This window comes from Strigops habroptila, chromosome 5 (genome assembly GCF_004027225.2).
Source record: "Strigops habroptila isolate Jane chromosome 5, bStrHab1.2.pri, whole genome shotgun sequence".
NCBI classification, from domain to species: domain Eukaryota; kingdom Metazoa; phylum Chordata; class Aves; order Psittaciformes; family Psittacidae; genus Strigops; species Strigops habroptila.
In genome coordinates, this window is record NC_044281.2 from 76078450 (window position 1) to 76150538 (window position 72089).

General features: G+C 38.8%; 1 protein-coding gene and 1 long non-coding RNA gene across 6 annotated transcripts; one reads left to right on the plus strand and one right to left on the minus strand.

Annotated features, from left to right (window-relative positions):
- Positions 1-23782: 23782 nt before the first annotated feature.
- On the minus strand, positions 23783-40342 carry FAM204A (family with sequence similarity 204 member A). Of its 5 annotated transcripts, none has more exons than XR_003991521.1 (8): positions 40303-40341; positions 39535-39877; positions 38529-38619; positions 37844-37877; positions 37062-37258; positions 35311-35400; positions 24525-24631; positions 23783-24183 (listed from the first exon to the last, which is right to left on the minus strand). XR_003991521.1 is itself a non-coding variant. In XM_030487129.1 (8 exons), the coding sequence occupies exons 2-8, from the start codon at positions 39781-39783 to the stop codon at positions 24132-24134; spliced, it is 726 nt and encodes a 241-aa protein (XP_030342989.1). In that variant the 5' UTR covers positions 39784-39819; positions 40303-40342; the 3' UTR covers positions 23783-24131. The 5 variants fall into 5 exon arrangements, 4 of the variants coding, with proteins under 4 accessions (XP_030342989.1, XP_030342988.1, XP_030342987.1 ...); XM_030487129.1 differs by having other exon boundaries at positions 37156-37258; positions 39535-39819; positions 40303-40342; XM_030487128.1 differs by having other exon boundaries at positions 37156-37258.
- A 60-nt stretch (positions 40343-40402) lies between these two features.
- Positions 40403-41633, plus strand: LOC115608346. Its single transcript, XR_003991511.1, has 2 exons — positions 40403-41056; positions 41126-41633. It is a non-coding gene; the product is annotated as an uncharacterized LOC115608346 (long non-coding RNA).
- Positions 41634-72089: the final 30456 nt, after the last annotated feature.

Consider the following 72089-nt stretch of genomic DNA (forward strand, 5'->3'; position numbering starts at 1 on the left):
GAAATTAAACGTTATGCCAACATAAAGCTCAATTGCCATTCGAAATCCAAATTCCAGAGCGATGGTTTGGCTTCATAAACTGCCCAATCCACTGCAGGTACTCAGGAGTCAGACGATCTGCAGAGGAGTCGGGCGATTACATGTGGAAAGTATTGTGCTCACTCACATGCCTAAATTCCACACACAGGACTCTGATCTGCATGCACAACAGTTTGCATACATTAAGGATGTTTTTGCATAAAAATCCTGGTAGATGCCAAAGCAATGACTTGTGTACAAAACCCCGGTAATCCTACCTGCAAGTCAGACCTTTAGATAAACAAGCTTGACTTACAAAAAGCAACTTTAAACTATGAAAATCTGCTTTAGAGGAACATATGTTCTCACAAAGCGTGTAACTGATCATGACAATGATTCACATCACAAAACACAGCACTGCCCAGATTTCTCTTATAAAATTTATGGCCTGAATTAGAAGTGAGGCACGTAATCATTCTGCAGCAATCAGGAAAAAAATGACACTGATCAGTCATTTTTAATCTTCATTTAGTTACAGGCTCTGTGTTATCTACGGTATCTCTTTTATTTTAGGAATAGGTGGGCATAGCTAATCCTGGAGCACTGAGGCCTGGATCACCATAAATTCTTTGGAAAGAAGCTATCCTGATATAAACACCTATCTTACAGAATAATCCCATCTGCCTATAACACACTGACTTCTTAGATGCAAATAAACCTGTAGGTTTTTCAAATTTCTATTTTATTCCTCACTGAAAGTTAGCCAGACTTTGACAACTTAGACCAACAGTTGTCTCCATATAGTCGTTTCCAAATGTGAAAAAGACAACCTGATTTCTCTTTGGCCAACCTAGCCAAGTCCCCGATGGCTGGGAGGAAGGATGGGTGATGCTGGTGAGCGGGGACACGGATGAGCAGCAGCAGCACATGGCAGTTTCAGTTTTAGCTGAAGTCCAACTGGGAAGAAACACAATGAAACAGAGAATGTAAATACTGTTCTTGTCTGAAAATCCTACTGTATCACAAACTGGTTTGTGTCTGCAGTTTAGTCCAAGCAGTTGTAGGAATACTGTGTCCCACAGAAACCTAGTCAATTCTTTTCAACAAAAGAATGGTTTGGGAGATATATATAACTCAACTCAGGTGTCGTTTTAGGCAGTGAAGTAAATTCTGTGCTGCTCCAGACTCATCTTTATGCAGATGGAAGTCTAGAAAAAGAATCATCTGAAGTTTGGCAGGCTTTCAGTAGTCACTGATAGTCAGCAGTTCAACTCAAGCACAAAAGGGCAAACTGAAGCAATCTGTGATGAATTAGATGAATTTAGAATCTATGGAGAGCATGCTGCAGATCTCTCTGTAGGAAATACTTTCTACCTTTGAATTAGTGGAAATTCCCTCAGAAAATGGCAAAAATAGCACAGGAACAATGTCCACACAAATCCTCAGCTTCTCTTCTAAAAGCCTTGTTGTAAAGGTACCAGACCTTGTTTACTGGGAACACGTCTAGGACATTATACACATCTTGAGCTGACTAAGCATTCAGCAAATGGGACTTAGGGAATTTTGACTATCAAAGTATCAAACTAGAAACCAGTATTCTGTTTCCCCGTACAATTCTTCTCCATAATTCAATTCCCCCCCTGCCTCTTTTATTTATTTATTTTTTAATGTCAGCAGTAGCTTAGACTTTTCTGAGGTATATCTTCAAGAAAACAGGCTTCAAGCTAAACAAAAGGGAAAATTCTCCTTATTTCTCCAGAAAAACAAGCAGCTTCTCCCAGACCTCAGGTTTATTCACTCACCAAAAGCAGGGGCCCATCATTTTCCAATGGCTGTGGCTCAGTACAATAATTTCATCATAGGGCCATATGAAACATTTTGGGTTGCTGGAGAGAACTGATACAGATACCAATCTCTAACCTAAATTCCAGTCAATCAAATGGCTGCCAGATCAAGTACATAATGAATATGTTTTATCTTATTAGACAGAAATAATTTTTATAAATAAAGTCATGGGGAACAATCTGTTAGCAAACTTCCTCGTGTTCATTTAATTTTCAGCCATAGCAACATATATTAAAAGACTATGTTTAGTCCTGAAAATAGCAACAGGTTTGCCAAATAGCATCAATGCAGATATTCTGTATTTTGTAAATATGTCAGGATATTGGTGTGCTGCCATTGAGATCACGCAGCAGCTATGCATTACATATGCAGGGCTAGTGGCACCAGGCAGCTCTTCTTCTAATTAATACAAGTCAGAGAAAATTGTTAGGAGGAGGGAAATAGACCAAAAATGAGAGAAAAGGAGATTTCCACACAATTGCCCATTGCAACATGAAAACTCAGCTCATCTGCATAATATTAATGATATCAAATATGCAAACAGATGTTTCTCTCATTAAATGCTGTATGCAAATAACACTAGGAGGAGTGGTAATGTTGTTTCAGGGTTGAGAGATCACGGGGGGTAATTAAAGGTTAATCCAGTTTTCAGTTCACAGACTGTAAGACATGAGTGGTTGTAAAGAAAAATTGTCACTTAACCTTCAGTTCATTATCCACAGCACATGGATTTTTCTTCTAAAATAACAAAAAGATATATGTATTTATCTGCACACTAGTGCCAAGGTATGGTGCATATCATTAGAGAAGAACAGGAATTATTTGTTGCTATGAATGCCGGTAAGTAGGTGCCGGAATGCATTAATTAGGGAAAGCAGAATTTGATCAGAAGTTCTCAGAGCGCAGCCTAAACGCTGTAATCTCACTAAACATATTTCAATTGCCGAGATGTTGTCAGATGTTAATAGAAAACCATCTGAAGTACTTGTGGAACAAGTCCCCTAAAATAATTAGAAGCCTAATGTCTAAGATTCCGCATGAGTTTTGCTGTAAGCCCCGTGAGCTGGATGGTACCATCAGCAGCGGGCTGCCAACCATCACTTTTGCTCAGAGTATCCTGCTGGGCAGATTGAAAGCAGTAAACATTTTAGCACTTAGATCTGAGTTCAACACACCAGATGAGACATTCCCACTCCTTGCTCATAGGAGAAAATAAAGTGATAAGTGTCTGCACTGCAGTCTAGCCATGTTCTTCAGCAGCAAGATTTTGTGCTGAGGGAAAGGCAAGGCCAGTGTGAACAGCAGCAGCCACAGGTGGGACGAAGTAGAAAGAAGCAAAGAAATATCTTGATTTGTACAACCCGCTCTATATAATATGTGGGTGAAAATCGATGTGGGCCTGGAATAGTGAGAGTGAGAAATCGTAATGGAGATGGCAGTTGGCTCCATTTGGCCTTGGATCCAGGGATCATAGCATTCTGTGCCTCCAAGACTACATGGCATGTTTGGATATTTTGGTGCTCTACTTAAAAAACTGCTTCCAGAAGTCTTGCAAATTATTTCCTTTAAACATGGAACAGCCACAGCCTTTGAAGAGCAAGGGCTTATGTGTGTCTCTCCAGTGTGTCTCTCACCATCTGGCTGTCCCCAGTCTCTCTCACTCCTCCCCCAGTAACACACACCACTAGACCTTCCATCTGTGCCTCACAAGTTCTTTAGGTTTGAAAACCAGTTTCCTTCCCTTCTGGCCTCTCAAGTTCCCATTTGTGCAGCAGATCACTTTTGAGCCTCACACTCAAAGAACCGTGACCACACCAGCCTAGCCTCAAAATTTACCTTAGTTTCCTGGCCTGAATAGCTCAGATTTGTCCCAATAGCTTTCGACCAGCAGTGAGTATGATATACCCTCAACTTAAGCTATCATGACTGTTCTAGCTCTAGAATTACATTATGGAACTCAGTTTTAAAACTTCTTACTTGAGGGAACCAAAGAAGACATTTAAATTGTATTGTATGATATAAAACCCACCAAACATCTGCATTTTTGTCTGCATTCATGTAGCATCCTGTGGCATAAACTCTGCTTCATAAAAAATCCCCTTCTCAATGATCTTCACAGCTATTTACAGCCTGCTTCCGTTTGAAAAAAAGGTTTGATATTCAAGAAAACAGCCTGTGAAAATATCATTTTTCCTGAAGTAGAACACTGCAGGAGCATTTTACTGTACTGTATTTTGTCTTGAATGGCTGCAGTGAAATAGAAGTGTTATCTTGCTTGCCCTGAGTGCGCAAGAGCTGTACTTCCCCTTGCACAGTACACTTTGTAAGGTGACTATATTTAGCTAGCCGCAGATTTTAGGGCTACACAGGGGTCATCTACAGCACCATGGAAAAGACTTTTAAACATCGAAAGCTCCACTTGCTCCTTGTCCAGCAACACGAGGTTTGCATGAGACTCACAGCAGAAACAGCGCACAGTGGGAAAACCCACCTTCCAACCTCGCTCAGCTGGAGCCTGGCTGCTTATGGCTGCACATCCCTTCCCATGGCCACCACCGGCAGCTGCTGCCGCCTGAATAAACAGCCGAGGATTACCCTCTTGTGAGAGAACACCCTCTGGCGCGGCCGGTTCTGCGTCACCCCGGGGTACGGGGAGCGCAGGGCAGGATGCGGCACAAGCATAAAGGAGCGGTGGCTGGCAGGTGCAGGAGTCCCGCAGGGGCCTGTTAGAGGCTGATAGCATTGAAGCAGCATTCAGCCCCCTGCTTTGATCACTTCAGCACAAAGGTGGCTTCCACGCCTTCCCCATCGCCCTCCTCGCCCAGCATCAGGACCTGGAGGAACAATTCAAATCTCCCTGTCGCTTATCTCCAGACCCCATCAGAAAAGGGGTGGTCAGACTCTCATCTCTGTCTTATCACCCCCAAGTGCTGTCAGAGCCCTCTGAGTTAGCAAGCAGGTGAAGATTTAAAGTTGTATTCGTGAAGTCTGACCCCTACACAAGCAGATTACAAGTATCCCCTTGAAACATCATGATGCATTTACAGGGAGAACCATACAAAGAAAATCAGCCATAAAATGTTTCTTTATCGTGTTCAAAATACACTTTCAGGGCAAGTGAATGCAGGTAACTGGCCAAGCAAATCGGGCTGTTGAGGATTTGGTCTAAAGCTGACAAGAGTGTAAGAAAAAGTCTAATGAATTTATTATGTAAATAATAAATTTATACGGCAGGGGGTTGGAACTACATGATCTTAAGGTCCTTTCCAACCCAAACTATTCTATGATTCTATGTAAATGGATGCCTGGAAACCTGGATTGTGCTCTCACACACAGAGGTCCCAACGGCTGGAAACACATTCCTGCACTTCCAGGTACCTGCGAGAGCGTTTGACTGAAGGATGTAAGCCCTAGGATTTTGGCATACGCAAAGAGAATAAATAGGTATTAAAATCTATTTATCACGAGCAGAGTTTTGAACGTCTAATTGCTGCAGTTTGTTAGAGGAACAAAAAGATCTTCCCTGGCTTCAGCCATATCCAAGGGGATTAATTTGTCACTCTTCAAAAACAACTCATTGGAGGAATACCCTCTTTGATTCTTTATTCTCACGTTAATTAGGAGTAATAAGTACACTAGATACACTCGGTATTTAAAAAATTAGTCGAAATAAATCTGCCACACATCTCAAGAGGGCAACGAAGATCTGGCTGTGCGGGGTGGAAGCCTCGAATCACGTCACCGGCACAGCCCTGCCGCGGGAGCAGGGCACCGGGCCGGGACAGTCTCGCAGCCCCGGCGCTACCTGAGGGGACGGCGCGGCGAAAAGGCCGCCATTACCCGACACCGCCTCCTCAGCGGGCGGGTGCCCCCTCCGGCCTGTGGCGGGAATCGCAACGGCCCCGGGCAGCGCCCTGAGGGTACAGGCGCCTCCCGCCCTGTCCCCTCCAGCGCAGCCCCGTCTCACCTGCGGTGGCCTCAGCACGGCGTCCCCGCGGGTCCTCAAGAGACGCCAGAAGGGCTTATGGTGGCGGGGCTGCAGGACCCGGCTGGTTTCTTCACCCTTTCTTAAGGCACTTACTCTGTCCTGCAGTAAGCCTATGAGCACCATGTTGTACGTCATGCCCCGGTCCTCTGTGGTGACATTGCTATTGTCAGAAAAGTTTCTCTGGTTTACCATAGTGGAGAAGCTGGTTCTAGGAGCACAGGGGAAAAAAGAAAAAGAACAAAAAGGAGGATATTCTGTGCTGAAATATAAAGTCGAAGTCAATATGATCCTTATTCAGAAAAAAGAAAAAAACAAAGCAAAACCAAACCCAAACCAAAACACAAAACCACCAAAGATGAGGTGATTGAAAACTTCTTCAGAGGATAATTCTGATGGGATTGAACCAAACTCTGTTGGCTTTCAGATGGGACACTGCCTCGATGCTCTGTGTGTCTCCATGTTCCTCTTACAAACAGTTTCTCTCGCATGAGGACACTTCCCATCAGTGGGACTGTTCACCTGAACACAACCATCCCCATCCCAGCTCCAGGGTCTGACTCTGCTCCCTGATCCACTGATCCCAGACCTCCAAGATCCCTGCCCAAGGAGGAGGCTGAAGGAGCGCTGGAATGCCGGATTTCCACCCAGTTGTCTCGGGCTATGAGTGCTGACACCTCCACCTTTCATCGTGTCCTTAAAACTGCGTGGCTTAGAGGCAGGAGCCTCTATTGCCTGCTTGTTTAAGGTAATTACTACATGTATTTCCTCCCCGCTGGTTCTGCTGAAGTGGAAATGGCTTTGGCCTTCGCTTTCCTTTACATAATAAGGAAAAAAAAATGTGGTTTATAAACACCACATTTTCTATACTTTCAAAGGCAGGTTGTAGGGTGAGAATCAGGAGAATGGTCCCTATTTGGCAAGCAAGCTAATAAACAATGAAGTTGCTGGAGGGAAATCTCTTGCCGAGTCTCCCCGAGGTGGAAGGATGCAGAGCACTCTTTGTTCCCTTGGTAGTAAACAATAATCCTTCAAAGATACTCCACTGTCCCCACCACTCACTCTCCTATAGGATATTGAAAAACCACCCCAAATGCAGCCCAACTGAGTGTAAAGAGAGCATTTAATTTCAGAGGGGGTGGGAATTTGTTACTTTTTGAAGACACTTAGGGTTTATTAAAATCTGTGCAACCCAAAGAGATATATGGCACTGTATTCCAAAGAGGGATGAAGTCAGTCTGATTAGAAATAGTTTATTACTATGTTAAAATATGCCTTTTGATTCTTAAAATTCAGTGTTTAGTACTGATGGAAAACAACTGTTTCTGCACTATATAACAGTGAAGGTTCGAGTGACTAAAATATGAAAAAATCCCACTATATACTAAAAATTCCATTTATTTTTTATAAGGAAATCTTTAAGACTTATTGAAAAAGTACATTGTGGAGGAAAACATATAAGCAATATGGAAATTCTCCATTTAACATCTACCTCTCAGTCAGCAGTGTGTTGATTTGAAATTCCTTGCCTTTCTAACTGTTCCCCTCCTCCTAATAAGTGCTGCATCCAATTTGTATGTTATTCTGATGAAATGGTTTAAGCGAGAGAAAATGAGTAGTTTGAAAAATAAAGGAAAGTTCTACAGAAGAAATGAAGTGCTATCATTGAAATCTTTATTTATGTGAAAAGAAAGGGCTAAAACATTACCTCAGAATTCAAGATTACAACATCAGTAGGATATAAAGTAAATCCATTCTAGTAGTGAAACATCAGAAACCATAATCCTTTTTCAAAGAGCTTTTGTTATTTTAATGTCTGACAAATTATGCTTTTTTAAAAGAAGAAAAACACTTAGATTTAAGAGGTTTCTTTTACTTCAGTAAAAGTAGTTTCACTATTTAAAAGTTTTAATTTTCTGTAACCAATAGTATTTACTATGCTGGCTAAGTATTAACACAAGAGTAAGGTTATTTTAGCCTCAATAGGACCAAGTACAAAGTTGCCACCAAAGACTTTTGCATAAAGTTGTTATGGCAACTTAGTGTTGTAAAATGTATTAAGTTTTAGCAAAGGGTTTTGTTTTGTTAATTTGGATGCCTTTCATTCAGTTTTGAAGTTGTTTGGTGTTATAAAAATGTTACGTCGTTATCATTCAAATGACGGGAGGTCTCAGAATGTATTTAAAACCTGTTTATGCCTCAAGACATTCCAGGATGGTGTCCAAAGACTCCCATCATTGCCTTTAAGGGGAACCCCCTGACCTCAGTATGAACACAGGAGTCATTCCACAGTGTTCCTAGCACTAAGAAACAAGCACAAAAAGAAACAAACTACGTATTTACCTCCAGTGTAATAAAGGAGAGACAGGATGGAACAAGAGTTGGAAGAAGGGATCTTTCTGTTGTGCATCCAGCATCTCTCTTTCATGCGTTCATGTTGAAAAGCATAAACAGTAAGTTCCTTATTGGTATTCTGGGCTATTGACACCACAAGAAGTGGAAGAGTGAAATAAGCTCCTGAGAGCTCTGCAACCATAGGGCAGGTTTTGACCAGTGAGGACATGGCAGGAAATTGTTGCAAAAAGCCATTTTAGGTACTCTGCTACGGGTAGGGAAGAGACAGAATTATGGTCTTAAAAACCCATAATAGATAAGAGCTCAGGATCACAGATTGCCAAAAGCCATTCACAACAGCCCTCCTGAACCGTCCCTAATGCTGCAAGTTCCAGATCTGAAGGCCCTTAGTTCCCTAACCCTGACCCTATTCTATGGCACAGCCTCTCCCATCTCCAAGTGCACAGTGAGCTACAACTTCATCCTTACTCCAGTGCTTGTCCCACCTTGCCACGCTGGGCAGGGTTGCACTGGAGCTCAACCCAAATGAGAAGGAACAGTCAGCCATGGAAATGAACAGAGTGACCCGGGCTGACGTCCATGGGGTTACAGCCAGTATCACTGCTGGCTTCATCTCAGTTTGGGGGCCTGAATGTGTGAGGTGAAAGAGAGAAAAATAACAGAGTGAGTAAATGAATTGTGTCTCTCGTGAAAAGAGGCCCTTTTTTCCATATTGACTAATTTCAGAGTTTTCCAATGAAACTGGAAACTATGGGGAGATTATGTTGTTTTTATCATAATTCTGGCTTACTGTTTTTCCTTACATGTCTCTCAACTCCTTCCTCTCCTCGTTTTCCCACTACCCTTTTTGTAAATAGAAAGATGGATGGAAATAAAAGGGAGAAATTTATAAGAAAACCCAAATGTTCAAAACTAAGAAATTGACATCCAAGCGCCTCTAAAATATTTAGAAGGTAAAAAAATATTTTTACATCTGAAATTATTTTGACATTTAAAACAACGTTGTTTTTCTTTTGTGGGAGGGGATCAATCCACTAAATACCTACACTGTAGTCATTTTCCTAGAAGGCAAACAAAACAAGATACTTTGTCTACTAAATGATGCCAAAGACTTCTTGTATGAACTTGGGCAAATCATTTAATGTGCCAGTTTCTCAGTGCTGTTTATACAATGAGAACAATACCACTTCCTTTTTCTCATCCTTTGTCTTGTTTATTGAGATAGTCACTACTCCAGGGAGTACACAATCTCTAATTATGAACAACTAGCATAATAGCACCCTGATCTCTAGGACCTACCGCAACACAAAGAATGAATAATCATCACAAGTCTTTTCTGATGCGTGGTCTGCAAGAGCTATGAATGCTAACATATGCTGGAAAGTTCTGTTTAATTTTATGTCTTTGAAAGAAAATAAAAGCCTCTTTTTCCCATTGCTGCCGTTTATACAGGCTTATACTTTCCAGGAAGCTTCTGCCTTTACATGTCTTCCTTCTCCTTTTCAAAACAGAAATAAAAGTCTCACTAAATAAAATAGAGATTACGAATGGCCAGTCTTTTCCTTCCTACCAGTTACTGTCACCCCGGAACAAGCAGCAAAGGATGTCTACGTTATCATTTAGTTTCACAGAGTTCTGCAGAGATCTGCCAGCTGCTGGCCATATGCTTAATCCTAAAAGGAATTATCTATGTTCTGTGTTGCCTGTACATGTCTAATTCCCTGTTTATGTATTTTTACTTGATTATGGCATATTATAAATCCATCTAGCTTAACTTTTATGGTTAGAAGCCAAATCCTCCAGGTTTTGAGGGTGGTTTTTTATTCAAGTGAAATTCCACTGCCATTGTGGAAAATTCATGCAGCAACAAATGGGATGAAAACAGTAAGATTTCATACAAATGCATTCAACACAAAACAAGTTGTCTATGGAATTTAATTTACAATGACATCCCTTCTTTAGAGTTTGTTTTTTAATGATCTGATAGCTTTTCGCAGCAGACAGACCTTCCCATCAGCTTCCACAGCCCTGTCCAGAACCTCTGTCCACCAAGTGACTCTCCCCATGGAGATTCCTTGCTGCCCCAGCCATCGTGAGGATAGGAATGTATCCCTGCACTCCCCTTGTCACCCCTTATGAGAGAGGACTGTGAAGCAGGGAACGATGAAATGAATTGCTCACAGTCAGAGGAAACAGCCGACCTGGGAATTGAGTTCCAGTTGCTCAACTCTCTAGCAGGAGCCAAACCACAGGCTATTGTTTGCTATTGAAGCCTGTGGACATCTCCAGATATTTGAAGTCAGATTTTATGAGTGGTCTTGCTATGCACATACCCATGTTAAAATGATAGAGCACTGTACGACACCAAGGCAGGCTTTTATACTTCCAGATCATGGTAAATCTTTACCACAAAAGCATTCTAAAATGCCTTTAATGTAGCAGGCTTCTTTTTCAGAACACAGGAACACATCCCTTGGGGATGCAGATTGTTTCCTTAGGACTCAACTTAAACATTCCCATGTGGTAAAATGAAGTAGGAGGATCTAGTGAAAGGAGCTCTCACTTCTCATTTAATTTACTACCTAATACTCAGCAGCCCAAGATTTATAAGACACTACAAAACTGTCTACATGTTTCCCCTTGTGGCAGATAGCAGATAACTGTTAATGGACTTGTTTAGAAAGTTTATTTAAAGGAAGAACGTAACTGTATTATTTTTCATGGAGGTGTGAACACTGTTTAAGGAGCTCAAGTCTCCATGGGTAAGTATTATCAGATAGGTTTATGAGGATGCTAATGTACATTAACATGAAACTCCAAAACCAGCTTGCACTGGTGCATGTAGATAGGGCCATTCTGTAAATACTTCCTTCTTATATTGCAGAATTCTGGAGTTGCTGAATATATTATTATTTCCAAGCATAACAACATTAACCCATGATACACACCCTCTCTATCCACTTTCTGCAGCTCCTGTAAAATCAACAACACAACCACTCACGCAGAATCCAGTCTTCTCTATAGCTGCACATGGCTCCTGCTTCAGTGAGATTCCGTCCACCCTTCTAGGCAGGACCACGCAGCCACTGTGGGAAAGTGGAGGTGCTGGAGGGGCTCCACACCAGTTCACATTTTCACCTGTCAGATGTACCCACATACTTTCAAACTCTGCCATGGTCCTCACTTAAATCCTTACCCTTTAAGGATAACAGCAAGGAGCTCACTGGGCGAGACTGGGCTCTGGTTTCTGTGCACTGCAGCATAGCTCTCTGACCTCTTCCCATGCTATTGAGCAAGCTTAACACCTTTGGCCTTCAGTAAGAGGGAAAGGTGCACACATGACACTACTCAGCACTTTCCAGGATTTAACCCGCACTGCACATGCTGTGTGGCGATGAAAACATGATTAAAGGAACATATATTACATTATGTCCAGCTTTAGAGAAATATTTTAATGGAATAAAGAGCGAGCCATACACTTTCCTTTTTTTTTTTTTTTCTTGGTTTAGATGTAAGCTTCACCTCTTGGTATTTACAACCTAAAGCCCTCCAATATTGGGTCAGTTAATAGGATCCAGACAATGAAGCTGACTACAGGGAAAAAGCAAGAGACTGTTTTAATTTCACCAACCAAGGAAAAGACCCAACTTGATAAATGGTGAGAATTAGATGCTAAAAAAATATTTCATTTTTAATAATCCTAGGTGTTACTGACAACCCAGGTAAAAAGCAAAGTTCATTTCTTCAAAATATATTTAATCTGACAGTATCCCTTTAATTAAGTAGCAATTTAGATTTCTCCTCTCCTCCACATACAAAGCTTTAATGAAACATGAAAGCCACAAATGGAATTTGTGTGTGTTTCATGGGAAGGCATGAGAAATGATTTTCTGTTTAAATTCACCGACAGTCACTATACAAATAACATTTAATATTTGTCAGAAGTATTATCTGCTTTTTTCCCCTCACAGCATTACATTACTAAGGTAATAAGTACATGAGAATACATGATTTCCTGGCTACTGTATTGAATATGCACCTTTAAACAAAGTTAGACTTGGGAATTTACCCATATCTTAAAATGCTAATCTAACACTAATTAAAAGGCCAGTGAATATGCTTTGATGGATTCTAGTTCATAGAATATGACAAATGAATTCAGATGGCATGCACGACTGCAGCAGAATTACAATACCGGGGGAAGCCAGGCAAGCGGTTCTGTGCACTGGTACAGGGGCAGGGAGGAGGGAGAGCTGGAGCTTGCCACTGCTTCTGAGGGTGCTGCCATGCTTTCAAGGTGTGGCCAGCCACAGCCTTTGTTTCTCATTTCAGAGCTGCTTTCCAGGCTATGCTGAAGCAAAAATGTAGCTGCCTCTGCATCCCACCCACCCTCCCTGTAACAGATACACCTCCCTGCTATTCACTGTGCGACCCCGAGTTCTTCAGAAAGGACAAGAGCCTCCCTAGGGAAGAAAAGCCAAATTGTAGCATTTCCTTTCTCCCACAAAACCAGGTCATGACACGGGCTTCTTCAACCCTTTAAGTCATGGTACAGTGTGAGGTGTCCCTGCCCATGGCAGCGGGGTTGGAACTACATGATCTTAAGGTCCTTTCCAACCCAGACAATTCTATGATTCTATAAGCCCCATGCATATCTATTGTTAACGTATAAAGAGGTCAGCTTAATATTTCTAAATGAAATTCTGTGTCCAGTATCTCCTGCAAATGACTTTGTCTTGTTGATCTTCCTGCCTTAGAATTGGGACAAAATTAAAACCCAGCTTGTAATACAGTTTGGAAGTATCCCCTATAAGGTCCCAACTGCATGCCTCTCTTGAACTGACTGCAGCCTTCTTCAGAGGTACTTACTGAGTGACGATATGCAAGTTAACTCAATTGCTCTTGTACCTTTACCTTCATCCTTCCCACATGAGGAAAGCCCAAATTTAATTCATGCTAATTAAAAAGTTAAGGTAAAAAAAGACAGGTTTTTTTTTTTTTTAAGTAGTCTTCTTAGAGCTTATTTAAAAAGAATTTGGAAGTTGGGATTTTCATTTACCATTACTCACCTCCCTATGTAAAACAGACTCAGTCCTTGCTTCTTATATGGATTTTTATATAAACCATGGCAGAATTCACCATGTTTGCTTAATCCTTTTGGCCTTACAACCCCTTATAGCTGCTTTCAGAATGCTAAACATAAGTGAGGCTGACCCACCATTTGAGAAACCTGGAAAAAAAGATGAACAACATTTGCTGTCCTGGGAAAAGAAAGCAGTAGCAAGCATCAATAGAACAAGATCAGTTTGCCCCTGATTAGAAAACGAGAATGAGAACATCATGGATGTATCCACTAAAGAATTCAGGAATTGCAATGCAAAGAGTATGAGCCTGGAAGCATGAGGTTGCTCTGCACAGGAACACCATCTCCTGTCATAGTACTCGTGGTCCCTACCCACCATGGCTGAAGGAGGACCTGCACAACTGAACTGTGGAAACAGCATCTTAAGATTATGCAAGTAAGCCTAAAACCAGGTGCTTTCCTTAGACCAGAAGGAGGTCCTTCCTTAGTAGGGTTCTCCCTATAGGTAGCAGTTGAATTTTGCACATCCCATCTGTGAAAAATGGACAGAAAGCAACCAGCCTCTCACCAGGGACTGGCTTTTCACCAGAGTAGTTGAAGATTTTAATTTGGAATAGATCTGGAGGAAACATCCCAGCCATTGAGGCACTGGGTATCCCAGCATTGACTGATCCTCCCTTAAAGTGTCATGTTGGTTTGTATAAATAATTAATTTTCCCCTAGATCAAATAGTGAGTGCCTATACTTAGAGGCTAATGCACAAGTTCATTCAGAGCCTCCCCTTGAGGCAGTGTCAAAGTTCTAAGTGGCTTTATATATACTCTCTGGCAAAACCAGAGACTGCAACTGAGCAGTATCTTTTAACAGATCAGCAGCATTTTAACAGTGGGCTCTGGGATGGTTCTGCATGTTTAAAGATCTGGCTGGGGGCATTTTTCCAGGGTCACACAGTGAAATGGTGCCAGTGCTGGATACTGAACTACACTCTTCTGTGGAATGTCTATCCAGATTTTTGCAAACAAAGGCTTAGGGACTCTCAGAAGGTTTAATAGAGTGGACACAACACCACAGTAATAGAGCTGCACAGATTTGGGATTGGAGCTGGCTGGTTGCTAGCCAGCTTGGATTGAGGACAGGATGATCTTCATCTGGCCTGCAAAACACCAAGGAAAAATATCCAGAGTCCCAGTCCATGCCTTAAAAACAGGATCAGACTGTCCTTTCAAGGGCTTGGGGGTGGGGGAGAGAGAAAGGCTTTTTCCATATTGTTCCTTTGTGAGGGTGGATCTTATTATGAGCACAGCCGAATTGCTAGATGAAGAAAATTCTCCCTCTCACAAGTTCTGCTTGATCTTACTATCACAAACTGTGTATACACCCCTAATATGTTCCTTGACTGCCACTTCTATGTTCCTCTGCTTTCCGATCAGAGATAAATAAACCAAAGACAGCATGATGCCTGTTATCTAAAAAGATTCAGGTAGAGCAAGTATCATAGCACAATCAGGGTACTTGAAAATTGTATTTTCCTGGAAAGGACTTTTACTTGCCTTCTTGGATCATATACAGAGGAAGTCCAAGGTCTAGAGGGAGAAAATAACTCTTAGTAACAGAATGTTTGAACGTTCATACAGGATTAATTACTTGCTTTATTTTTTTCTTTAATTTTCAATGATTGTACTGCTAGCAAAAGTGAAAAGTAAAGACTCTGATCCATGCCAGGCACTTAGTACATGCAAATACTCTGCAAGTTTTTCCTATCTTGAAGAATTTCAGCATAGACTACATAGGAAAAGTGGACTGAACCTATCCCTGGAGAAAACATGTGCAACTCTACTTATACAAAAAGACTGCTTGCTTCAGTAGATCTGTACCCATTTATCCTCAGGATGAATTGACACATATTTCTCCATTATTCAATGGACATCCTATTCCTAATGGAGTCTACGTGATCTACGCACTACCACTTTCTTTTCTAGAAGTGAAATTCTACGTTTATATCATGAATTGCATTGCTGAGCAGTGCTGCAAGTATCAACTGAGGTACATTAACACCTGCAATGCCATTATGTTAAATCTGAAATACTGGGCTATATAAGAAACTTCAAACAAAGCTTCTGTTCAGTCTTAGTACAGCAAATCTTTTGTCTGTGGCATATCATAGCAGCAAATTAGTGTAACAAAGATTATACAGCTCTTGAAATGTCATCAAAATGGATGAATTTTACAACAAATAATGCAGGAAGAACTGTGAGTTTCTAACCATTATTCCCCAAAATCTATTTCAACAAAAACTGGCATCTTAGATGTGATTATGACTCAAATTTGTAGTTAACATTTACTTATGACAATTAATTAAGTCAATTGAAAATATTCAATCCGCAAAAAAGACAAAATATGTAAGACCTGAGGGTTATGAGCAGTGGAAAATAGGTGCTTGTAACAGATTACTTGTGAATCACAAGGATTGCTGCCAGGTTCTCACTGTATAAAAGTCAAATGTCAGGTTGCCTGTGCTTGGTTGTGATTAACGTGAGATCAGGTCTCTATCCTGTGAGTCATATTCTCCATGGCCTTGGCCAACTTTCCCAACCTGCCTGTGCTCTTACTGGGCAAAGAAATAAGTGTATTTAAACCCTAATCCTTGGGCCCTTGTGAGTCAGCAGTCCTAACTCCGAGCTGCGTGCACGTCCAGCACGAGAGGAAGGAACAGCATTTGACTAAGGGGCAATAGAAGTCAAGTAGTACTTTGTTCACAACTGTGCAAGCAGTATGTGTTCTGTCTACACCAGAGGGAGCTCAGACACGACAAGCAGAGGTTATGCTCTAGCTGTATTTTCCACATCGCATGAACAGGGAGGCATTTTCAGAAGGCATTCAGGATTACAGAAACATTCTCCCCAGATTATACTAACTGATGACCTGATCTGTTTGCAGAATCCATGAACTTTCTCCTCCTAAACTAAGGAACTCTGTTGATGAAGGTGTGCATGCTCCCAACTGACATGAAAAATATGGTGTTCATGGTCTATTTGGTAGTTTTTCCACTTCTTACCAGTCTGTCTACAACAGCATTAGTGATGGTGATTGGTACACCTCTGGTAGCAGTTATCTGGTTATTTTATATGATGATAATGAAAGGGACACGCCATCTGGGATAAGCTCTCATCAAACAATACAAAAACACTTCTGGGAAGAAGTCTTTTGTTGTGACAGCAGTAGTTGTATTAAGTTTTACAGAGCTCACATGCTGAAATATAAATAACAGCCCAGCAGCCTTGCGTGAGTTATTTAGCACCTCCCTGTGCCTCAATAACAGCAAGTGATGCACTCTCAACTTGCGTAAACCAAGCAGCTGCTTTTTAATAGACAGAAACTATCCCACCATTGACATCAGTGAAGCTGGAAGAGATTCCACCAACCATCTGCCTTCCTTTTATCTCCAGTCCTCCAGACTTTGTGCTCTCAATTCATTTTCTAAGATTTCTTTTTTTCCCCCCAGCTTCAGTATACCCTTTTCCTTGCATCAAAGAAATAGGGTCTGAAGCCTTCACATCTCACAACACTCTCTTTATGGCTATCAGTTGAAAACTCCTCCACAACCCTTTCCACTTCACCTTACTCAAGACTGAGAAAGCCAGTATTCCAGAAACCTCAGAGCTAAGGCCCAGCTCTTTTGATGGCGCCATTAAATCCACTGGGAATCACATTTTGAGGAGCTGTAAATATCTGATGGAACTCTGGCAACATTCAGGTGCTGAGACTAATGAGTATTAATACAAAACAGAGCTCAGGCACCTGCGAGACAGTTAACACATAAGAGAGCTCTTTCTATACAGGCTGTGTCAGTATTTAAGTGCTAGATTATGTTTAGCAGCACCAAACACAGCAGTTCCTGCTTCATTTTCCCCACCTAACAGTTGCCTTCAGAGCTTAAAGACATGTACACCCTTGTCCACACAGCACTGAAAAAGGAGCTAACAAACATTCCCCTTCAAAAATGCAGGTCTACATTTTCAGTTGTTGGTTTTCCCACAAATGGTGTCACCCTTATTTGTTACAGTGCGACCAGTTCTGGAGTAAAGGCTCTTCTTCACTGACAGCATCAGAATATGATCTCCAGAGATTAAGCTGTGGCTAAATTGTACCACTTGCATGATGAAAGAATCTGGCAATATATTCCTACAGCATGGCCTTTTTGAATGAATTGGAAAGAAGAAAATTAATTACATTAATTCAATGCTTCAACTCCATTATTATATTTAACATCAACAACACCCAGCATTATAATCAGCTATCAAAATCAATGAGGGTTGATTCCAATGGGAGTACTGTCAGACTGAAACTGAGCACGGGGGCCTTGAGTACAGGATGACCTGAGGTAACACAAGTGTAAGAGGCTTATTCTCTCCCTCCTTCCTCTTCTTTCAGAACCTCATCCTTCCTTTTGCTCCCACCTCCCTGTCCCATTCTGCCACTCCCCCAATTAGCCCTTTACAACTATTTGTGGAATCACATTCTAAACTGGATCACTGAAAGGAACGGCTTTAAAAGTAAGACACTTACCTTTAGGAAGAAAAGATTGGAAAAGAAAGAGCAACTGCTCAAACACCCCCTAGAAGGGCAATCTGAAGTCCTGACCCTGATGGCAGGCAGTGCAGTCCACTCCAGCACCTGAGAAGTGACACAGATCTTCATAAGGCCTGCTAAAGGTATGATATGAAACAGCAGCCCCACAGAGCTTGGAAAAACCTGCTGTTGCTTGACAAAGTGCACCCAAATCCCTTCTCTGGGCCGTTCTTTAAAGTGACCTAAAGCAAAGCCTGTTTTAAACTGTTGTTTGTTAGAATAAACAACCAAAAACACCGTAGAAAGAGAAGCAAAGGAAATAATGCTTAACAAAGAGTATTCTGTGATGTCTGTGTTTCTACAGGAAAGGCCCCTGGCATTGCTGTGGTGAGAGTAGAAGACATTTTACAAACATATTTCTAAACAGAGAAAAGTATTCAAATTGGAAATGCCCGTCTGGCTGACTCTCCCCCTTTGCAGCTTGTGTACTCCTTCAGAAGATAACAGAAAAAACAGCTCTTGCTAGCAGGCTGCTCTCAACATTCTCTTCATTAACTCTGGGAAAAAGAAAAGCTCCATTCTACATTGTTTGATGGTAATTAGAAGCTGAATCATGCAATGTGTCAACCCACCGATGTTCTTTGGGTGTTTACAGTTTATACTAGCCTATTATACCTAGTTTTATTTAAGGCTTTCTTAGAAACCTATGCTATTATAGAGAGTGTAGTTTGGAGAGCTGGTGACATACTCAGAATATAATTGTGGAAAAGGTGTTTTTATGAATTATACAGAGAAGGAACCAATGTAAAAACAAGACAAAACACAAAACAACCCCTGCTTACGTTGGGAATCTTTTCAGTTCACAAAAGATTTTTCATCACGGGTGCAGAAGATTCAGATGATTTCTCACAGAATGATCACGGTCATCAGAGAAGTTGCAGATTATTTTTCCTTGTTTCATTGAGCAGTCCTGGTAAATTTAGAGGGCTAACAGTTTAGAATGGTCTGTATCAGAGGAGGCCAACTAGCATTTCAGTATTAAGGAAGATTCAGTACAATCAGCAACCAATGCTCTACATAGAAAGCCTTAAACTACTCTCTAGCTGAGAGACTCCACAGGCAGCATTACACTGTACTCAATATCTAGATTTGCTGTTTGGAGTATATGAATATATTGGTCATTTCAGAGAGGTTGCCAAAAAAAGATGAACAAAACTCCCCCTTCGGCTACCAGAAAGCAGCTGGTTCTCATTGGGGTAAGAATCCTTATTTCCTTATCCATTTTCTCTTACATGAATTGCACTGTTAGAGCAAAAGTTGTGAAAGACTAGTTCATTGAGACATGTAACACAGAAACACAAATCCCCATTTCAATCTTTATGTTGACCTGGTCACTTCATCTGTATGAGCCAAGTAGTCAGCATACCTGGGAATCTCCAAGAGAAATGAATGTATTACTTAAGTTAGGATGATGATTCAGTAACTGACACGCTTCTCTGATTTGGAACTCGACCAACATCTTGGCACGATGCTGCCTTTGCACTGCAAACAGCTCTCTGCTTCCTCAGATGGTGCCCATCATATTTAGGAACATAACCAAAGAATGAGAATGATAAGAACTATCACTTGCAGAATGTGTAGATTTGACACAAAGTTGGCTGTTTGTTTGTTAGTACCTGTTTAACTCATGCTTTTTGAGGAGAAAAAGGTTATTTGCAGATCTGATTCTAAGCAAAGAAATAGAAAAACTCTCAACTCTGTTACATGCAGTCTCAATGAAACCAGGAAGACAAGATTTGATGGTATAATAAACACAGCTGGAGGCAGATCAAAGCAACACAGGCACTTTTCAACAAGATGACAACTTTCAGTATCCCAGTTTTTTACCCTCTCAGCAGGACGGATGGTAATGAGATACCCAATTCCCAATGGCTTTCAAAGATTCAGGCACCTGCCCAAACTCATTCAAGACTTCTTTCTCCACGTTATCTCCAGCTATGACAAACTGCAGACAAACCAGCAGATTCCATTTAGCCACTTTGCTGCCAGTTTGCAGTTTACCCTCGCATAAATTGCTCAACCTTTATACCCCTCTTTTTAGCCACCCTATTTGTGAAGTAAAACCCCCACCCTATTATTAATGTATTTAATACTTCTTAAAATGCTTCAAGCTTGCACTAGAGATACATTCTAAATACATATCTAAATTACCAACATCCAAAAATAACAGGAAAAAGCCTTGTTGGTGGATTAGCTACATATGATCAATGCCAAATCAAAATCTACTCTGGTTTTGCCGAGGTCATTTAGTGCTGTACAGTTCTCCTGAAGTACATATTTCTGAAAGTGGGGAATGCTCTGAGATTAAGCAATACATTACATTTTTTGATCAAATGCCAGAAGCCATAGGTGAATAGGAAACAGACATCAGTAATTACAGTTCGTACTTCAGCTATTTCAAAACCCCTTGCTTCAATGAGCAAGTATTAACTGGACAGACACTCCTTCACAAATTAGAGGTTGCAAAGGCTTATTACACACCATATTTATCTTTGAAACTTGTCCAACAGAATTAAACTAAAAAAAAAAAAAAAATAATGATACAGATTATGGTTGCAGGCAAAACACTATTAAAATTCTAACAACTATATATATGTTTTTATCTGTCAAACTGTCCCTGCAGCCACTCTTTGGTTTAGGAACTCAGGAATGCGGTATTAAGAAATACCAGTAATTGTATTACTATGCTCTTGTCAAACTTCAAACTGGCTGTATTTTACCTAGAAGTTGATAAACTATTTCTTGACTGTGTAGGCCTTAGAACACAATAGAATTGCAAGAACACGAGTCTGGACTATCCCCAAATGGAAGTAGAAATGGAAAAGTACAACACCCACATGAATGAAAAGCGTACAATGAGGAGAGCCCACACTGCTCAGTGCAACAGTGCACAAAGCCAGCAACTTGACATCAACCAAGCCCACTGTAAAACCAAAAGCAATGTAACCACCTCACTGCGTTACAGAACCCAAGCAACAAACTCAGTTAAGAGGACTCCCTGGCAAAGTTCAGCACATAACCAAGCTAGATTTGGTCAGTCCAGGCAGCTCAAGGTACAACTCTTGTTCAAGGAATGATGGGTAATTGTGAAACAACATTCTCCTTTTAAAGTCGGTTCTTCTGTTTACTCCAAGAACCCCACTTGGGAAGCTATGTGATTTTTCCTCAAATGATCCAAGACTACTCAGGATATCTAAGAGAGTACCATGACTATAGTTGGAAAAGGTATGAAATTGTGAAGGAAAAACTGGCGCAAAACCAGTGCAGGCATTTATGTTTTTCAAGGCTTCTGAGGGTAGGAAGTTGCCTAGGCAAGGCTCCTTTCAACTGTTGCCCAACTCAAGATATCATCGAGTGAATTCCTAATAAATATTTGGCTTCACAACAGATTTGTACTGAAGTTAATAAGTACATTCCTCTAGATACATAATTTCAGTCAGACGAGGAGACAGCGCAAACTTTCCATTTGCTGAAAGAATTATTATTAGATCTCAAATTTAGTTCAGTGTAAGAGATTATATATTTAAGCTGATTAAAAAGGTTTCAGTTAACTGCAACGAGCATTTGGATTGTTCTAACACTCTTAAAAAACAGGAAAAGTTAAGCCTCAGAGCAAAGTTTTACTTGTTTGGCCAAAATTCACAACACAGAGCAAAGCTACAGAAGAAGAGTCAGGAATGCGAGACATGTTAGAATCAGATATGCAGCTTATGATGTTTGTTAAAGTGTTCATGTCTTTATTATGTAATTTAGAGGATCTCTATAAAGCTGTATTAGGCTTTTGTATTTTCGCTGTTAATCAGGGTTTTTTTTATCTAGTATAATTCTAGGAATTGACTAATATTCTAAGTGAATACTTAAGGTAGATCAGAATACTTGAAGTATGATCATTTTTTTAACTCATCAATCAAGTAACCCAATGCAATCCCGGACTGGTTTGTGTTGGAAGGGACCTTAAAGCTCATCCAGCTCCAACCCCCTGCCACGGGCAGGGACACCTTCCACTAGAGCAGGTTGCTCCAAGCCCCTGTGTCCAACCTGGCCTTGAACACTGCCAGGGATGGGGCAGCCACAGCTTCTCTGGGCACCCTGTGCCAGCGCCTCAGCACTCTCACAGGGAAGAACTTCTTCCCGATGTCTAATCTCCATCTCCCCTATTTCCATTTAAAGCCATTCTCCCCTTGTCCTATCACTACTCACTCTTACAAAATGCCCCTCTCCAGCTTTCTTGTAAGCCCTCTACATTCTGCACGATTTTTAAACAGTTGCATTATTAATGGCCTAACATAAAACTAATTGGTTATTTTAACTGAAAAATATTACAGGTGGCTGGGGAGGCACTGCTGTGACAAATACAACACGTCAAGTTCTCATGCAATAGGTGTTTTCTGAGGGTTTGGATTTCTTTTAAAGTACATTTTCATGCCAAACAGCACTGATCCTTACAATAAGATCTTTAACTTGACAAATAAATAGTTACTATTAAGAGCAACTACTACAAGAAAACATATAGCATCACTTTAATACACACTACTTTTAAATGTTTAATGGAATACTGCTGCTGTTTTCAGCACAAAATTATCAGCATCATTCTGCTTTTCAGTATACAACAAGCAAAAAGGTCAACTGTAACACTCACCTGCCAGATGCTTAACAAAGTAACAGAAATTATGGACAGAATGCCTGTAAGTTTTGGCCCGGAATATTTGGAACTGAGAAAAATCCTGATGAAGTTCATGGTGTAATCCAGTTATGCAAGCAAACATGCAATTTGCCTTTATAATCGTTTTACTATGAGATACTATTTGCTTCCTTCCACGCCAAAGTTTCTGAAGGTAATGTAGTTTGTAAACCATAGTGCAAGATTTATGATGTTATACTGCAGAAACCCGTTTAGCCCCTGATTTACAATCCTGGCAATTGTATTCAACTCTGTCATCGTAACTAATTACAGCTAACTGCAGATTACCATATTGCAAACTCTCATCTTTGTGAAAGAAATACAACATTCTGCTAAAAGAGAAAAAGAATCAAACATCCTGAGGGCTAATGAACAAAAATGCACTATTCCGTGTTGGACTGCAAACCCAACCTCTTCGAATTGGTGCCGTAAAACTTCAAATTGCTATTTGTTGGCAAGTTGTTTTAGCCTCAAGTACTTACACAGTAAATCACCATTACGCTAATACCATACCTTTGGCCTGAAACATATTAATCTTGGTTAACAATAACTGACATTTACATTACCAATTCAATTCAGGCATTGTGGTGACTAAACACACATGCAAGAGCTTCAGGGAGAAAAGTTATTATTTCTCAATGTGTCCTTACTTTTCACTCAGAACAATTTGGAAGAAACATCAATTCTTGTTATAAGATTATAACAATAAACATTCAAATTCTAATTGGTCTGTAAAACTTGGACTTGGAGTAAAACCTGCCTTTGTTTCTTGGGTGCAGTTATCTGCACAACATAACACTTCAGATATTTTTCAAGATAAGTATTTCTATGATTTATCTGCTAAAAGAAACTGGGCCTTTGAAAACTTGGTGTCTTGAGAAGGAAAATGGGAATTTGAAATATACTGAAGAATACGGCACCAGGACAAACAGTAGATCCTTCCAGGAGAGGGATGATGGGCTTCTGCAGCTACTTTTTTTCCCCAATTATACTTACTAAGCCCATAAACACATAAATAATAATGGGTTTGCACAGGTGGGGTGGTTTTGCTTTTCTATATTTAGTGGTTTCTCCCCCCCTCCCCCAATTTTCAAGCAATCAGAAAACTAGTACTTACTGCATTAAGCCTGTATAACCTCAGCAGGAAAACTTACCCACTCCCTATACCCAAGCATTACAACTGCCATACAGCACAGACCACACTTGGACCAAGTATTTTATTCCAACTTCAGAGAATTCTCTACCAGACTCCAAATGCATTCTGCAATGCCTTATCTTGAATTTTTTTATTTTGGAGAAAAATACTATATTTCACATAGCATTGGTGTTTAGATAGTATTTTTACTACATTATAAGAGAGAGACAAAACAAGATGCTGCAGTCTAACAGCATTAAGAGAAACGCTAGGAATTTCATGTGCTGGGGTTTGGTTTTGGGTTTCTTTTGTGTTTAGATTTAAGAAGTTGCCCACAAAGTGCCCACAAAGATTCTTCAAGTAAAAACAGTTATTTAAGTCCTGAGGAAAACAGGATGGATTACATGTATCCCATGTTGCTCTTTGTTTCCCACCTTTTCTTGGCTTCAAATCTGAAATAGAGCACAAAACCCACATTAGGAATCTTGAGTATGCACGTTCTGGGTACTCATCCCAACAACAACAAAACCTTATTTTTAATACTGTAACAAAGACATGAAGGCAAATGTAGCCATGTAACCAATACATTAATTCTGGTAAAGCCTCTATTCTTAAGTCTGATACACTGCTTAAAAAAAGACCCCAACATAAAAACCCCCAGCAAGGTTAAAACTAAACAAATAAGATTAGCACAAGCCTATTTCAACTAAGAAAACATTTAACTGAGATTGTATTGTATACACTTAGTGCCAATGAAACCACACATGTTTAATTCCATACTCAAATGACTTACCCCCAAGCAAGCTTCTTTTTCTTTTGAGCTTCTTGGGCAGCCTCTGCTTCTTGCTTGGCTTTTACAAAGTTGCGGCAAGCAGCAGCTTTGGCAATTTTCACACCAAGCTAAGACATAAAAAAAAGGAACAAAGGAAAACTGAATAGATGCAAATGGCTCACGTGAAATTTAAGCCTCACAAATTACTTGGTCCGACATTGTTTCTCAAAAGTCAATAGATATTTTAATATCTTTCAAATATTAGGCTGATGCTGTGCTATTAGATCAGATGAGCAAGAATGTCTCTGGAATGAAATACAAAGGAGTGGGATCCTGAAGCAAGCAATCCTTTTCACCACATCCTTCATTTTCAAGAATAAAAGCAAAGGGCAATAGCCCACTAGATCCTTTTGTTTGTTTTTTAAATAAATATACACACGAACACACACAATCTCCATTATTAGGACCAGTCTGTGACCTCAGCTCTGCCAACACAATAGTATCAGGTCATACTAATATGAAAAACACCCAAAACCACAGTTTTATACAGGAAGAACTGCTACTACCACACATTTTCCAGTAGTGCGAGTGGTCATGTTTTAATCAGTCTGCCCAGAAAGCAAATGAAGCAGTGTCCTTAGAGTCCATCTGGCACTTAGTCTTCTCGTTACCAGCTTTTAGATTTATTAGTGTGATAATATGCATGCTTTTCAATTTAGGTCCTAACAGGCTGTAGGTGAATACTACTTTGCTTTCATAAACTTACTCACACTGTGAGAATTAAGTTCACATTCAATAATGTCATGGTGGGGGGAGGAAGGGGAAGAATAAAGCATAAAAGATCGAAGAAGATACTGTGAACTATGACCTGACCATTCTCCTTAAGCAGAAGCAGCATTCATAACTTGTTCATTGTTGTTATGTTTTGTGATTGCTGTCACGACTTGACGTTATCTGCCACTAAATTATGAATTATGGAAGAATTTTGTCTCGAAAGTTACCACTTTTCTCCAAGACAAACAAGCAATTCATTTAGCCAGAGGTGCTACAAACTGATGTGGACAAACAGGTTTTTCTTCCTAACCACTCCAAAGCCTACTGGAGTTAGCTAACAGCTTCTGAGTGGGTCTTCTTAATTTCTCCAAAACATCATAGGAGCATCAAACAAGAGAGGCATGGGAGACCCTTAGGGCTCTTAAGACACACCTTAACACCTTGGTGAGAGTTCCATTATTAATAGTAATATACTTCAATAACCTGTGGGCATCTATACAAGCAATTCTTATTACTGAGAAGGCATCTTTGGTTGTAGATGCACTGACACATCTGCTACGTGTCTCTCATGAAACACCCACCATCTAGGAAGGTCAATACCCTGATCATTTCATCAAGAAAGCAAAACAAACCAGCACCACCATAAGCTATTCTACCTTACAGTCCTTATCATCCAACATAGCCTTTCTGCAGAAGGCTTTGAGAGCCTACATGTGTGTAGGCACTAAGCACAAGATCAGTTTGTGCTTTCTTTGAGGCTCCAAACACCGGCAACACAAGCGTGATATTTTAAAAAGAAAATGTGCAAGATAAATGATGCTAAAGAAGGTTCTCATCTACATAAGGTCATAAATATATACCTGTGGAATCATCTCGATGCATAAAATTATTCATGTGACCAGACATTTTAAAACTTTTATATTATTAGCTACAACATTTGTCCTCCACGCATTAACATTTTATATAGTCAGTAATTCAATGCCAACATCTGAACTGCCAAATCTCAAGTCAAAGACTAGAACATATAACATTCTCTTATTTGCACTGTCACTTAATATTTAAGGGCAGCTATTAATTTTAATGCATGAGGTATAAAAATGCTGAAGAAAACTCACCTAAAAAAGAAATTCAAGAAATGCTTGTTAATTGAAACAGGACAATTAGCAGCTTAAAACCTAGAGCAATCTAATGGCTGAAGTCAGTCAGTCAGCACAACCATGAACTGTATTTTACCTCCTAACACACTTGAAAACTAACTCTTATGTAATGAATAACAGCAGCTCCTTAAAATATATTCTAATGGCCTATTGAACACTTAAGACACATACAAATATACATGTGAGGTGTACACAAGTGCTGCAGAAAAATATTTTGATCAGTATTTCTTGGCAGTCAGAATGAATTCTTCAGTCTTTGAAAAGTACAGGAAAAAAAAGGGATAATAAGACCCTCTATAGTGTATATGGAAGTAAAAGGAGAAATATTTTGCAGCATTAACATTATAGTTTCTAGGCTACATAGAGGCAAATTGTCCAACATGAAAACAAATATGTTGCATATAAACACACATAAAGGTTTTAGGCAGATTAAACATCTCCTGCTCCCACCCACACCCAGACATACATCTTCCCTCCCCTCCCTCGCCGCAAAGAAATCCATAAAAGCTTGGTCAATGGGTTTTACATTCAAAAAAACCCCAAACATTTCAGGTCATCAGATAACTCAATAAAATACAGTCTTAAAAGAAGTAAGAAAGCATGAATAAAAATATATACAACAATTTCTTGTGTAGTCAAAGTATCAGCATTTTCCATATAGAACATCCAATATTTTGCTGCATTTTAATTAAGGTGTCTAAACATTATCACAAAGAACTGCAAATTGGTCAGAGCACGCAGTAAGGAAAATTAAGCTCTAAAGGCTTTTTATCACCATATTTCAGGAACCAAGGGTGTAAAATGTTCTAATTTGGGATATATTAAAAGCCATAAAAGGTCTTTCAAAAAGATTAATGGTACTTTGCTTGGATTTAAGATAAGGGCTTTAGCTGGTTGGAAAAGCAGGGCCCTGGCTAGACCCTTGAGGCATTCATCTTTACAGCCACTTGGAAGATTTGTAAAAGCGTCTGCATAACCTCAAGCAAACGCACTGCGACATTTTTTTTCTCTAAATTCCTTTCAATTTTACAGGTTTAAAGTGTGTAAATCATATTGGGTAGTAAAGCTGATATATAATGGTTCATCCTTGTAACACAATATATATATATTTTTAAGATGAACTTAACAAAAACAACTTAGTTGCTACAGGGCAAAGACCCTTCCAATTTGAAGTTGACCAATAATCATGTCAAATATCTTCCTCTAGATGTTTAATGTAGCATAAAGGAGAATTTTCTACTCATCTGAAATTGTTACCTTGTAACACATTTCTGAAGCCTGGCTTCTTTTTGAAGAGTTTCAAGGCATTTATTTAAAAATACCAATTATCATACTTTAACTTTTTATGGAATAACAGGTCTCGATGAAAAATATTTATGCCGTTCTCTTTTGTTCTTTAATTAAATGAAAACAGATGTTTTCTGAAGTAAAGCGGAACCATTACTGGAGTACTTAAAGTGTTAAGGTCTTTAATTTTTATATCAGTTTGGTCTACAATTCCTGATTGTCTTTACTCAAGCTCAACATTAATGTCAAGCAAGTTACCTAGGAGACGAAAGAGATCAAAGAGACAAAAAACCCTCAAATGTCTGATTAATCAAGCCTGCAAACAGCTTATTTCTTTTAGCCTGCATGCAAGTATGAAAATGAGATTCTGGGAGCCGTACATTGTGCAGATTTGTTCATTCTTATCAGAACAAAGCCAGCGGCAGCTTATTTCATGGATCATTGGCACTGTCATCAGTGCTACACAGAACGGGTGACAGCTCCTCATTTTGAGGCTTGAACAAAATTAGCAAAAAGTCGGCACAAATTAGCCTCTCATCTTTTTAGTAATATGACATTATTCATTTACTTTTTATCCAATTTTTAATTTTTTCCTTGTCAGCTATCCCTTTCTAGTGTTTCTTGCACAGCATCACAAAACACTTTTAAAACAACCAAAGAAATGGCTGAAGTTGAAATAGGATGTAAAGTTCAGGCAGAAGAGTAAACATTTTTATTAAGTTGCAACAGAATCTACTGTAACTTCCAGAAAACTTCCTTGAAAATCGAGACATTTCACATTAAATAGCATTAAGCATGGACTTCTCATTAAGATAAACTGTGCAAGTAAATGCTGAATGATACAAGTAATGAGACAACATATTCAAGAACCGCTCCAGACTTATTTAGGTATAAGACACAAAATGCTAAACCTACAGAAGCTCCAACAAAACATCTATATTCAAACAGGTCCCGAAATATCCTATGATCATACCAGAGAAGCCAATCAGCCTTTTAATACAGTGTTACAGTTTCTCATCAAATATGAATCTGGCTATTTCGGGCTTGCCTCTAGCAATGATTTTCTCCTTTTATGTTATGGAATGTTATCCATTGCTGACGTATATAAAATATATAAAGCAAACAAGAATACCGAGTGGATTTTGCAGTGAAAATTGTCCCCTTTCAATGGCGTGCTCAACTTCCACTGTAAAATACTTTGTAATACCTTTGTTGTATTTTTATGCCGTGTACTACAACACCAAATGATATTTGGATGCCACAGTAATGGAGCAAGGACAGAACACTGTTCCAATATTAAACTCTTTGCTAGATTTAAACATTTAAATGCAAGTAACTTCTTCCATTCATGAGAAAACCCGGCATTAAAAAATTAACTATAAGCTGTTAGATGCTTTACACAGCCCCCTTATAACAAAGGCAGTTTTAAAAAAAAGAACTGTAGTACTGTTTTCAGCAATTTCTTTATCTCTGTTCTTCTAAGTAAGAAAGCTTATTAACAAGCTTTGAACTTAAAATCACATTTACAATAATGTGCCATCAACAGTTTTATAAGCTAATTAGAAAAAAAGATTAATTAATGACTGGCTGCTAATAAAATGGCAATCATGAAGAAAGAAACCAAGGGTGCTAAGCTTCAACTACCACCAATTAAGAGCTAATTACAAACAAATTATATATGTGTTTTGCTGTGGGCTTTAATTTACTAAAATGGTTTTAATTAAAAGAGAAAACATGCTGATTAATTGAACTGCAGAAAAAATCTACAGTATAAACTGTGCTTTGTCTGTCTCTTTAATTAGACTTGTAACATCTGAAATCTTTTTTTAAGGTTTGTTAAGGCAAAGATATACATAATTAAGGGAGCAGAAGAATGGAATTCTAGGTGATAACCCTCCCATGTTCCAAAGGTTAAAAGAAAACCACCTCAATGAGGAGAGGGATTTGGAAGCACCTCCGCTAAATGTTAGTAGGAAAATCCCTCAGAGATAAAAAGGAGAAACTCTCCTTTTTTTTTACCCCAGGTCCTTCAACAGGCAAGACTGCCAAGTTAATTGCTGCTTGGTTACATTCCCTATAAGACTGCATCAATCTCTTCAGGTACCTCAAAGCACTACAACAAATTGTGAACACAGCACAGAATTCACAAGTTCTATTTCACCTCTAGAAGAGCATCAAACATTATAACCTGCCCATCTAAAACACTAATGTGTGTGTGTGTGTGACCTCATGATCAACCATATCCTACCCTGATTTTTTAAACGGAAAACAGCTTCCAGAATGGTTCTCAATGGTCATGACATACAACCTTGCTCGTGCACTTCCCATTCTAAATGATATGGCTGGAAGTTACTCACAGACAACAGATGCTAATTTGATCATGAGAAAACGGTCAAAACCGATGCAACAAATTTTGAAGACAGCAGCAGGACTGATCTTGCTGTAACATGAGAACAATATCCTAGTAAATAGCCAATTCATTCCATCAATTACAACACAGATCCTTCATTTAAGCTTGATCACAATACCATTGTTTCCCCATAAATTGCAGCTTTTTAAGAAATCTTTCACCAAAATGCCAGAAGCCACTAAGCTAAGCACTTAGGAACAGTGCTGTCAAGAAGTCTGTGCTATTTAGAGCCTAACAACTACTCCAGTAATTTAGCACACTAAATTACAAAATATTTTAAAAGTTGCTTTTGACAGCAAGTCTAGTATGGTCAAGATTATTTTATCACGTTCAAGTTACAGTCCTCAGGCTAATGTGCTTTTAGACAACGTGGCACCTACCTACCAGGCAGTTCACACAACCCACAAGCAAGTGCAAAGTTTGAGGTTTAGCCAGATTAGTTCTGAGAATATTAGAGACATAAGAAATCTGCATTCTGCTTCTTGAGACACCACAAAGTGATTTGAGTACAAAGCACTATGAAAAATTCTTTCTGGGGGGGGGGGGGAAAAAGGCTTGGAAAATATTTTCAAGGTTTACATACTGGGGTGGGAGATCTTTTAAAATAATGCTGATTAATTAGGAAAAGAACTTTTAGAAATACCACTCCAAATTGAAACTGAGCTATAGCAAAGTGAAATTACCAAGTATCTCTTCATACTGCCCTTATTCAAAAGGATAAACACTTCCACTATGCACACAGTGCTCTAATTTATCAACATCTATTCTTTGAGAAACAATATCTAGGTAGATTCCCACAAGCACAGTAGGAACAATTAAAGTACATTTAAGGATGTTATTCCAAAAAAGGTTTTTCAAAAGCATTAGAAAAGTTGATATAATTCCAAGTGTCTATTCTCAGCTACATATCTAAGTACTTGCTACCATTAAATCTCAACTTCCCCACACTAGAGCTTGACCAAGTGAAGCATTGTATCTCAGCCCAGCTAAGTGTCCACATAAACTTCATTCTCTCAACAGCTTTCATTGTAACGCCTACATTAATATTAATGCTTCTACTGGCATCTCCCAGGTTAAACAAGTCATCATGAAATGAAATACAGTGTTCAAACACTAGCTTGAGGTACGCCATTCTACATTTGAACAGCAGAACTTTAAACCATGAAGGACTCTCTGCCTTGCTGAAAGCCCTGGAATGTTATAACAAAGGCAGCAACTCAATTACAATAATAAACCTTAACTGTTCATATAATACCATGCACACTGCAATTAATTGCTAGTTATTTAATACTAAAAGTACTACGTTGTAGGTATTAAAGCAATAATTCAGTTTAAGTGTGCTTAAAAACCCACAGTGAATTCAGATTAAGCAGTGTGACCCACCTGCATTATGTGGATGCTCCACACAAATTCAAGAGCACTGATCTTGTACACTGTAACTGCATCATAGCACCCAGATGCTCAAGACACACTGAGTTCTAGAAGCAGTCTGGCTATTGAAGCAGAGCTATTGAGGGCCTAAGTTATTCTACACAACAAAACATAGACATGTCTGTATTCTTTCAGGACGAATTTCACTCATATATAAAATAATGCAACCAAGAATTTCAGGATCACTAGAACTCTTAGCGAAACAGAACACCTCACAAGAGAACATGTTAGGGGGATGGCCAAGGATGCTACAGTTAGAAATCTGCTACCCTGGTAACTCCCAAACAACTGCACTCACTCTCCTAGCCCAGAAACCAGGATGACAACAGGAGATGAGGAAGAGGTAATACTTTGTAGTGAGATTTACCAAGAGATCAGACTCTTCATCATCATAAGAACAATTAATCTTAAAAACTCAACAGCCAATAAAAAAGGGGTAACACATTTTTAGCTAGTTTCAGAAGCTACATATGAATCCACACATGCAGTCACTAGCAAATAAAGAGCCTCATGCATAAGGTAACCAAGATCTAACTTCTAACTCTCAGTCTAAAAACTTGAATGCTACTAGATTAAGAAGTATTGTCCTAAATTTGTGCGTATTCACCAAAGCAGAAGAAAGCAACAAATAATATATTGCCCAAAGCCTCATTTACAGCAGTACAACATTTTCCTTAAAGAACCTGCAACAAGTACCACATGGAAACCAAAATACCCCAAACCCTGAGGCGGTATCATTTAGGTTTTAAGGATGTAAATTTCAGTCATCCACTCGCAGCTGGTAGATTATGCATATTGCCTAAATCATCACTGATTTTCAAGGAATCTGATTTTTAAAAACCTTTTCTCACTGTGTCATAGTGATAGCACATTGACAGCATCATTTCGGCATTCCTTTGCTTTTTAGGACATGTTTTTACTGCCTATTCTCATCATCTGTTTATTTTTGGCTTCATTTTTTTTTTTCCTAAATACTGAAGCTGCCCTATCAGTTTCACAGGCTTATAAATGTTATACATCAAAAATTAGTTTCACTTATTAAGGCAGGAAACGGCTTTAAGAACTCTGGGATCTGTGCCTCAAAGCAAAAGCTTTATCAGCAGGTTCCAGTCGCTGCTTCTTGCAAAAGAAAATGGTGCCAATTAAAACCCCATACACCTGATTTCAAAAGGAACACCTACCCACTGAACATTCTTCACATGGCTGCAAGGGGGGCTGTACCCCAAACAGAAGGCAGCTCCTTCTCACACACTCCCTGCCCCCAAGCCCTGCAACACTGCCCAAGAAAAATGAAAACTATACATAAAAAGATAAGGAGATAAAGGAACAATAATTCATCCACTTATTTCTCTAGACTTCAGAAGTGGTGTACTTCAATAGTCATAGCGCAGCTCCATGCCTGACCTGCTCTCAGTGTTGTGTTGCATTTGGAAGTTAGAGGGATACAAATAGCCACATACTTTAAAAATTAATTAATTTCTTAGAAGTATTATGTTAAATGTCCCTTTTAAAACTCATTTAACTTGTGTAGTATTGATTCAATCCCTACTTTCCTTCTCAATATGAAAGGAGAATGTCATTAATTGTACTCATACACAATGATTTTTGAACCAACATCTCCCATAATGAAATCCTTTTCCGTAGCACTTCACTGAATCAGAATTAGCCACCACTGTCAGGAATTATTTCCTTAGAACAAGAAGTATTTTAAAAGAACAATTAAAAGAAAATACAGCTTCTTAAAATCACAAAAGAAAATGAATCTTGCAGTGGGTAATGCAGCACATTTTTACAACAGTAGAGAACCCCAGTGAATTCACATGGATTCTGCTTCGACAGAGCTCCTCATGAGATCAAGCCAGAGTCATTTGAGTTTTCCTTCTTTCAACATACTATTTATTCAGATAAACCCACTTAACCAAAACCAAGTCAAGGCTGTGAATACTAATAATGTTTCCAGCATTTTGTTTTCAGAATTACAACATGCTAATATTTGAAAGTCAACAATTTGGAGCTAATGTTCCACAAATAATAATACATTGCTGTAGCACCTGGGATATGCTAGATGGTGTACAATCCCATGGCTACCAAAATCAGATAGCAGTTTATCATAAATATTACAAAACCTTAAAACTTCTTACATTAATTTGTTTTTATAGTCAAACAATTTGCACTAGAACCTCAGTATGTTTTATTGATTATGATACTCTAACCACTTTAGATGGGATAATGACATTTGTGAAGGAGAACTGCAAGTGTTTTTCATGTTGTACACATGAAAGGTAATATAGCCGTATCACAGTGAGAAGCTGGTCCGACTTAAAGGGAACATTAGGACACATTCCTATCACTGTCAATAACTGTTATCTTTGAGGATTGAAGTTTTGTGATCATTGGTGAAAGGCAGATAAGAGTCTAGTCATCAGAAAATGCCCTGAATATATATAGGACTAAATATAGGAGTTTAATGATTGTCAAAGAACTATTGAGGAACAGTTAGTTTTACTTAACCTTACTTAGGGAACCTTAAGAACTGTATTTCCCATTTCATAATACATCTGTTTTTAAACCCATCATAATATCATATGATATCACATTAAACAGATTTAGATCTGCAATTTTACGTTAAAGCTTAGCTTAAAATCCTGTACTTAGGCAATATTTTAAGTATTTGTACGAGAATGAGAAGTATTCAGAATTTGCCTTTCTTAATCCTTTTCCAATACCTTTGAATTTTGCTAGTACATACAGTAGACAGAAAACTTCCATTACCTCTGTGTGGAAGAACATGCAAGACAGAGGAATGAAAGCAAATATTATATAATTAATTTGTAATGCAAATCTAGACCATTTATGGTTTATATTATATCAGATGACTTAAAAATGATAGCTTCTCCACACCCCTCCAACAGCACCTATTTATTTTCTCACCTGGCTTCAAAACTATTCCAATTATCTTCTTATCCTAATTTTCTTCCTTTGCATTTTTCCCCCCGTGCACAAACAGAACAGCAAAGAGCAGCAAAGCCTTCACAGAATTACTCAGACACACCAACCAACACGACATCTTGAAAAAAGAGTTTCTCTCTTATTTCTTTTTTTAGATATGCATTTACATACTAAAAATGATGACAAGGAGAAAAAAATATCCATTCTACAAGCATCATTCTAAGGCTACAGCAATATGTTTGATATCCACCTATTCCCATTCTTCAGAATTACTCTAGACATCAACTCCTGAGCACATGAACACAATAGAAAAAGCACTGATGCACAAGTTTGGGTCTATCCGTCCTTATTTGGGCACACCTTGCTCTAAGCTTGCTACATCTCTACCTTTCTTCAGCTTCCCAAGCATATTGGGGAGGGAATGCGAAGAAAAATCTACAGCACAATGAACAGACAGCAAGAGAACATCCTACTCCTGTTTTCTTGGCTTGCAACATGCAGAAAAATCTAAAGCTTGATATAAATGACTAGTGACTGACTCCTCTGACTCACGGAGTCAACATGAAGGCTTTAAAGCAAGGTTACTTGGGATTGCTCATGGTTGTATTTTCAGTTCTTATTCATAACTACAGGGTGTCCAAGCATTACTAGATCAGCAGCAAAATCCTTCAATAACTGACAGAAATCTGCTTAAGAAACAGGAAAGATGCCCCAAACCATCTTCAATGCTATTTTAGTTATGACACTTTCTGTACAAAACGAAGTGTTTCCTCAGAGCTTTTGTTAATAGCCCACTTACCTCACGAGCGGCCAATCTATCACTCAGCTCCTCAGCCTTATCAATGTCACCTTCAGCCACACACTTCTCTATGCTAAGTTCAAGGCCAGACTAGAAAAAGAACAGCAAATCTCTTTAGGACAAAAAGAAATAAACACTTTTAAAGGGAGCATCTCCTTTCTAAAAATATTTCTTTCATAAGATTCTTTAAGACACTGCATAAACCTGTAATTTCTATGTAACACAAATCACTTTGTCTATTTATTGTAATGGACAGTATAATTAAGAATTCACTGAAAGGCCGCCTGAGCACAAATCATTGCATTAGTTCCACCTTATGTGCAGGATAATACTCTAGGTTAAAAAAATTACACGGACTAGTTTATGCCTGTCACAATAAAATTTCATCTGAAGATCTGGCTTATCTCTTCCATCCCTGGAGCTTTCTAAACAAAATGTGAAATGTATGTGTCAGGTAACACGAAGAATGGCAATTACCAATGTATCGTTACAGTTCTCAGATCTTATCTTGATCTAAAAAACTGAGTTCTGGCATGGTGCCACTCTGCTGTGCTAATAAATTAAGAATTCTAGCAGTCCTATGGAAAACAATGAAAAAGCTTCAGAATTTCACTTCTGAAAGTGAGAAAGTAACCTTTGTGATTGACATAACTTGTTTAACAACAACATTTATGAATAACGTAACAAAAAAGAGTAAATATTTACTGGAAATTATAGTGGGAAACTTCTGAAGGGATACAGAAGGGTAGCATAGGAGGAGGCACCAACTTCAGAACATCACAGAAAACTCACTTTCTCATAAGAGACACTTTACAGCCTCATTGGTTTTAAATATTAGCAATGCTAAAGAACACATATGAGTTTCATAACACACTTTTTTTTAAAAGATAAAAGCAAAAAAGCAAACAATTCTTGGGAAACAGTGATCTACACATACTGCACTTGAATTACTCAGGTGGTAGTTAAAAAAAGTGCCCAATTAAAAGTTGCAGTGACAGCCAATTGTTAGATTGTTAGATAACTTCTCTGAAATTAATGAGACATACGTTCCACTAGTGATTGAATCTCTGAACTTAGGTGAAGAACATCTGCATTTTAACAGTTTGGGCCTCATTCCAGATCTATCCTGAGCAGTTTAAGGACAACTAAAAATCCACCAAAAGTAAGAACTCAGGCAGAGACAAACAATGTCTCATGACTTGCATGCAGAACTTGCTTTAAGCAAATGAAAAAATAAAAAGAATTATCATGAAAGAGGCTAATTGAACATTGATGTTATAGAACTTACACAGGCATTTACTACAAAAACTACAGAACAAGCAGAGCTACAATGACCTCACAATATGATGAGTTTCTTAACTTGCCCATTGTGTTGTACCAGTTATTTCAAATATGATTGGTTACACAGCAGTATTTATGGACGGAATGTTCTATAAACCCAGTAAAACTGTATGGAAGGTTTGGCTCTCCAATTCCTATAGTCCCTGTTGTCAACTAAAGGATTTAGGTGACACATTTTAAAGTATTATTAAAACCAAAGAAAATAAAAATTCAAACAATGCATGTGAAGTGTTTTGTGTCTCCTGGTGACAGAAAACAAAACCAGACAGGAAATAAGTGTGGATACTGTCTCAAAAGAAAGCACAGCAACTACTCTATTCAAGTATGATTCATGAAATATCCAGAAGCGAATTCACATAAAGATGTGCATAAAATTATCCTTCCTCGAAGTAACTTTATCATTTACTCACTTTTAAATAGTCTCAGTTTTACTCCTAACTCTGTTAAGGCCAAGTTCTTTAACTGTGAAGCACAAGCTGACATTGCTTTTGTATCAACAGTCACCTTTTGTGGAGCCCTGCTATTCACAGGTGATTCAAATCTATCATTGATTCCAAAGTATTGTGTAAGTTCTTTCCATTTCTCTTCATTTGCCAACTGTTGGCTGCTAAAAACAAAGAAACAAGAAGTCATTAATATAACCAGTTCCATTTCCACAATTTGTAGTATTCTTTTAAAGGCTAAAAGAAATTCTTCCATTTGGCAGACACGCTCTTTCCACCCATTCAGTTTTTAACAGAAGTGAAATTAATTATTCCTTCCCTTCTTAATTCCAGAATCTTAAAAGCAAGCTTGTAGACTCAAGAATCATTAAGGCTGGAAAAGACCTTTAAGGTCATTGAGTCCAACCATATGCCTAACACTGCCAAGGAGGAAAAAGAGAAGGAGGCAGAGCAGGTTGAAGAGGAGCTTGTATGCTAGTACAGGCAAAGCATCTTTAGGAATAACATTAAGTCTATTTTAAGTTACATTTTAAGATACATTTAAGAAAAATCAACACATTTGCATTGATTTTTCAAATCAAGTAATCACTGGTATCAAATTCAGCCTGCAAAAGAGACACTGAGCAACTTCAGCTGACATTTCACACAAGGTTCAAATCTAGGCTCTGGCCATGCATGTGGTCAAGCTTTCTACAAGCTTTGCCCGATATTAAAACCAGACCTCAGACAATCACACTGACCAGTTTTACCTCTTAGTCACTTCATCACTCTGCTTCTGTTTTCCTAGGGGAGGAAAAAGTAAAATCCAACATTACACAGTAATACCCTGCAGCATCCTGTGAAGTTAACAGAACTCTACTTGGTCGCATTTCCTTCGAAAGATTGAAACATGAGGATTTTTACCCAATGATCATGTGGATTTAAACCACTCACTGCAAGACTTTTCATACAAACAAACTCCTACAGTATCTGTGAAGACAATTTAACCACAACACACAAAATGTGTTTTACAGAATTACTGAAATACACTTAACCATTATAAATCATTATTAACTAAGTTCTACCTCCTGGTTAAGAAGAGGACAAACACATGACTTGAACTTTTAAGCAGAAATTCACAACCTAGTCCTACAAGTGATTTATACAACTGAAAAGCAAAAGCCTGGATAATAACTAGAAAACATCCACTCAAGCATTCAAATCTCAGTAAGAAATAACTGAGACCCACAACCAAAAAACAACCATAGAAGAAAAACCCCAAATCCAAACCCCCACAACCGTTCTCCCCCCATAAAAAAAAAGCCAAACACACCAAAAAACCAACAACACTCAAAAAACCCCAACATTCTCCCCTCAAATCAGCAAATTCCACTTTTAAAGTATTTGATACTAATTCCATTGTGAGAAAATCAATTCTGTAATTATATAAAACACCTTTTCTGCGGCGCTTTCTTTTCCAGCCTTTGCTTTCCTGTTTTGCTTGGGTTTTCATTTCATGGCTTTTCTTCTGGAGCTCCAGAAATTTCTACAAGATTAAGAAAAGGCAAATCAATATTTTTTAATTCCTTTTCCATTAAAAAAAAAATTGCATGATATGCTGAGAAATGTTGTCCCAGTATCTTACTTATCTACAGGATTTTATTATACATATGTATATATATTACATATATAGCATATACATAATGTTATACCATTACACTAAAACTTATCAATTAAGAACATCCAACTGTGATGGCATTACACTGGAATTGGCTCTTTCCTGACCTCTCCCTACATCCCAGGACTATTCAAGCCTGACAGCTTTCTCCTGGGACGTGACACTGAATACACTTATGCTGGTTGCATGCTCCTGAGCTATTCCACATACTGTTATTGCCCAGCTGGTAGCTGGATTCCAAGCATTACTGACAGCCTAGTCCCTGCACAGGTCGCTATCTACATGGATTGATGGATAGAGAAGAGAAACCAGTTCTCAATTTTCATTTTGACTCAAAAAGCCTAAAACGCAGATCGCTTTGTATATACTTTTTACAGTCTTTGCATGCAACAGGAAAAATCAAGAGGTTATAAGCAATGCCTGCAAGTAACCCCTACAGAAAGCAGGAGGGCACACCTGTACTTCACAGATACACACCACCAGTGCAAGGGCTGACGTACTGAGCCCTAAATCCTTCCTACTAATGTAGAAAGCAGCCACGAAGAAGCTCTGAGCCCATACGCTACCAAAACCACAAGTCTTTACACAGTTACCCAAACATCTCCTTGCTTGAAACAATCTAAGGTATATTATGACAAGTGCACTTTGATCACCTTCTAATTCATTTCAGGTTCGGATATTGAATATTTAACATGGAGTTATTTTGATTTAAAAATTAGCCATTCATCTTTGAGTATGTTGCATTCACTCTCTGGATAACAGGAGACCTGTAACAATACCCACGTTCCACACATGTAAAGAAACTCCAGAAGGGCACGGCTGAGATTCATTTTCTTCAGGTATCACTGATACCACAACAGGTTCCCTGGTGGCATTACTTTTAGGTCCATCCTCCTGCAATTCAGGAACCTGAACTCCTTCAACATCTTCTCCATCTTCCTTTGAGAATGAACCATGCGATTCATCTCCATCATCAGAACTTAAGTCAACATCGCTTTCATTCAGCCCTGGAGGTAACAGTCCACTCCACATCTCCCAGCTTAAACAAGCCCAAGCCACTTGGAGTCACTGCAAAGACACCAGAGTTACATCAGCTTACCCATTCCAAGAGAATAACATCAGCAGCCTGTAGAAAAAAGAGAAATAGCAAAACACATCATCAGAAATATTTTAGTGTCTCTTGAGAGACCTAACTAACATTAGATATTTGAGACAAACACCTATAAAGCTTCTAATACTTACTAATTCAGACAGAAGCTGAGGATTTCTTACAGTTTCACCATCTCGCCCTTGCTTACAGCTGCTCTCTGCTTAAGGGCGCTACGGCAGCAACCGCCTCCCGCCTCTCCCCACGGGCGGCACGGCCGCCCCTTCCCCGGACACAGCCGCCGCCTCGCCTCCCCCTTGGCCGGGTACCGGTGCGGGTGCGCTCCTCCGCCGGCCCCGGGGGACGGACAGGGAGCAGATCCCGCTGCGGAAGCGGCGGGGCGAGGACAGCGGACACCAACACCACCGCAAGCCCGGCCGCCGCGTCCCTCAAGCCCTGTTTACCTGCCCGCCATCTTCGCACCGCCAAGCACCCCGCCCGCCGATTGGCCTCTGCCCCACAACCAATCAACGGGCGCTTTATTGCCGTGGGCTCGGCCTCTCCGGGCTCCATGACAACCAGGCGGCCGCGGCCCGGCCGGTGCAGCGCGGCCCCGGCGGGGCCTTCCCCGGCAAGAGGAGGTGTTCCTTGGGGGCAGGAGGCGCTGCCTTCCCGGGAGGGTGGAGGGGGTGTCCGGAGTCTCCCCTGGGGCCACAGACACCCCGCCAGCTGTCGCAGTGAGGCCGCTCTGGGGAAACAGCCACTTCCTCGCGCCCCGAGGGCTGCAGAAGGGTCTGACGGGCCAGCGTGTGTGAGGTGGTTCTGTCAGAGTTAAAAGCAGGGCAGTGGAAGAAGGACAGGTGACAGGTTTACAACACTCTTACTTGCTATAGAGGAGTATGGTGTCTATTTCTAAAGTAAACCTTGTAGTTTGTACTATGCCTAGGGGTTTATGCTGGGACAGAGTGGATAGGGTCAGCAACCTTATGCTGCAGGGGTGGAAAAATCCTTTCAAAGTACCCACTCGTGTCTTGGATTAATGTGGTAAAGAGAAAACCTCCAAAACACTGGTCCCAGATCTTGGAGGGTTGTTCCCTGTGGGTTGTCTTCCAGCGTCAGAGCTCTCATTTTCCTTAAACTACTCCAAGAATGTGGAAAAGCTCTTAGAAACTCATTGGGAATTCTGAGCCAAATAGCACCGTGGTAGGTGCTTCAAAGGTGAGCAATAATGCAGCGTGTGTAGTAAAGGGCTTGGTTATTTGGGGATTCTCTTACGCATTCTCTCAGCTTTCACAGATGAGGCAGACAAAACAAGTATTCTGGAGCAGCCTGAATATGGCTCAGCAAGAACATCTTGCATATAAGGATCGACGGGAAGAGAGGCACAGAGAAACTGCAGGAAGAAGATGAAGGGATAAAGCTGACATCAGAGCACTGAAATGTGTCTGAAAGGTGGGAGGTTTCATGATGGAAATAATTTGGAAGAAGATGCATTTTTGAGTGATGATTGAACAGGTTGAAAACTGAGTCTCAGTATCAAGACGCCTGAGAAGGGAAGTGCTGACACCAATCAGGACACAACCCAACTGTGGACAAACAGTTCAGCTGTGAAGGGAATGAAAAAGGGGCAAGACTTTAAGTGTCCCAGGGATGGATAATGGGGAATATTATGGCTTTGAGTAGGGATTTCTTGGTGGGTCATAGCTTCTGGGATTGGTTATGCATGGAAGGCAAAAATAAACATGTTTCTCATGGACATAAAATAGATCTTCAGATTCATTTCCTTTTACTGCCATAATGTAACATCCTCAGATTCATTTCTAAAATCAATTAATTCCGTAAGTAATCACTTTTTCATGAGCTACATGTAGATTTCACACTCAGCTTGCTAACTGGAGTCTCCTCTCATCTGGGAAATCAATTTTGAAGAGATCTATTTTTATTTACATTTAATAATTGATTGCATTTGATATACAGATAGGTGGCAATTGATAAATGTATTGATATTAGATACTCATTGCCACTTGTCCTACCAAGATGTTAGAACATTAGGCTGCATGATATTTTCCTAATGTAAGCAAATCTGAGAATGCTCCAAATATTGAAAGATAGGCGACATCTTTGTGACCTGTAAATGTATATGTTTGGTGGGGATACATTTTCAGGAGGCAAGTTTAATTTCATGACAAAATGTGTATCCAAACGTTGTGCTTCTTATTTAGTATCTACAAGACGATTTGCGGCCCATGCTGGCGGTGCTGGTGCGCGCAAATGAAGTGCTCAAATGTTCACCTGCATTTCATTTTATAATTGCAAATTCATTGCATTTGTAATATAAAAAACCAAATTTCAGGATAATCTCAGGTTCTCCTGCAAAAAATTCTGACTTCTCACAGGTTCTTCCTTGAGAAAAAAGGTGGAAAGAGCTCCTCGCTGGTTTTAAGCAATCCAGAAGCATTTGTATTTGTAAAAGGTCAGTGATTGCTGAAGCTACGAAAGAGGTTGTTGGCTCCTTAAGAGAATTTGCAACTTAACTGCTTTTCCTTGAAATGATTTGTAGAGTTTTTTTATCTGGGGAAGAAAGGAGAAGGCAGCACACCCTTGTGACCAACACTGATGTTCCTGCGTCAAATTTGTGAGGGCTGCTATTGTGTCCAAAACTTGATTCAGTGTCGAATTCTTCTCATGCCAATTTTCTGTTCCCCATTGAACAAATATTTAAATAATCTGATTTATTTCCTTTTGGTCAACTGATCTAACTTTCTTTCTCACTTGAACTCCTGTCGTGGAGACCTGCCAGACAGTGACTCTTGTGAATGAGTCATGCCTCTGAGATTCCCATGGAACATCAAACTAGTGCAACACTGTAATTGCAGGTTGGGTATTTGTGATGCTATTATTAAAAACTACTTGGACTTGAGAAGGAAGGCCTGTTGCGATTAGATGTAAAATCAAGTTTCATTTGGATTTCAGGATCTCTATGAATTTTCAGGTTCTAGGTGATTATATCTCTATTGCCTACCTTTACCTTCTGCTGTTGGATATTTACAGATACTACTTTGAGTCCCAGTTGTTAATTTGTTTTGACAGATGTATTGTCTTGTAGCAACAGGAATATGAGGCTTCTGCCTTGGGAATCTGTAGAGCAAAGCATATGGTCTGGTCAGGAACTGAAAGCAGCAGCTCTGGTGTTTGATCTTTCTATTGTTACTGTAGAGTAACTGGGAGTGTATAGCACTGCGGTACTTCTAGTTCATAGAATCATAGAATAGTTAGGGTTGGAAGGGACCTTAAGATCATCTAGTTCCATGGGCAGGGATACCACACACTAAACCGTGTCACCCAAGACTGTGTCCTGAGGTAGTCTTCAGCAAGTTTGCTTGAGAAGGGGATATCCTATGTATATATATGGGTAACCAACCTGTGCTTCTGGTGCAATTTTCACTTCTGGTACTGTTTAGGATGGACTCTTTGTACCACCGCCACGTTCAGCAGTGTGCACTGTGTCAAACCTGAAGAGAGCATGTTTCCACACCTTTACATTGTTTTCAGGTAGCAGCACTGAAAGAGAGTGTGCTGCTCATCTCTGGGTAAAAAGTATTGATTGTCATCTACAAAACTCAGCATTGTTTGAGTTCCTTTTAAAGCACTCTTTTAAAGAGTAAATGTAACAGAAGTGGTCAAATTTGTCAGAAGAGCTAATGCTTGTGTGCATGCCTTGTCCTCACAGTGGAATCCTCAGAGAATCCTAGGATGGTGGGTTGGAAAGGACCGTAAAGCTCATCCAGTTCCAAGCCCCTGCCACGGGCAGGGACACCTTCCACTAGAACAGGTTGCTCCAAGCCCCTGTGTCCAACCTGGCCTTGAACACTGCCAGGGATGGGGCAGCCACAGCTTCTCTGGTCACCCTGTGCCAGTGCCTTTCTGTACTCGTAGTAAGGAATTTCTTCCTAATATCTAATCTAATATTCTAGTATCTATCTAATATCTCATCTTCTTCAGGCTGGCTAGAGATTGAATTGTTGGGCTTCAGCACACAGTGTCCCAGACACTGGGTTTTCCCAGACATGAGCTTGAAGCCATTTAGCTAATGATAAATAATCATGTGCATGCTTATTTCCACACAATATAGACAGTTTACTACTACAGAAATGGAGTCTGCTACAACATAGATTATGCATTATTTGCTGTTTCTTGTTTTTTAGGAGTAAATGAGGACATGAGAAACTACTTCTTAAGCATGGAAATATGCTACAATTTATCCTTTTGAGACAGTGTTTTGGAAATATGTCGAAATCATCAAGAACTGAATTTGTGTTTAAACGTAATGGGAAGGCCTTATTGTATTAGTAGATTACAGTCATTGTGTTAGTATAGTATCTACCTTGTATTCATTTTTGCTAACATAATGAGAACTTTTTCTAGCATGATTATATTTTAATACAATAAAATAATGTTGGAAAGGAAAATAAATAGGATTTTAAGAGAGGTGTAAAGACAGCAAAATAACCTCTGTTTTTTTTCCTAAGCTTTTCATTTGTTGCTAACTTAAATACTTTTTATTAATCCTTTAAAATAATTATATTCAAATGAGCGTTTAAAGTCATTAAAAGGATTACAGAGGGTTTTTTCCTCCAGGTAAGATCTAAGATCTAAGCAGGTGTGCTCAGATGCTTCTAAATTTGCTTGTTTGAGAGCACTACATAATTGAGCAATGTAGGATCAAGCACTGAGCTTTTACTTAGAGGATTGTCATACCATTATTTACTATGTCCTTGTTCCTCTGAGGTTTGCATTTTGGTGAAACTTCTGTCCGTAGGTACAGAAAACAACTGTCTGTGGTTGTAAGCAACAGCAGCACATGAGCAAGTTGCTTTGTCTACTGTTTTAAAACAGGCACCTCTGAAGTATTAGCACACAGTTAATATTCAGGGAGGAAGTAAGACCTTTTGTTCAAGATTTCCCTTTGAAACTTGGGAGATCTGCACTCAGTTGTCATCCGTAGCAGGCTTCCTGTGAGGAATGAGCAAGATATTTTCAACTTTAGTACCTCACAGGTAGAAAGAGTTTTCATCATCCTTGTCTATTTCAAGCATAAACTCTGCAGGTTTTGGTCCTGTTCAGACTGTTCGGGTCATTGACAGACACTGGCAAGGGCTGCCTTAGAAGGCTAAAACTGTCAGGCCAGCTTTCAAAGGGTCAGCCTGCATAGCAGAGGTTACCTTCTGCTCAATTGGGGATCTCTGGTCAAATGATTACACCACCACAGCTTTCAGTCCTGTAATTTGTGTGGATTAATTCTGATTATGACCATTGAATAGTTTGGAAGTTTAGGACCTGATCCAAAATCAGATCAGATTTTGCTTCAGGAGTGATGAGACTGCAGGTGTGGATAGGGAAGAGAGGAATGAACACAAACAGGTAGAGAAGATTCAACCAACTAATTTTAAATTGCCACTGAAGGACTGTGACAGATATTGTGTCAAGCCAAGGAGCAAATAACGATCAGACTAATTAATTTTGTGTGTAACCATACCAACCTTAACCTAACTTGCTTGGGTACCAGCAATAGTAGGGCAGCAAGGGTGTAAAGCTCACTCCTCATTAAGTTCCATAGCATTTATTCAGCTACTTGTGCTTGCTGACCTGTCCCCTGGGTTGCTACAAGTACATTTGTTAGTTGGAGTATGGGATATGTTTTATGGAACCACCAGCCATATAGTTCATTGCAATGTAGACATCGCCCCTATCTGAGGGTCTTCACCTAGTGTAGGATAAATTTCATCTATCCAAACTCATCAATCCCAATTTAATTGTGATGAACACAAAGTCCATATACTAGATTGGGATCTTGGATACATTTCCTCTGCTCTGGCAATAGAAGAGGAACACCTTTCTCTATCTGTATCATCTATCTATATCACTAAATGAAATACCATCTGACTGTTTTCACAAGAGGAGTCAGAAAGCAGTTTTCTCAACCTCTCAGTTTCTTTTTTGTACTAATTGGTGCTATTTAGAAGTGCAACAGTGAGCCTTAGAGCTAGGAGTTTCTTCTTTGGCACTTGGATAGAGCTAGGGCAAGTCATTTAACCTCTCATTCGTTTAGTCTGTGAAACAAATAACACTGTTTTAACTACTTTTCAAGGTTATTAGGTAAAATTAATTAGTTTAGTATTTGTGCTGCAGTAAAGGTCTATGTAATTGGAAAGTCTTATAAGAATTTCGATCTTTTTAGCTTTATTTTGTATTGATTTAACTTTGAAGTTTTGGTGCTGCATACCATATTTGAAATGTGCTATTGTTTCATTTATATAAATAACAGCTAATGTTTCAAGCTACTGTAATGTACCTGTTTAGTCTCTATGTGTACCAATGCCCTCTACTGGTTTGAAAAACAATTGCTTAGCAGTGGGTACTGCTGTTCTCCTGTCTGGAGGAAACTCTAATATTTAAATAATTTTTCCTTTGAGAGTGGTAGAATTTTGGTTGTGTGTCCAGGCCGCCTGTGAAGCGCAAGTAGAACTTGCACCAAGGGCAAGCTGACATCTGAGGGAGTGGTGTTGTGCTACACCTATAGTACCGCGCCAGCATTTTTGTTGCCTTCTGCGTGTTTTTGTTTCACTGGATTTGCTATTCTTGCCATGAATGACAGGCTCATAGGTAGCTATCTTGAGAGGGAAGAAGACACTTACCTGGGACTCGTTCAGTACAAAGCTGCTGTGTGGATGTTCTGTCAACACAATCCACCTCTCTAAGGAGCCTCTCTGCTCTTCAGCCTGGTCCAGGGCCTACCTTAGAAGGCAAGGGGCAATTGTGTTGACAGGCTGTGGTACAAATAACCCTTAAGGCACAGGAGCCGCAGAGGTAATGAAGTGCCTTGAGAAAAAAGTCTGAACTATCAAGGGATGGATCCACTCCCCCCTGCCACAAACCAGAGGTCATGTGGCTGAGGAATGCGTATCCAAAGATAGTGCTACCTTCAGAGAACTCTACTTACAGGTAAGTAACTCTTCTTTAAAGGAGGTATCTTTGTGTGGCAGACTGTTTATGGGAGCAATTTGAATTGAACTTTAAATGAAAAAGGCATATCTCTGTAAGTGGTAATAATTTTAGTCATCTCGCTGTGGCTAGGGGTTGTGGAATTCATTAGCACAGATTAACATATAAAGTGGGTGAGATATCTAATAGCAAACGTAGAGGTTTAGGGACCTTAATTCATCACTGAATGAACAGCGTGTACAGTATTAGGGACTATGAAATTTTTAATTTACACAAAGTGTCCAAGAATATAGGGAATAAATTTAAACCCAAAACAGATAATGGAGCTGTGCCCTGCCTAGCTGGCAAGTTGAATTGTTTTTACACTGAGTGAAGAAAGCTAATTATCCCAAGCACAAGGAGACTGCTAAAAATAATAAGATTATAAAGAATAATTTGCTGATATAATTACAACAAAATTGGGTACACACAATCGTCAGATACATGTATTGCTTGACCTGGGCGAGAAAGTGAAATAAATCCTTCCTCTATAGCCTTCGTAAATTTGTTTTTATCATCTCCAAGTGGTGTTTGCACAGGCAGCACAATTTGCATGTGTAATGTGGCTGTACAAATTGACAACAAGTAAATTATTCAAGGAAATAGGCTGGTCGTGGGTCTGAACTATCTCGCAAAGCCTATTCATTTTGAAGAATCACTGAGACGTGAAGCTCATACATCAACCATTTTCTGACAATCCTCAGACTTATTGTCTCCTAAAATGTCATTATGGCTATTATTTATGAAGCTAATTCATTTATTAATATATATTTAACTCTGACTTGTCATGCACCTTAGCAGGCATTCTGTGCACTGCATATTTTTGAATAGATGAAAGAGTTTTGCATGCTTTAATGATTACTGTAAGCTGCTATAGATTTATAGAATGCAGCTTTATTATCTACTTGCATTAATACCTTTTTGTAACTTTTTTTTTCCCTTAAGGCCATCAAATATAAATGGCAAATGACATATCCAAAAGATGGTATAAAAAGAGATTTTCTCTGAATTTGTTGAAATTTTGAACAAAATGAGGTAGCTAACTGTTAAGGCCTCATTCATTTTCAAGAGTATATCACGATTATGTTGGTTTTTTTGTATGTTTTTCTAAAAGGTTAGGATGAAATGTATAAGTTTAGATGTTTATTATACTTTTCTCTTTGAGGACAAGTGGCCATCTTGTACTCTTGAGCGAGTACAGTTTAGAGAGGGGGAAACAGAGCAGATGGAATATTGATCTATCCTGCTACAGTATACATAGAATATAGATAATTTCCTTCATATAGAACAGTCCTTAGGAAATGAACAGCGCAGACAGTATGGATAATGAGGTTGCCTTTGGTTCATGGATTTTTTTCATCTTGATTCACTTATCTTTAGGGCATATTAAAAGACATAGGAATTGCAGTAACCCTTCTCTGACATCTGCAAAGTGTCAGGAAATTAAAAATTGCAATCTACTATGAGAAACATAGTTGGTGTAGTTCTAAATTTTATTACAGACAGAATTCATATTACACTTGTAATTATAATAACAAATTGGCTAATTTAAATGCATAGTTATTATGCCTATATGGTCAGTTTGACTATTTGCAAGGGCCAGTGGTCACAGTTTGAGGCTACTGGCCAGTAGTCTAAGAACTGATTGGGAAGTTATGACCTCCTACTCTCAGAATGTGCTAGGAAGTAATAGCTATGGGATTATGTTATACCATTGAAAGGAGAGTCTATGAATAAGGAGGTATTTCATATTGTATCTTTACCTTAAAATCTTGCAGAGGTATGTTCTTTATGGTCAGAGCCATTTCTTAAGTAGGAGGAGAACGCAAGGAAGACTTCAGTGTTCAGAAGTCTGCAAAACAGAATTACCAACTCCTTACATAGCGGGAAGGTCTTTTGAAGCTAATGTTATAATGGTAAATACTATAGATAGTCATATTGGAAAACTCATTTGTTACGTTGTATTCACCAACTTTTTTAGAATATTAATAACATAAAAAGATATATAGGAGCAAACTCAAGTGACAGAAATAAAGAGGCTGTGAGAATCAACTCAATCCAGAGTTGAGTAAGAAGAGTTGAGTAAGAGCAAAGAAACTAGACATGCTTCTGAGTATGTGAGGTGAATAAAGAAGGCTTTTCTGTGTCTGAAAGTCAGTAAGAATAGTAACGTTCTGTGCTTTGGAAATAGAAGCTTATGTTTTCCAAACTGTGCTGTCACTTTTGGTACTTGCAATTTCAGGTGTTTGCCTGGAGACCTCTTAGAAGGTAAACCCAGACTTGTAGAATATTTGTTTTTTAACTGAACCTAGGAAAGCGATATAAATTTGCCCTACGGTAACTCAAAATGTTTTGAGATTGACAAAATACATTATTGAACTTGTGCAGCTTAAATTTAAATATCTTTTGCCACTTGAAAAACTTTACAGTATAAATATTGATTGGTCTTCTGTATTTCTTGAAGAAAAATGGTTTTTGATTCAGTAATGAGTGCCTTCGTAATTTGTGAACTTGCCAGCCAGTTTCAACCAAGTAGATAAACTCCCTGTAGGTTTGTTGACTATCGCCGGTCAAAGATAGAAGCTGAAATTACTGCTGCCACTGAATCAATGTGGAAGACTGATTTCTAGCATATTTCATGTTAGTTTACAATTAATGAGAGTGTTTAGGTAATCTCAAAATGACCTGCTAAAAAAGGAAATTCATTGAGTGTTTCCTTTTTACATCGGAACGTGTTACAGACTTCCCAGCTATGATTTTCACAAATAAAGCAGAATTTGAAGAAGAAATTGACTGAATTGTTTAAAAAGAGCTTTTTATTTTCCTCATCCAACAAGAGATTACAGACTTCTGCAAAGATGCTGTGTGGCACACCAAACTCTAGCTCATACCATTCCTGTTTGCAGTAGTGGAGCTACTTTTTGCTTTGCCAGAGATCAAAATTACACCTGCTGCATAAGATATTCATTCATCTTTATTCAGTAAGCTGTGAAATGCAGAGTGTAGAGAAGGTGCAAATCTGCTTGATGGTTCTGGACAAAATTTTTCAGCTGTGATTTTCTGAGTGGCTCAGCTGTACAGCTGCAGAATGATGTGTGAGGGAAGTGCCCCATCAGAGTGCCTGTGCAGCTCTTGCTACTGCTCCTGATGACACTAATCCATATTCCACTTCTAAGTTGGCTGCTTCTCAGGGAAATGCTGCTGCTTCAACATCTTTTACTGCTGATCCTGCTTTACATTTTTGGAACAACCCAGGAATTCTCACATCCTCTTTTATAACCAGGGAAACTAAACACAATTTATTCTTTCATGAAACAAAGTTTGTGAACCATAAAATCATTATTTATTCTAGCAGCGATGCCTTGTGCTGTGTTTAAGAGCGTTAGTATATCCTGTGATAGTTAGTCTTTGTTGGGCTACCATGGTATCAGGCCATATGGATAGCCTAAGTGACAAGCTTGAGATTCTTCCAATGTGTTGGGTCTCTGTAAGTTACAATAATCAACTCATTTTACTGTAGGCAGTATGTCAGGAATATGCCAGCAGATACCCAGAGGACTGCCTGTAGCTATCTGCTTGATAATGCCTTGAAAGTGGGGGGCATCCTGGAAGGACGTAGTGTGAGCAGCTTCTAGATGCTATAGTTGCTGCAACCAGCTTAGCTACCTCTACCCCAAAACAGCTTTCCTCTTAACTATACCAAATGTGTATTTTGGGGAAGAAGGCTTGATCTCTCTTATTAAAAAAAAAACAAACCAAGAAATAGGCTTATTCATTCTGTAGCACCCTTTTTCTGATGATGCCACCAAATCAAGCATTATAATCCCTTACGCAGCTAAAGGGTGCTAACCATCAAGATACCAGGGGAATGCAATAAGAGCTGGGCTGTAAACCCCAGTGCTTAATCCCAATCACATTCCAAGTTAAATGATTCTATTTGCCCCCTAGACAGATGACCTTTTCTTCCCTTTTATTTTAAACACTTACACAGTATTGCCAAGCACTGGTGGTTTCAAAAGTAGTGGTTCCGTACCAGCAGTGGAAGTTGACATGCCATGTTGTTAATTATAGACCCATGTTGGGACAGCATAGTCTGTAAAGAAGGTAAGGTAATTGGTGTGTGTATTTTGGAGGATGAGAGCCTACTGAACACACATTGTTAAGTGGGTGCTATTTATTTTATTTTTAAATATCTCAAATGGCCTTTGATTAGAGATAAACACTTCAGGGGGAAATATTTGTTTAAATAAAAGAGGAATTAATAGTTGTAAATCAACAAGCATTTTGGACAATGTGTCTTTGTAGTTCTACATAGATATTGTCAGGCAGATCATAACAATCTAGCACATTTAAACCATAGTTTTACTGTATCTCATTATTTTTCAAGACTAATTTTCCAAAAGCTTTGAATTTGGAATGATTTGAAAAAAATAGGTGTGATACTTACAATACACAGAATCCTTTTCTCATTAAAAGTTGTCTTGCCTATTTTCGGTTTACAGCGGGCTGGTTTCCGAGACATGGATATAGTTTAGGAGATGAAGACATCATCTGTATCATCCCTTATCTCTTAACAGCTCATCATTTGTAAGTACCCAGTATATTTTCTTCATCTTTTCTTTTTTTTTCCCTTCAAAATTGCACAGCTTTGGTCTGTTTCTTTTTTTGCTGAGGAAATGAATGTTTTGATAAGGGCCCAGTAAATCAGCGCTGAGTACTCTGAATTCTAAATTTAGTGTTTTCTAAATTCTTAGTATATCTAGTTACATATATTTCAAAGTGTCAGAGAACCCCAATCACATATTTTCTATATATTGAACTGTGTGCACACAGCAGAAGTCTATCTGATGTGGATTTCTGTTTTGTTTTGGGTTTTTTTAAGGTTTGCACCTTCCTTGCTGCCCACTGTTTTATTATGAATAGCTATCAGTGAAATTGATTCTTCTAGCCTGACTGTTTTGGTACATGAATCAAAACCAGTCTGGTTTGTATCAGGCTCTTGATGAAACTCAGAAATTCTAAAACTGGCTAGCCTGTCCATTTAGGGTCCCAAATTGAATCCAGTGCTGTAGATAAGAATCCCGAAGAATGGATGCCTCTTTTAAGTTGCAGGCAGTACTTGGCAAATGAAGTATTATTTCCTGAGAGTGCTATGGATTTCTTCATTACCTGGCTGCTGCATTTTGCAGATGGTTGGATCAGCAGCAAGATCTATGCAGCTGTGTGTAGTTGGCATATGTATATGTGTAATTTTTGCATTTGTGAGTTAACCATCAGCAAGAAATTGATTTTAGCAGCAATGGGATAGGGAGGACTCGAGTATAAAGTTAACCTTGCCATTCACACTTGTTTTTCTATACATCCAATGTCAAATTCTGTTTCGTGTTGGAAAGCTGGATTGCCTCTCCTATTGTCCTTTCATACACTCAAATTGCCAACTTCATAATAAAGAATTTTTGAAATATTTAATGTTTATGAGAGTGCAGATGGATACAGTGTGTCTTGGGAGTAAAACATGCAGTAAATGAGTCAAAAGTGGAAAGAGTGAGATGACAGTGGTGCTGAGACAGTGAACACCTATGTAATTTGTTTAAATTGTGTTGGGTAGTGACAGGTTTCTGTTTAAACATGGCTCAGTCTGACTTTCTCCAAAACTCAAATGAGATTGTACAGAGAATTGAACTTTTTTTTTTTTAAATGATCTTTAAATTCTTTTTATTTTTCCAGTTTGAGACTCTGATGAGAGAAAAGTCAAAAGCACAAATTGCCAGGGCCTGGAGTTTTCCACTTTGTTGTATAGCAACATGATATGTGACGAAGCAGTAAGATTTAGGTATACAGCAGCCCTCTTAGTAAGTATGAACTTAAAACTATTTGTATCTCTGAGATGCTCTGCAAGACATAAATTCTCCCTGTAAGGTAGTGTCACTTTGACTGTGTCTTAAAGGACAAAATTCAAAAGCAAAAATAATTCTGGAAAGGATTTGAATGCGTGAGGAATAATGACAAAATTTTCCTGCAAGGTTCAGTTCCCGAGAATGATGTGCCTAATAAATAGGATACTTCTGGCTTGCAGACTATTAACAGACATTTAACCCATGATTGGCCAAAAATGTTGATCATGAGTGTATGAGGAACTCCTCATACAACACAAAAATGTTTTGCCTTTACAGCAGTGGTATTCATACTGATGTTTATTCATCTGAGCACTCTATAGATATATCGTATTTAAAATGGGAAAAATATGAACAAAAATAAATGGTAGGAGAAAAAACAATTACCTGTGCAAAAGCCATGCATTGGAATAAAAATAATTTTCCACAGCAGTCACTTTTGGAAGCCATATATGCTATATTTTATCTTCCTGAAAGATACAAATGTACTTTAGATTGAAATATTTAAAAACATGCTAGGACCAAGATGGATTAGGGAGAAATGATATCTTTAACAGTCCTCCTTAGTGAGTAATCCACTCCCCTTTACCATATACTTGGTTTCCACTAATTCACACAGGAGATGTTTGGAGATGGTTGCTAAACTCAGTCCTACCCCATACATTATTATTGCAGGCCTGTACTATTTGGTATACTAATCGCAATAATACATATGTATATATTTTCTTAAACTTCCAGAGTCATGTTTCTACGCATTTGAAGCATAGATCCCATAGGATTATCTAAATCTGACATTTATCTGGGTAAAAGCTAACACATGAAGTGTCATAGCTAATCACATGTTTTTTATACTTTTCTCTTGGAAAAGAAAGAATACTGGAAGTGACACACTAACAAATAATACATAATCTGTACACGTGAAGTAATCTTTACTGCTTTGTTACTTCGTACATACGCGACATGCACCACTCACAAATACAGCCTGTTATCTTTGTAGTTGAGAATCATGATATTTACTGTAAGTAGCACAATAAGTAAATCATCACTGAAAATTTGACTTGGAAGAAACTACCTGTTTGAGATTCCAAGGCATACTGTTACTCTTTTAGTCATGTGATTTTAAAGTACAAATCTGTGGCAGAACTCTTTCCTTAGTCACACACAATATGGAAGGTTAGTAGTTACTCTGGTGTGCTAAACATACTAAAATAATAATTTTCTTTCAATTTCTTTTGTTTTACTGCATTTTTGAAAGATTCTAATAATGAAATTACATGAGAGACCAAAACACCAAAAGTCTGATTTTACACACCTTTATAAAATCTGAAGTCTGGAAGGGACTTCAGAAGTTCATCTAGTCCCGTCTTCCTTGTCCCAAAGGAAGCTTTACCTATGTCTTCACCTTACTGTGTCTTCTTACTGTTCTTAATAGTCAAAAGCTTTCTCTGAATACTTAAATAATTTGGACTGACAGTTGAACCTATTCTCCCCTCTACCCAAACTGGCACCAGAAAGCATTCTCCAACATTGTTATCCTGAGATAAAATCCAAACATGAGTGTATTGGGAAATATGTTTGCTTCATTTACTTACTATAAAAGTCAGATTTTGACATGAAACACCCCATGCAAATTTTGACTGGATAAAATAAAAACCAGAAACAGAGATGGTAAATATCAAGGTCTATTTCTTCCCCTATTTCTGTGCAAGATACATGAGACTATAGAATAATAAATACAACATTGTGTCAGACACAGTTCAGTAGGTATTCTAGTCAGATATTCTTCAAGTGCTGCAAGATAACCTAGCTTCCAAAATGAGTGTTAAAATAACCCTTACCTTGCTTGTGCCTAGAGAAGCCCAACTGGGTGTGCTATTAGTGTATAGCTATCATAAAAATATATGAGCCAGTCTGCATTTTCAGGTTAATCCTCAATTTTGTAATTGAATCAGTAATTACTAGAAGTTAATATAATTAGGTGCTAACACTTAATTGAGAATTATTTATTCAGGAATCTTCACTATTGTAACCTTTTTTATAGCTCTAAATCATTCAGAGTAATATACTGCATCAAATAAGCTTAGCCAGAAATTGAATGGACATTACTTGGGATCTCGCAGTTTAAGATTTTTAAGCTACTTTTATCACTAAGGTTCTCGCTGAAAAAAATAGAAGAAACAGGTTTTTTGGCAGTCTTTCTAATTCTGGCCGTAGCTGAAGTGTCACCTGAGCATTTTCAAAGGGCTGAGCCAAATTATATTGCATAAGCTCCTACTCTCACCAGTGGTTGTTGATGAAGGTCCCAAGAGGAGACTTTAAGTCTCTCAGAGTAAGTAACTAAAATAAGTGAATAGCAAACTGTGATCAGTATCTAATGATTGAATGTGTATATGTACCTTTAGCCTCATATCCAAACATAAATTCATAATATGTTTGTTTCAGAAAAAATGAAACTTTGTATCGTAGTTCATAGGTGCTAATACACCTGAAAACACAGTGAGGTTTTCATCTCTCTTGCTTAGATTAAATTAATCCCTGTTAGTAACTTCCTGAAGACACACCAGTTAGTCTCTGTGGCTTTCTCTTTGTTATCTGTGCCTGAGTATAGGCTCACTTTTTCTGTGCCAGATGGTTTGAACAAGTTGCATTTCTTCTATGCACTTTAATTTTCTTGAGTTTGCATCCTCCTTCTCTCTGTGTGCTGCACTGGTTGGCTCACTCTGGTGTTAACCAAAGCATAAATCAATGTGTAGCTTGTGAGGTCACTTAGGGGAGTTTGGATTTCAGTGTGAGCACAAGTCTAGAGCTAACATGACAACATATGAAGACAATATGTCTAACTCTTTTAGCTAATACTCAGTGTGCAAAAGTAAAGGAAATATGGAATAATCACCTTTTGACCTCAGTCCTACTATAAATCAGGTCAATTTGGTAGAAGGAAGTATGATGGAACTTAGAAGGCAACTTGTGTGTTAGACCCATATTTTGCATTGCTGATTCAGTGTATTCCAGACCAAGGTGTGTCTTGGTGAGCAGTTTTCAGTGTGAGCATGTTACGCTGTCTGACTCCCAGGAAAGCCAATATTAGTTGTGCTGTTAGATGTCTGCTTCCCACTTTATAAAGTAACAATGAAGTGCAGTAGGTTCAACAGAAGTTCAGAATTACTTTGATAAATCTATCAGAGGAAAGAAATATTAAAATCTGTGTACTGTCTGTTTGCCTTTTTTCTTGAAACATAAATTAATTATGACTATATAAAAACCTTTTACCATAGCTAATTAATCAGAATCTCCTCATAAACTATGTGTCGACAGCACTGTATGTCTAATTATCTTTTTCACTTCAGAATTGTGCGGTTGAATAATGAAGAAAACATTACCTGATGAATTCTTTTATTTTATGATGATATCTCTAGAGACAGAAAAGACAGAGCTGCTTAAATGCCATCTTAAATTACATCTTGGCCTTGGCAAGCTTTCAGCTGGTTTTGATTTGCATGGAAACCATTTTTGTAAGACTCATATTCTTCGAGAAACATAACTTAAAGCTATAACTAGAATAAATTATCTATAGCTATTTAGGGCTCTATTAAATCTAGATGCTAGGCACCCTTTTCACATGCAGAATGCAATGGAACAGCTTTTAATACCCTGTCAACCTGTTCTGTGAGAAGTCGATTGGGCAGGGAAGGTTTGATTTGGCTGGTTTTATTAAAATATCTTTCCCCTCCTTACACCATCATGAACCACTCAGCCTAATTTAAAGCAGGCAAATTCACCAATCTGTCTTGCATGTCTATAGAAACAGCTTTTATTTTTTAAAGTGATGACATCTACCCGTAACTGTTGGCATGCAAGCTCAAGACACAGTTACTCATACGCTGCTGATAGGGGATCGTTCTCTATATGATATACCAATATAGAGAGCACGTTTGTGGATTAGGTGCATCCATGCCTCCCTCTTTTGATTTCATCATCCTCTCGATAGCTAGTTAAGACTTTTCCCTAGGTCACAGAGAGAGGTCAAATCAAATCCAGCTAGACTGTGCATCTCATTAGTCTACCTTTTAAGTTTGTTATGCCTTTATAATTCAGACTATGTCCACCTCCAGTACCACTGTGGAACGTAAGTATCATCACACCACGCAGGGGTTCATAAGAATGCCTTAGTACAGAAAAATGATGATCTCTTCTAGTGTTATTATTTAGATCAGAGCTTAATTTGATCTAATGTCTGAATTCAGTGCTCGTTTACTGTGGTGCAGACCAGCTGAAACCAAGGGAGCTGCTTTGGGTGTGTGCTGGTGAGAAAAAGGAAGACAGTTATAAATACCTTAAAAGCAAATACTCATCATATTTGAATGAAAGACTTCAAAAAACTTAAAAAGAGCGTTGTTCTCTGTTTCGCCTGCTGTGCTTCCTGGAAATATTGATCTAGATCATGTTGTCAGACGTGCGTTAAAAATAGGAATGTCTTGTCTAAGCATTGGATTCCATCTGCCAAGTCTCTGGGGAACCCTGTAAAGTTATTAGGAAAAGTTGCAAGAATACAGAGTGGTTTTTTTCTTGCAGTGCAGAGTAAAAATAACCCTGAGACAAGACTAATTCTAGCTCTGAAATACTGACACTCATGGATATGTACACATGTGAAAAGACACCTAATAGAGAGAATAATATAACTTCTGTACGTCCTAATAAGCAATCTGAAAATGTATACCTTAAGTTCAGATTTAGAGCATGTTAGAGAGTCAGCTAGTCTGACCTCCATGGTTAATGAATTCCATGAGGAGCGAGCAAACACTAAAAATGCCCTGTAGCTCAATGTCTTCAGCCAAAAAGAACTAATCCAATTGACTGAGACCAAAGAAAACGACTGGGGATGTATGGTTCCAGAATGTCTCTGAGGTATTCAAACCCAAGTCAATTTAAGGACTTGTAAGTTAATAACTAGGACTTTACACATAATCCTGTGCTTTACAGGTAGCCAGAGAAGGTTTTTTACAACCCGGGTAATGTGATTTTCATGCATGGTGTCAGTCAAAATTTCAGCAGCTGAGTTCCAGACTAACTGAAGTTTCTTCATCAGTTCAGTAGTAAGACCTACAAAATACTGACATGGAATTTCATTAGCTAGTTCTGGAGTGGACACAGGCATGCAAACTTGTATCAGCAAGAACCATGTTTTTTTTTCTTTGTGTTTTAAAACAAGAAGAAATAAACCACTCAGTAACTAACTGAATATGTATAATAGAGCATATGACAACCGCAATTATTACCTGCAATTTTATCATAAAATCTCACCAATCAAATATGGGAAACCAGTATATTTTGGCTCTTGAAACTATAGAGGTTGAGAGTCTGCATTAGAACAAACTAGTGGCATTTTTTAGTACGTGTGTTAGCTGTAGTAGACATGTATTGATGGAGAGGGTGGGAAAGGGTTTTCTGACAGAAAAATGTCTGTGATAGAGGTTGGGTTTTTTTTCTTTTCATGTTCAAAAAAGTTAAACTGGTATTTCCAGACACTGGATTCCTGCCTTAGAACTGAGTGAGTGAAGGATACCGTTTTCTTCTTCAGTGGCTGTTGTTGTAATGATGAGCTGTTTGTACCTTAGCAGATGATAAATAGATACATAGACATTTAAGCATAGAGCCACCTGAGTTCATCTTTATACTTGCCTTGGCAGACGAAACTTGCTTTTCAATAGCTATCCTCAGATATATTGCTGAAAGTTAAGATATGAGAATCAATCATTAGGGATGAAAGCGCTGGGTATTTATAGGAGAAAGGGTTATTAAAAGAAGATCAGCAATGGTTTTACCGAGAATAAATCCTGCCAGACAGAATACGACCGAGTTCTTTGAAGGAATGACAAAAGAAATAAATGATGGGAACGTGGTGGACATAATTTATGTAGACTTCAGTCAGGGGTGTAGCCAGCAATTTGAAGTTTGTACACATCCTGGCTGATCCCTTGCCCCCTGCCTGCAGTATCCCCATAATCTCACACAGCAGACAGGCCATTGCGTATGATCACTAATGCAGCAGGCACACATAGATGTAGATTTGTATCACAGCTATGCTTTCAGAGCCCAGAAAAAAAAAAAAAGCTGGCCCCAGGAAAAACCAGATTGTATTTTGTGTGTGCTGCTTCAACTGACAGGTTTAGAAAATGTCTTTGGTAAAACAAAGTCAGAAATACAGGTGTCGGCGTTATAAAGGCAGAATGACCTCGGTCAATTAGAAATGCTTTTCTGTTGGATGTTCAGTAATGTTTTGTCTGATGTCTTCCCTCTTGTTATTTGCAGACTGAAAATCAAATCTTAATTTGGGGAATTTATAATTTCTTCTGACTTTTGAAGAGTTTAGGAACTCTCCCCCCTCTAGTTCCTGTTTCCAGCACTAAGTCCATACTATGGTTCCCTGTTTCCAAAAGTTTCCTCCACTGTGATTGCATCGTTTTATGCCAAATGCAAATGTTTTTGCTGTGTTTTGCAAGTATTACTGATCCAATGATTCAGAAAACCTTCTGTCAGCCTTTGTTCTGCCTCCCCTGAAAAACTGAGTGGTAATTAGACAGGATTTCAACGACCATCCCAATACCATTTCCTAAAGCAAGGCCAGTTTTCATATCACATCCATTGATGGTAGACTGTGTGGTGATTACTTAATTGTAACCTTTTCTGGCTGCACCTGTAAAGAGTCTACTCTTCTTCAATTTATCTCATATAATCTATGATATATTACTGGGTGTTAGTACCTTCAATAATGTCATGCTCCTAACTCATATAATTTCTATTCTCCTGCATGTAATTAACTGACATCATTCTTCCATGTTTACCTACATCTTAAAATTATGCTTTGCCTTACATTTTTTCCCTATTTCTCTGGCTAACTTAGTCTTTTAATTACTATTTCTTCATAGTAATAATGTCGCAGCTAAGCTTGAATTAAATCTATGGCTTTGAAGAGCCACGCACAATTTGAATTAAGTTTCAGATCTGAACTTTACAGGTGAACTACACTGGGATACTGAGTCCTGAAACTTTACATCTGTATTTCTATATTAGACCTTAATTTCTGAACAATATATGTATTAGGCACATTTTGTTTCTTCAGAAAATTAACTGAAGCAAAGGAGAACAGATTTGTTGAAGCTGGATATAGATTTTTAAAATCTGAGCTACATGCTTTTCCTGGGTCTTTACCACTCATCTATGCTACTAAGAATCTGCCACTTGGAATATGATTGAATATAAATACAGAGTACACCGGTTGTTTCGGTAACACATAATATGCAGAAGATCTAGTAATTCTGCCCTCAGGTGCCCAAACGCATGTGCTTTTGACCACAAAGGACCTGTATTCTTTGGAGGGGTTTGGAACGTAATTTGAACCTAGCATGAGAAATACCTTAATTGCAAGACCTTGGTCTGTCCTCTAACACTTGCTTGACTTTCACCTTTTGCCTAGAACTTCGAGTTTTGCAAAAATTTCTTTTTTCCCCTCACAGCATTTTGATATATGAAAGATTGGAACATGAGGAATGTCTGGCATAAAAATCGTTGCTTTTTCTTGTTGTAGCATCATATCTGTTTGTCTCTTCCCATTGCTACTAATGCTCACGACTAGAGAGCCAGGGCGATTTGTTCACGTAAGAATGTAATCACGTCCTCTAAGAAGTGGTGAACCAGATTACCACAAGGCGTGCAAATGTTTGACAGATTATTACTAGCTGTGTGCTTGCTTACAAGAGTCAGACCAATCTGTTTTCTTCTCTGCTATGTAGGTTCAAATAGTAGCTGAATTGTTCTTTGTATCTTATTATGTAGGCTTCCCTGAATGGCAGTGTAATGATATATGGTGATCTCTCCACCTGAATTCAAGCATCGACATGTAGTGAATGTCTGAACTGAGTAACAGCAGCTGGGATTTTGTTGTGTGTTCATCTTTCTACCAGTGCTATCCTTCAGGGTGTCATTGTCAAAGTAGAGCATACTTCCCAACCTCAAACAGTGCAAGTCTTGTGGAAAAAAAAAATATCAAGCAGCAAGATATGTGAAATTCTCATTGAATTAATGGGCCTCTTTGATTTTTTGCCCAGGATAATACAAAAATCAAAACATTTTTAAGCCAAAAAAATCTGGCATCTCCTGGGTAAAATGTGAGAGTTGAGAAGTGTGACATAAGCATTAGTAGCCTTTGTGCCTCTTGATAGCTCTGCTGAATCTCCCAAGACTCTAAAAGTTGATTTGTCAGCTTAACATTAGCTTCATCCTTAGCTGCAGCAGTCGCTGTTGTTTCACCTTTATCAGCAGAAATGGTACAGCTGCTGGAGGGACTGATGTGGTAAATCTTTTTGTGACACCATTTTGTTTTTGCCACTATCTCTAATTGCTTTGCTTGTGCACTCTGCATCCCAAGCTAGATAGGCTTCATCACACTTTAATTAGAAAAGAGCTATTTTAAAGTTACAGAGTTGACTAATTTTATTCATCAAGTCTCTAAGGGTCATGTTTTCAAACTGGACCACTTAAAAATGCCATTGGTGATATTTTGCGCAGGCTGCATTCACAGTGCTACATTATCAGCATCATAATTTGACACATTCACAAAAATGAATGTAAGTCTGGTGCCTCAAGCAAAACACTATGGTTTTGTGTGTCAAAAGTTAACTGAGGCTGGTTAATATTTACTCCTATCTTTTGCTGTGCTTACTGAATATAGCTTCCATCTATTTGATAAAATTTGAATCAACAGTATTGAGTGGTTAGATATAAAATTATTCTTTGGCATGACTCCATTTTTCTTTTTTTTTTTCATTTTCTAATCGCATTGACTGAAACAAATATATTGTTTTGCAAAATAAGGCCAGGCATGTATCTTAACACACTGTAGAAATAAGGATGGCCACACAAGGATAATGAAGCATTCTACGGCAAGCTAGGGCTGTGTCAAGTGCCAAACAGTAAAGCTGATGGTACTGAATTTTCTGGACATCCACATCCTCATCTGTGAACCAGTGTGTGGGAGGGAAAGAGAGACAAAGATCAAAGAGATCACCTGAAGTGAACCGCACACTTTGCTCAGGGGAGTCTTGCAATGTCTTTGCAGTGTCTTGTGGGACTGCAGGATGGTCGCTGTTATCTCTCACCTGCAAATCACTTTCTGGATTCGTTGTAGTCATAAACATTTCTTGCTACAGTGGGATCCAGTTGTTCATTGGCTTCCTCAAGCATACGCAGTATTGCAGCTTCAGACACTCCCCTGAACAACCGCTGTGTGAGAAGTGATTTTCAGTCAGTCAAGCATATTGGGATTTTTATTGTTCTGGGTCCTGATTTAGGGGTCTCTGATGCAGACTGTGCATTCTGTATTTAACTTCATTTTTCTGCCAAATAAAATCCATTTCCGTTATACAATCTAGGACCATTGTAGTCTGGGAGGGAGCTCTGGCTCAGTATTCTAGATAGGTGGTGAGGCACAAAGAGCCTCATCACGTATGAAAAACAGACCTTGCATATTCAGGTGTGTTGAATGCTTTCTTCCCAGAAGCATAGCTGCCTTGCATTTTACTTGTCTCAGGTACAATAAGCAGCCTATAATCCAGTTTGGAAGATAAAGCTAGCCAGCCATGTATTCCCAGGGCTGGTATAAGGTGGTGGTGGTGGGAAGCCACTGCTGACATGCTTGAAACAGTGAGAGTTCTGTGATCTACGTGCAAAAAGAGGAGGCAGCTCTTTATTAGTCCTTCCGTGTTCACATAGAACTGCAACATTAAATTGCCCTTTGATTTTTAAAGCCTTCGATTTGTTTGTTTCTCTGGTACAAAGAAACTTCTTAAGCAACAGTTAACATAATCTCTTTTTCTTATTACAGTTTTAGATGTTATCAGTCACAGTATCTTCATGTGTAAGGATAGCGGAGCAGGAAATCTATCCTCACTTGATAATCAGCAAAGAGGGATTCACCTTGATTAAACGCAGAGTTATACCACATCATATTTCCCATCTCTCTTTGTAAGGCTTAGTGTTAACAGAATCTGGGGCATCATGATGTATTCAAGCAATTTGGATAGCATTTAAGGCATTTGTTTGTTTGTTTGTTCTAAGGGTGTTTATGCAGTATAGCTGAAGGTGCATCTTCACTACATCCTGTTATGCTAAAATGTTTGTTACATGCATACAAAAAATCTGCAGTTTATAGTTAGATATACAGTTTTGGTACACTTGGCATTCTGTATTGCCAACAGCGATTCTGATGGTACGTGCTGCAGCGTAGAAGACAGTGAAATTTTGTGATGATATTTTAATTCATCTTTTAATCTCATTTCAAATGTGCAATGCAGGCAGACCTCTACCGTTGCTTCACTAGTTTTCTTTCTTCCATACTGTTTTATGGTGGACAGCTAAATGAATATTGGGTATTCATTACAAGGTTATTGGGAGCACTGCCATGCTGGTGTCAGGTTTTGACTTCTCACCATACAGCCAACTGTAAACCAATTTTAAATGTAGATCTAAGATTGGGTGCATGTATGGAAGAAATGGCTAAAGCTGGAACTATCTACTGTGCTGAAATTTTGATCTTTCCAGATTCATTATTTCAGACTGATTTTTCAGTGTAATGGATAGTTACATAAGCAATTAGAAAATGTTAAAATGTTTAATTTTCATTTTTTAGACCAAACAGGTGTTTTCTATGGTGTAGTTTATCACTGAACTGAGTTCTACTTCATAATATACTGCAGTGATTCATAAGTGTAATTTAGTTTCGATTTCATTCAAGAACCCCAACAATCCCAAACCTTTTCCAATTATTTCAGAGGGAGTTTCCACTTGATGGATATGTTACATTCTGGTTTTAGAAGAAAATGATAATGTTTTGATTCTCAGGAAAAGAGCACTTTTTTTCACCTGGAAATAGCATTTTGTAAAACATTCTCGTGTAGCTGTAGTGAGATACTTCCAGGTTTACAGCCTGGGAGAAAGAGTGAGACATGAATGCCAGTTGGTTTTCCTAGATTCTTTTCCAGTGTCCTCTACATCTATATCCTGCTGTGTATTGAGATTCTCATTTTTTTCTCAGCTCTTCCTTTGCGTCCTTGTTCTTTCAGGAAGTTGCATGTGATGTAGAAGGATGGGATGCCAGGGAAGTTAGATTGGAGAGTACTAATATGTCATGCTGGATTAATTTGCATGTGGTTATTTCACGACTGAAAGGTGGGCAAAGTGATTCAATTTGGGACCTATTTGGAAGAGGCAAACTAGTCTGTGACAGGACGCTTCTGTCTGCAAAAAAGCCAACTGTAGTGAAGGCTTGGATGTTGCTTAAAGGAAAAAATCAAACCCAAAACAGGATTACACAGACCTTCCCAGCCTCTGAAATTGGTTTCATCTATACATCACGTACAGGCTTCTCTGTTTCTTCTGTGGAGACTTCTATGTGACAATTTCACTAGTGATTTTGGAATCTAAGTAGTGTTGGGTCATGGGAACATACTACTTAAAACTGGTTATCTTTTGCAAAAGATCTGTTTTGTGGTCAGAATTTATCAATAAACAGAAGCACTTAGATGAATGTCTTGTTTATTCTGGGTATGTATTGCTTTTTTATAGCAAGTAATTAAGGTGTATTTAAAAGGTTTGAAGAAAGTTTTGGCTAATATGTTGGGCTTGTGGACTGTCTAGACTAAATTGAAACTCAAATTGTTTATGCTTTTATGGACAGTAATGACAAATTACAAAGTAGGTTACTTTATTTTATCAGCCTCTTTCGACCAAGAGATTAGTATAGAGGAACCCACCCAGATTACAGCCACTCAAATTTTCATTTTTACCTAATGGCAAAGTATGTCATTCAGTAATCAATCCTGTGCATTGTGTGGTGGATGTCCTGAGTTCTACCTAGAGCATGTCCTAATGTCCTCAAAATACAAACCTGAATAATCCAATGTAGTAAAGCAGTTTAGAAACCTACACATCTTTGAAAATCTGGGTCCTGAAGTCTTTAACAAGTATGTTTTATAAATGTAAATTCCAAATACTAAGCATAAGGAAGGTTTGTATTCTGAGATACATGTGCTTCCAGGAATATATGTCACTAGGGTCAGCATAGCAATAATAATTGGTCTGCGACTGCTGTTGTTTCTCATTTCTAAACCAACAATGATTCAGGGCTCTTGAACCTACATTAGCTGAGCAACGATAGGTGTATGGGCAGACATGCAGTACACTGCTGAGAAGCTCTTCTCAAGGTATAGCTTTCCCATTGAGAAGGGGAGGGGAAGAGAATACCAATGGTGCTGGAAGAGGAGTAAAAATGAATTTTAAATATTTTATTATGCTAGATGTTTATGTTTGTGATAAACATTTGACACAATAGTATACTTCCATATGCATATAGGTATGTATACATTAATAGATACATATTTATCTTGTATGTATTAAATACTTGTGACATGTCTGATATGGAAATAGTGGCAATGTGTATTAAACAAACCCTGACATTTCTAAAGAGCAAACTTAATAGATTAAAACAAAAGTCTCTGAAAAACAGCAAGTCCCCTGTCTTGCATTTCTTTCAGGCACCTATGCTGCCCCGGATTATACTTACGGAATGGGAGTTGAAGCCTTCACTCTTGCATTTCTAAACAATATTTTGTATTTTCTCTTTTAGCTACAGCCTTTCTTACAGACCCTGGAGAAATAACATATATATGAAGTAAATTAAGAATTGGGGGGGAACGCCATCTTTGAAAAGAATTCTTGCTAATTAAATTTAGCCTGAGCCAGACCAAAAGCACATATCAACAGCACATCTCGAACTGGTTCTAATTTCCATTGAAATTATCATCTGGATGTATAGAAATACTTTGGCTTGAATCTGGCCAAGTATTGTTGCTGTGGTTTCTTATATTAGAACATTCCATTCTTACTCTCCTTTCTGCCATGTAGTGCCTTGTATTCTCATGGAAGCTACATGATCAGAAAGCAATCCATATTGTGGGTGACATGTGAAATGCAGCTCTACGTAATGCATTTGGATAACCATTGATTTCTGAGTTTTGGAGATAATTCTTCACTAAAATTCTGTAACCTGAAAAAAAGATTCATGGTAAAAAGTATTTTGCAGCAGAAAAATAATCTTTATTAAAATCTGATTTTTGTATTTTGGAAATACAACTGCATCTGCTTAAGAAAGAAATATTAGCAATTTTTATCCATAATCAAAATGCTAAAAAATATTTTTTCTCATCCTGTCTTTTAGCTTTCTTTGAAGTCACAATATTAAACCTCCTTAAAAATATTTATGTGTATTTAGTTAACAAAAGCTCCTGTAAGTTGAATCCATGCTGGCAAAAGGTTCAGGTAAGCTCTCTATATAAGCTTACAGACAATTGTGTAAATCTTCAGCCATTAAAGAGAAAGGAGAAAAAAGCCATCCTCATTACACTGCTGTCATTTACTCTTCATCTCCTGTCCTCTTTAGCAGCATTAAGATGGGATGTAAATTTCCCAGTTAATGCTGTTAGAAAATGGATGGTTCAAGAAGGGCAGGAATTAGAGATCAGTATTAGGTGCAGATAAGCTCCTTTTCCTCCGCAGTGGCGGCTGTTTAACATTCATGGGAAAATCATCATCAAACAGCGTTATCACAGCTCTGTTGATGGCTGAGGAACTTCATCACTATGATAATTTTTTTTTTATAGCTGTGAGCCAAAAAGCTCCCTTTTATTTCTGCTGTCTATAACTGCGATAGAAGCTTGTTTGTATGGGTAGGGTATTGCAAACTCATAGCTCTTCAGCCAGGTTTGATTTCTTTCCACCATCACTTCCCCCCTCAACCCCTTGTGTACGTTGCACTAAACAGTAATGCTGATAAAAAAAAAAAGAGCGCTCAAACAATCCTTCAAAGAATAACTGATATTTTTATGATCAGTAATTCAAAGTTTGACAAGTGATGCCATTCTGTAATGAAACTGTCATCCATTTTGTTGTGAGTAAAGGGTAGAGGCTATAAAGCAAGCAGGCAAGGAAGAAGTGAGTATCTAATGTCACATTAACTTGACCAGGGGATGGTTTAAGGATCACATCATGACAATTTTATTTTTGTGGTACAAGCCACTTTGTTTTGCTTTTTTCATCATCAGGTGAAGAGGTTCACAGCCTGTGACACCTTTTAATCACCTCAAACCCAAAAGGAGAACTGTGCTTTTCTCTATTTCCTTGAATCTCTTTTAACTTTAAGATATGTTAGTTCATCTGTAGGTATTTTGCCACAGTGTACAATGTCCAGTTTTAAACTCATCAAATTTGTGTAAGGACTCATCTATAAATGATATTTCTACCACATGCTTGGCCATCTTCAAATATATGTGAGATGGAGATCATGGTCGTTCTTTGCCTCATACCTGGAAGGAGGGCAGATACACGGTTCCAGACTGCATGCATTCTTCCAAGGGAGATAAGGTGCTATTCAAGGAAAAATTTTAAATTTATTAAGGTTCTCAGCTTATGCTTCTTTGCAGCTTTGACCTCATTTTTTGTAGTTTATCTGCTCTAAATGACGTTTCTCATTTTGAATATAGCTGGAAAACATTGTGCTAAACAGCAATTTTGTAGCCTCCACAGCACCACCTGATAATTTAGATATTTCCACTTTGAATTCAGTATTGATTTGATTACTTAGGTAATTTACTTTTGACACAAGCTCATTCCTTGTCTTTTCCTGAGCAGGGACTTCCAATCATGCCGTGTTGTGCTGAACTATGGTTGGAGTTTAGAGATAAGGACTTTTGTCTACTCAAGACTCAGCTTAGGCCACCAAACTCATTTCCCATAGGAGGAAGGTCTGAATCCAGTCAAGAACCTAAAGGTGAAAGGCTAGTGCTTTCTAATTTAAATATTACCATATAAACATAGGTTTAAAGCAGATACTGTGTGGTTGGGGGAATATAGAGTTATTCTGAGTGGAATTTCAAGGAGTACTTCCCTGAAGAAGAAAGGGACCCAAGAGGCCCCCAAAGCTGCTGGCTTCCAAAGATCTCGGTTGTCGCCAAGGTGACCCCTTGCTTCTGGACCAGGCTGCCAGGCTCCTTCTCAGCCTGACTGTCACCATCAGGAATGGTGCCAGGAGAGCCTTCCCTCACTGTCCCCAGTGTCACTAGGCTCCTGACGGAGCAGGGATTTAAGGAGACCACAGGACAAAGCAAGCCTTCCTTTACTGAGCTACAAATCAAGGGAGCTCTCAACTGTGGCCACAATGGGGTAGTGATCCCAGGAATTATTATCCTCTTGCATGAAATCATTGTACTTCTTCATGACAAAATGAGGATGTAGTAAAATAAAAAGGCATTCTAGTCCAGATTGCCACGAGGACAAGAAGCTTGTAGTTACTGTGGGAATCCAGCTATGGCAACTGTACCCTGCATAACAGGCTTAGAGACTGGAGGTGGCTTAATTTTTCTTCAGAGGGAAAGTTTGTTACTTCTTCCAAGTTTCTGAGAGCAATGGTCACAGTATTATCAAAAGTATTTTCAGGAACCATCACAGGTTTTGAAAAGGTGAAGGAATTGTGATGTTTGGGTTGGGGGGGGGTTAGTTTCTTTTAGCAGGAAAGTAAAAATTAATGTGGAAACTTATTATCAAGGTCTGTTTGGGAGCTGTTCTGCTGCTATTAAATGCTTCTGCTCCCTTTTCCTGGCTTTTCCAAGTAGGTAACCCTGTCTAGTTTCACCAGCAAGGAGTGTAGAAGAATGGATCTTTTAATTATTGTGCTACTGAACTGGATGGGATTTTATCTTTTAGTAGCCAGACAATTTTCTTCCTGTGATGAAAGGGGGGAAACTTGTGTTACCATAACATTGACCTTAAAATACTGTAGTAGTGTTAAAAAGAGGCATGTCTTCTAGCCTTTTCCAGACTGTGTGAAGCCTGTGAAATGGGCAGATACATTGGGGTGTTTCAATATTGCTTCAGGGGGGCTTCATGACCCATTTGAATGTCCTGGGTTATATTCAGCTTTTCCTAGGACATCATAGTTTCTTGTATGGTTCATTTTAAAATAACTTGACTAGAAAAAAAATGCCTTGGGTTCACAAGAACAAAAGACAATGATTGTAATTTGCCTCTGCCCTTTAGCAAAGCAATCAGCAATTTTCTAGTATTTTATAGTCATCCATCTAGCTATCTATTAATCTTGTAATACCCTTACTTTTTCTTGGAAATATTCAAATTTATTAACCTTTTAGTAACTGGTAACCATTAAAATGCTGTCTTGTATTAACAAAGAGGAAACTTGTCTCTGTAAATCTTTATGTGCTAATGTGTTGGTTTGCTTCCTTTTCTGTAGACAGAAGTCATTGAATTGTTGCCATTGCCAGTTTCTAGCTGTAATGCTTTAGCTTCCACTGTGGCAGGATGGTAGGTGCTATCTGGTTTACAGTATAGTTAATACTGAGGTAACTGTAGATCTATTAACCTGCAGCAAAGCTGGCTCTTTGTTTGCAATCACATTAGTCTCATTAAGAAGGGTCTGGAATTCAGAAGTGAGACTATTCAGCTGCCCAAGCCAGTTACAGCAGTGCAAGGGGACGCAAGGCCATTTGTGATGGCTCACTGGACTCCACTAGAATGTGAAAAAAGGTCATAGAATCCAAGAATGGTTTGGGTCAAAAGGGACCTTAACGTCTATTTCCAACCCTCCTGCCATGGGCAGGGACACCTTCCACTAGACCAGGTTTTCCAAAGCCCCATCTAACCTGGCCTTGGATGGGAGAACCTTTGGTTGTGCTTTGGTTGTGGAAGGCTAAGGGCTGAGGTATGCAGTCCATGCCTAATCATGTATTGGTTTTGTCTTGGTTACTTAAGAAGTCTCTCTCGAAATAGTAGAGTGCATATTCATCTGTATTCGTAGAAATCAACTCCGTATATCCCTTGTAAGCAAAAAATTTTTTAAAATTTCAATTTGTCATTCTATATTTTATGAAGTATCATGCTAAGATATGTGATCAAACTGTGCACGACCTAACTCGGATACCGACAGCGACATATCTACCTCAATACAGTGCTTTGCTGGCTAATTAGCCCTGGGCTAGCTCAATACTGCAATGTCATGTACACATAACCAACAGTCTTACAGTTGATGGTTGGGAAAATCTAGCCCTTCTGTTTTGAAAAGAAGAATGCTTTGCCTCAGCTATTTGTTCCATACATACTACAAACCCATTGGCTGCTCTTGGCCAAGTCGAGTGGGCCAGACTGTATTAGAAAGAACGATTTAAATACAAATGAGATACTAGTTGTATAAACTATAAAACCAGGCACCAATCAGATTTTTGTAGAAGGCAGAACTGCAAGAAGTTGGGTTGTGATGGCTGCTGTGAATATGGACCAGTCTTGGATGGAAACAGTAGGACTGTTTTGAGTAAGTAGACGCTAAGATCTGATCATGACTGGCAACAACTCATCTGAGTTCCAGGAAGGTGTACTTATTCAGATTGTGTCCAAGTTTGATCTTAAATCATTTATTGACTTTTTGATTCCCTATGAAAGTTTCTGGCTCCATCAAGACAGTTTTCTGGGCAGTTATTTTTTAGGACTTGGGCTCACCTGAGCTAATATTGCCCAGTGAGGGTATCCAGGGATTCTGCATTGTCACAGCACCTTGCTCTGGTCCTTTTGCAGGCATAAACTCCCCTTCTGCAGGCATGATTATTCATCAGAGGAGTTTACATTTACTAATCTTTGTGGCTAGAATCTGTGCTGCAACGTGTGGACTTCTATGTGTTTGTTCATGCTTTATTTGTGCATTAGGGCTCTAAAGATGCAAACAACCAATGCACAGCACTGCTGAGCTTTGCACTCTAACACCTCTGGCCGTCCTCAGCCACTGTATTCTGCAGGGACAGGGACTATGTGTCATCTTGTCTCAGTGGCTGTATATACTGGGATAACCAGAAACTAAGCAACTTTCGGACATTTATCTGTAACCTTTAATAATTTGCTATGCATATCCACTCATTCCTTTGTTATATTATCAATATTCTGCAGTGCTACTGGTTTTAATAAGAAGCCTTTTCACTGGTTTTCTTTGTTCTAGTCATCTAATCTCCTAATGGAAGTTTCTAATTAAATTCCTACAGCCATTTTCAGACTGTGTTTTGAATAACAAAGTCTTGCAAATGGTCAAAGTGCATCTCTCCCCTCTGACTTGGATGCATTACCTTCAAGTAGCTGTGGAGGAGTGATGCAGGTCACTGTGGAGACGTGTTTTTAAGAACCTATCTCAGCTATGAGAGGCATGTACATGGCATGTTCCCTATGCAGGAAATAATGCAGCAAGCTTAAGAAAAGCCTTCCAGGGTCTATTCGTAGTCTTAATGAACACTGGACTGATGAGGAAGGAATATCATGTATTCATGGAGTAAGGAGCATTTTCCTGATGGACCTGGTGCTCCACAGAAGCTGAGAAACCAGGATCACTAGTGAAATTTATTGCTTCTCTATCCAAACCCCTCTCATTTGGGTTTGAACTTTACCCACTGGGAGCAGCTAAGAGTTGAATTACTGTAATTAGTATCTCATCAGTATTCTTCAGCAACTGCTGAAGCAGACAAAAAGTGGAAAGAAAAAGAAATGTCAGAAGCAGCTCATAAATATGACGAATATGAAAGACTGTTTGTCAGACTGATCCTTTTATTAATCCCAGGAAATAATACCACTGGCATGTGCCATCACTTCCAGATGGATCAGAGAAATCTTGCTAGCAAAAAGTATTTCTCAATGTCCATGTCTGCAGGTGGTTCCCAGAAATCTATGCATACAGACCTGGTCGTCCTCTGGCATGCAGCTAAATGTTCGACTGCAGACTTGATGCGAAAGCCTCAGCCAAAGCTGCCACTTTCTCCCCTTACTCTCAAGCACTGTTACGTTCCTATTTCTCCTGCACACCTGCAGAGGATATTGTTTTGGCCAGAATAAGATGAGCACAGGTGGTAACATAATGCACATTGCAGCTAGATTTAACACCTGTTGCACATCGGGCTTATGAGTTTTAATCTGGTTTATTCAAGTTTTTGGCACTTTGGTTTTCTACTTTTTTTTATAAAAAAGCAGTTTAATAAGTGGGACAAAGAGCAGCAGCAGATATATGTAGAGGTGGTTCAGATTTGTCATCAGGGGACTGCTCACACAGGGACTGTGTTTCAGAAGTATTGTTTTTTCTTTTTGAAAAGTATATATGCATAAATGAAAAGGTTTGCACATTTTACATATGTATAAATTCAAGTTTTTACCTTAGAGCTAGTACCGAG

Coding starts and splice junctions, on each gene's coding strand:
- FAM204A (XM_030487129.1), bottom strand. CDS start 39,783: ATGTGGAGTGGACTGTTACCTCCAGGGCTGAATGAAAGCGATGTTGAC. Junction 37,878..38,528: donor AAGAAAGCGCCGCAGAAAAG/GTGTTTTATATA, acceptor TTCCTCCCCTAG/GAAAACAGAAGCAGAGTGAT. Junction 24,184..24,524: donor AAAAAGAAGCTTGCTTGGGG/GTAAGTCATTTG, acceptor GCTCTATTTCAG/ATTTGAAGCCAAGAAAAGGT.